This window comes from Cherax quadricarinatus, chromosome 43 (genome assembly GCF_038502225.1).
Source record: "Cherax quadricarinatus isolate ZL_2023a chromosome 43, ASM3850222v1, whole genome shotgun sequence".
Lineage (NCBI taxonomy): Eukaryota > Metazoa > Arthropoda > Malacostraca > Decapoda > Parastacidae > Cherax > Cherax quadricarinatus.
Genome location: NC_091334.1, coordinates 27,918,702 through 27,985,391, shown reverse-complemented (window position 1 = coordinate 27,985,391; position 66,690 = coordinate 27,918,702). Strand labels below are relative to the sequence as shown.

Here is a 66,690-nt window from a genome sequence, read left to right as displayed (position 1 = left end):
AGTGGTGTTAGTAGGAAGGATGGTAGTTGTGGTAGAGGTGTTAGTAGGAAGGGTGGTAGTCGTGGTAGTGGTGTTTGGATGAAGGATGGTAGTCGTGGTAGTGGTGTTTGTATGAAGGATGGTAGTTGTGGTAGAGGTGTTAGTAGGAAGGGTGGTAGTCGTGGTAGTGGTGCTGGTAGAAAGTGTGGTAGTTGTGGTAGAGGTGTTCGTATGAAGGATGGTAGTTGTGGTAGAGGTGTTAGTATGAAGGGTGGTAGTCGTGGTAGTGGTGTTAGTATGAAGGGTGGTAGTGGTGCTGGTAGGAAGGGTGGTAGTTGTGGTAGAGGTGTTTGTAGGAAGGGTAGTAGTTGTGGTAGAGGTGTTTGTAGGAAGGGTAGTAGTTGTGGTAGAGGTGTTAGTAGGAAGGGTGGTAGTCATGGTAGTGGTGCTGGTAGGAAGTGTGGTAATTGTGGTAGAGGCGTTTGTATGAAGGATGGTAGTTGTGGTAGAAGTGTTAGTAGGAAGGGTGGTAGTCGTGGTAGTGGTGCTGATAGGAAGGGTGGTAGTTGTGGTAGAGGTGTTAGTAGGAAGGGTAGTAGTTGTGGTAGAGGTGTTAGTAGGAAGGGTGGTAGTCGTGGTAGTGGTGCTGGTAGGAAGTATGGTAGTTGTGGTAGAGGTGTTAGTAGGAAAGGTAGTAGTTGTGGTAGTGGTATTAGTAGGAAAGCTGGTAGTTGTGGTAGAGGTGTTAGTAGGAAAGGTAGTAGTTGTGGTAGTGGTGTTCGTAGTAAGGGTGGTAGTTGTGGCAAGAGGTAGAAGTAGTAGTGGTGGTAGCGTGACAACCACCACTACCACTACTCAAAGGACCGCATAAAACAAGGTCATGTTAATAGGCCAGACTGGTTGTTCTTACTACCACTACTACCACTACTACCACCACCACTTCCACTACTACCACCACTACTACCACCACCACTACCACTACTACCACTACCACCACTACTACCACCACCACTACCACTACTACCACTACCACCACTACTACCACTACTACCACCACTACTACCACCACCACTTCCACTACTACCACCACTACTACCACTACTAACACTACTACCACTACTACCACTACTACGACCACCACTACCACTACTACCACTACTACCACTACAACTACTACCACCACCACTACCACTACTACCACTACCACCACTACCACTACTACCACTACTACCACCACCACTACCACTACTACCACTACTACCACTACTATCACTACTACCACCACCACTACTACCACCACCACTACCACTACTACCACTACTGCCACCACTACCACTACTAAGACTACTACCGCTACTACCACCACCACTCCCTCTACTACCACTACTGCCACTACTGCCACCACTACCACTACTACCACTACTACCACTACTACCGCTACTACCACCACCACTACCTCTACTACCACTACTGCCACTACTACCACTACTGCCACTACTACCGCTACTACCACCACCACTACCTCTACTACCACTACTGCCACTACTACCACTACCACCATTACTACCGCTACTACCACCACCACTACCTCTACTACCACTACTACTACAACTACCACTACTACCACTACTATCACTACTACCACCACTACTACCACCACCACTACCACTACTACCGCCACCACTATCACTACTACCACTACTACCACTACTACCACCACCACTACCACCACTACCTCTACTACCAATACTACCACTACTACCACTACTACCACTACTACCACCACCACTACCACCACTACCTCTACTACCAATACTACCACTACTACCACTACTACTACCACTACTACCACTACTACCACCACCACTACCACCACCACTACCACCACTAGCTCTACTACCAATGCTACCACTACTACCAGTACTACTACCACTATTACCACTACTACTACCACTACTACCACTACTATCACCACTACTACCAATACTACCACTACTACCAATACTACCACTATCACCACTACTACCAATACTACCACTACTATCACCACTACTACCACTACTACCACCACCACTACCTCTGCTACCAATACTACCACTACTATCACCACTACTAACAATGCTACCTCTATCACCACTACTACCAATACTACCACCATCACCACTACTACCAATAATACCACTATCACCACTACTACCACTACTACCACCACCACTACCTCTGCTACCAATACTACCACTACTATCACCACTACTAACAATGCTACCACTATCACCACTACTACCAATACTACCACTATCACCACTACTACCAATAATACCACTATCACCACTACTACCACTACTACCACCACCACTACCTCTGCTACCAATACTACCACTACTATCACCACTACTAACAATGCTACCACTATCACCACTACTACCAATACCACCAATACTACCACCATCACCACTACTACCAATAATACCACTATCACCAGTACTACCACTACTACCACCACCACTACCTCTGCTACCAATACTACCACTACTATCACCACTACTAACAATGCTACCACTATCACCACTACTACCAATACTACCACTATCACCACTACTACCAATAATACCACTATCACCACTACTACTACCACCCCCACTACCTCTGCTACCAATACTACCACTACTATCACCACTACTAACAATGCTACCACTATCACCATTACTACCAATACCACCAATACTACCACCATCACTATTACCAATAATACCACTATCACCACTACTACCACCACCACTACCTCTGCTACCAATACTACCACTACTATCACCACTACTAACAATGCTACGTCTATCACCACTATTACCAATACTACCAATACTACCACCATCACCACTACTACCAATAATACCACTACTATCACCACTACTACCACTACTACCACCACCACTACCTCTGCTACCAATACTACCACTACTATCACCACTACTAACAATACTACCACTATCACCACTACTACCAATACTACCACTATCACCACTACTACCAATAATACCACTACTATCACCACTACTACCACCACCACTACCTCTGCTACCAATACTACCACTACTATCACCACTACTAACAATGCTACCACTATCACCACTACTACCAATACCACCAATACTACCACCATCACCACTACTACCAATAATACCACTATCACCAGTACTACCACTACTACCACCACCACTACCTCTGCTACCAATACTACCACTACTATCACCACTACTAACAATGCTACCACTATCACCACTACTACCAATACTACCACTATCACCACTACTACCAATAATACCACTATCACCACTACTACTACCACCCCCACTACCTCTGCTACCAATACTACCACTACTATCACCACTACTAACAATGCTACCACTATCACCATTACTACCAATACCACCAATACTACCACCATCACCACTATTACCAATAATACCACTATCACCACTACTACCACCACCACTACCTCTGCTACCAATACTACCACTACTATCACCACTACTAACAATGCTACGTCTATCACCACTATTACCAATACTACCAATACTACCACCATCACCACTACTACCAATAATACCACTACTATCACCACTACTACCACTACTACCACCACCACTACCTCTGCTACCAATACTACCACTACTATCACCACTACTAACAATACTACCACTATCACCACTACTACCAATACTACCACTATCACCACTACTACCAATAATACCACTACTATCACCACTACTACCACCACCACTACCTCTGCTACCAATACTACCACTACTATCACCACTACTAACAATGCTACCACTATCACCACTACTACCAATACCACCAATACTACCACCATCACCACTACTACCAATAATACCACTATCACCACTACTACCTCTGCTACCAATACTACCACTACTATCACCACTACTAACAATGCTACCACTATCACCACTACTACCTCTGCTACCAATACTACCACTACTATCACCACTACTAACAATGCTACCACTATCACCACTACTACCAATACCACCAATACTACCACCATCACCACTACTACCAATAATACCACTATCACCACTACTACCTCTGCTACCAATACTACCACTACTATCACCACTACTAACAATGCTACCACTATCACCACTACTATCAATACTACCACTACTACCACAACTACTACAACTACCACTACTACCACCAGCAGTGACACTACCACTACTATGAGAGCTTTATTATTAGAGCTTTATTATGAGAGCTTTATTATAAGATCTTTACTATTAGAGCTTTATTATTAGAGCTTTATGAGAGCTTTACTATCAGAGCTTTTATTGTGAGAGCTTTACTATTAGAGCTTTACTCTGAGAGCCTTAATATTAGAGCTTTATTGTGAGAGCTTTACTATTAGAACTTTACTGTGAGAGCTTTACTATCAGAGCTTTATTATTAGAGCTTCATTATGAGAGCTTTATTATTAGAGCTTTATTATGAGAGCTTTATTATTAGAGCTTTATTATTAGAGCTTTATTATTAGAGCTTTATTATTAGAGCTTTATTATTAGAGCTTTATTATAAGAACATTACTATTAAAGCTTTATTATGAGAGCTTTACTATTAGAGCTTTATTGTGAGAGCTTTACTATTAGAGGTTTACTGTGAGAGCTTTACTATTAAAGCTTTATTATGAGAGCTTTACTATTAAAGCTTTATGAGAGCTTTAATATTAGATATTTACTGTGAGAGCTTTAATATTAGAGCTTTGCTGTGAGAGCTTTACTATTAGAGCTTTATTGTGAGAGCTTTAATATTAGAGCTTTACTGTGAGAGCTTTACTATGAGTGCTTTACTCTGAGAGCTTTACTATTAGAGCTTTATTGTGAGAGCTTTACTATTAGAACTTTTCTCTGAGAGCTTTACAGGGAGAGCTTTACTGTTAAAGCCTTACTGTGAGAGCTTTACTATCAGAGCTTTGCTGTGAGAGCTTTACTATTAGAGCTTTATTGTTAGAGCTTTACTATCAGAGCTTTGCTGTTAGAGCTTTACTATTAGAGCTTTATTGTGAGAGCTTTACCATTAGAGATTTTCTGTGAGAGCTTTAATATTAAAGCTTTATTGTGAGAGCTTTATTATTAGAGCTTTTCTGTGAGAGCTTTACTGTGAGAGCTTTACTGTTAGAGCTCTACTGTGAGAGCTTTACTATTAGAGCTTTTCTGTGAGAGCTTTACTGTGAGAGCTTTACTGTTAGAGCTTTACTGTGAGAGCTTTACTATTAGAGCTTTACTGTGAGAGCTTTACTATTAGAGCTTTGCTGTGAGAGCTTTACTATTAGAGCTTTTCTGTGAGAGCTCTACTGTTAGAGCTTTACTGTGAGAGCTTTACTTTTAGAGCTTTACTGTGAGAGCTTCACTATTAGAGCTTTTCTGATAGAGCTTTACTATTAGAGCTTTGCTGTGAGAGCTTTACTGTGGAAGCTTTACTATTAGAGCTTTACTGTGAGAGCTTTACTATTAGAGCTTTACTGTGAGAGCTTTACTATTAGAGCTTTACTGTGAGAGCTTTACTATTAGAGCTTTACTGTGAGAGCTTTACTATTAGAGCTTTACTGTGAGAGCTTTACTATTAGAGCTTTACTGTGAAAGCTTTACTATTAGAGCTTTACCGTGAGAGCTTTACTATTAGAGCTTTACTGTGAGAGCTTTACTATTAGAGCTTTACTGTGAGAGCTTTACTATTAGAGCTTTACCTGGAGTTTACCTGGAGAGAGTTACGGGTGTCAACGCCCCCGCGGCCCGGTCTGTGACCAGGCCTCCTGGTGGAACAGAGCCTGATCAACCAGGCTGTTGCTGCTGGCTGCACGCAAACCAACGTACGAGCCACAGCCCGGCTGGTCAGGTACTGACTTTAGGTGCTTGTCCAGTGCCAGCTTGAAGACTGCCAGGGGTCTGTTGGTAATTGTGGAAATTGGTGTCACGCCCCTTGTGCAGATATCCCAGAACTAGCTACAAGCAGTATTAAAACAGAGAAGTGTTTTTGGGTATGCCCAAATGAGGAAAATCTGTGGACTAAAATCACAAGGGTATTAAAAGAGGACAACATCAAAGCTGCTTTCATAGAAAACCTGGAAGCTTTCTACAACAGATGGGAACATAAAAAGTCTGGGCTGAATGGTACTGCCCTTGATACTGGCCATGTAGTCAGAAACTGTAAGGCTGGAGATGAAGTCCTGGTAGTCAGTAAATGTGGGGCTGATAGTGCTGTCCTGGGAGACAGTAATGGTGAAGCTGGATGTGCTGTCCTGGGAGACAGAAATGGTGAAGCTGGAGATACTGTCCTGGGAGACAGTAATGGTGAAGCTGGAGGTGCTGTCCTGGGAGACAGAAATGGTGAAGCTGGAGATACTGTCCTGGGAGACAGTAATGGTGAAGCTGGAGATTTTGTCCAGGTAGTCGGGAATTATACGCAGGAATACATATAAATGACCTCATAGGGGACAGGAGCCATAGTAGGGAAACAAGTGTAGTCAAAGATAAGATAAAACCAATATTGCAAACTAGAAGTACCGCAGGAAATAGCAAACAAGAGGACTCCAATAGCAATAGTGAGGATAAATTACCAAAAACAACTGGTGGGAGCTCCATTGTTGGTGCTAGGGAGGATAGAAGTAAGACAGGGAAACATGCACCAACAGGGAATACAGTCACTAGAAAATGCCATGCCCATATGACAACAGGAAAATGCAAACTCCCTTCCTGTAAGCTTTTTCACCCTGAAATGTGTACCTCTTCAGTACAGGAAAGACTGTGCTATAACTTAAATTGCCAGGCATACCATCTAAAGGGGACAAAAAGATACAAAACATCCAGGCCATGGGAAAACCTGGGTAGCCACAGCCACTCAAGAGGGAGAGGTTTTTTAGTGCCAGGAAGGAAAAAAAACTGGCAGGAAATGGCAGAAATCGTACACCAAATCCAGTCATTCCTGGAGTGGAACCACAGTCGATGGCCTCCACTCCAAACCAACAGATACAGATACTAATGCCGGAAAAAAAATCCCCCCCCCAGTACCAACAATACCACCAGTCCGATAACATTCTTCTTTGCAAATATACAGGGTCTAAACCATACCCCCGGCCGGGATTGAACCCGCGGTCATAGAGTCTCAAAACTCCAGCCCGTCGCGCTAGCCACTAGACCAGCTAGCCACAATAAGATTCATCCAACTAGGTATATTTCTACACCATAGGAAAGTTAGCACAGGCACCTCTGTGACCACAGAGGTGCCTGTGCTAACTTTCCTATGGTGTAGAAATATACCTAGTTGGATGAATCTTATTGTGGCTAGCTGGTCTAGTGGCTAGCGCGACGGGCTGGAGGTTTGAGACTCTATGACCGCGGGTTCAATCCCGGCCGGGGGTATGGTTTATTTGCAATCGTGTCATTACGATTTCTTAAGTCATACAGGGTCTAAAGCCAGCAACAAACAACAAAATACCTTTCATCCGTGGACTGCTTGCAGAGGCAAAGGCAATGTTCGCGGCTTTCACTGAGACCCACATAAAGGATCACTTGGACAATGAAATATGGATCCCAGGTTACAACCTATACAGATGTGACAGAGTGAACAGGCAAAAGGGGGGGGGGGGTTGGCCTGTACATTGCAGAGTCACTTGTTTGCACAGAACTGCTTAATGCCTCAAATGATGTAGTGGAAGTTTTAGCAGTAAAGGTCGAGAACCAAAACCTAGTCATTGTTGTAGTCTACAAGCCTCCGGATGCAACATCCCAGCAATTCCAGGAACAGCTGTTAAAAATTGACCACTGTCTGGAAAATCTTCCAGCTCCTGCACCCAACATCTTGCTCCTGGGGGATTTCAACTTAAGGCACCTAAAATGGAGGAATATAGCAAATAATATTGTTGCAGAAATAACACCAGGAGGCAGCTCTGATGAAAACTCACATTCACACGAGCTTTTAAATCTCTGCACAAAATTCAATTTAAACCAGCAAATAATAGAGCCTACTAGACTGGAGAATACACTAGACCTCATATTCACTAACAATGATGATCTGATAAGAAATGTCACCATATCAAAAACAATATACTCAGATCACAACATAATTGAGGTTCAGACATGTATGCGAGGAGCCCCAGACCCACAAAATGAGACTAGTCACGAGGGAGCATTCACCAAATTCAACTTCAATAACAAAAACATAAAGTGGGACCAAGTAAACCAAGTCCTAACCGATATAAGCTGGGAAGATATACTAAGCAACACAGACCCAAACTTATCCCTAGAACAGATTAACTCGGTGGCACTCGATGTATGCACAAGGCTTATTCCTCTAAGAAAAAGGAGGAGTAGATGTAAAATAGAAAAAGACAGGCGCTCCCTTTACAGGCGACGGAAAAGAATAACAGAGCGGCTAAAAGAGGTCAATATATCTGAAATGCGCAGGGAGACACTTGTCAGAGAAATAGCAAGCATCGAACTTAAGCTAAAAGAATCCTTTAGGAGTCAGGAATCGCGGGAAGAACTAAAAGCTATAAATGAAATCGAAAGAAACCCAAAGTATTTCTTCTCCTATGCCAAATCAAAATCGAGAACAACGCCCAGTATTGGGCCCCTACTTAAACAAGATGGGTCCTACACAGATGACAGCAAGGAAATGAGTGAGCTACTCAAGTCCCAATATGACTCAGTTTTTAGCAAGCCGCTAACCAGACTGAGAGTCGAAGATCAAAATGAATTTTTTATGAGAGAGCCACAAAATTTGATTAACACAAGCCTATCCGATGTTATCCTGACGCCAAATGACTTCGAACAGGCGATAAATGACATGCCCATGCACTCTGCCCCAGGGCCAGACTCATGGAACTCTGTGTTCATCAAGAACTGCAAGAAGCCCCTATCACGAGCCTTTTCCATCCTATGGAGAGGGAGCATGGACACGGGGGTCGTCCCTCAGTTACTAAAAACAACAGACATAGCCCCACTCCACAAAGGGGGCAGTAAAGCAACAGCAAAGAACTACAGACCAATAGCACTAACATTCCATATCATAAAAATCTTTGAAAGGGTCCTAAGAAGCAAGATCACCACCCATCTAGAAACCCATCAGTTACACAACCCAGGGCAACATGGGTTTAGAACAGGTCGCTCCTGTCTGTCTCAACTACTGGATCACTACGACAAGGTCCTAAATGCACTAGAAGACAAAAAGAATGCAGATGTAATATATACAGACTTTGCAAAAGCCTTCGACAAGTGTGACCATGGCGTAATAGCGCACAAAATGCGCGCTAAAGGAATAACAGGAAAAGTCGGTCGATGGATCTATAATTTCCTCACTAACAGAACACAGAGAGTAGTCGTCAACAGAGTAAAGTCCGAGGCAGCTACGGTGAAAAGCTCTGTTCCACAAGGCACAGTACTAGCTCCCATCTTGTTCCTCATCCTCATATCCGACATAGACAAGGATGTCAGCCACAGCACCGTGTCTTCCTTTGCAGATGACACCCGAATCTGCATGACAGTGTATTCCATTGCAGACACTGCTAGGCTCCAGGCGGACATCAACCAAATCTTTCAGTGGGCTGCAGAAAACAATATGAAGTTCAACGATGAGAAATTTCAATTACTCAGATATGGTAAACATGAGGAAATTAAATCTTCATCAGAGTACAAAACAAATTCTGGCCACAAAATAGAGCGAAACACCAACGTCAAAGACCTGGGAGTGATTATGTCGGAGGATCTCACCTTCAAGGACCATAACATTGTATCAATCGCATCTGCTAGAAAAATGACAGGATGGATAATGAGAACCTTCAAAACTAGGGAGGCCAAGCCCATGATGACACTCTTCAGGTCACTTGTTCTATCTAGGCTGAAATATTGCTGCACTCTAACAGCACCTTTCAAGGCAGGTGAAATTGCCGACCTAGAAAATGTACAGAGAACTTTCACGGCGCGCATAACGGAGATAAAACACCTCAATTACTGGGAGCGCTTGAGGTTTCTAAACCTGTATTCCCTGGAACGCAGGAGGGAGAGATACATGATTATATACACCTGGAAAATCCTAGAGGGACTAGTACCGAACTTGCACACGAAAATCACTCAATACGAAAGCAAAAGACTTGGCAGACGATGCACCATCCCCCCAATGAAAAGCAGGGGTGTCACTAGCACGTTAAGAGACCATACAATAAGTGTCAGGGGCCCGAGACTGTTCAACTGCCTCCCAGCACACATAAGGGGGATTACCAACAGACCCCTGGCAGTCTTCAAGCTGGCACTGGACAAGCACCTAAAGTCAGTTCCTGATCAGCCGGGCTGTGGCTCGTACGTTGGTTTGCGTGCAGCCAGCAGCAACAGCCTGGTTGATCAGGCGCTGATCCACCAGGCCTGGTCACAGACCGGGCCGCGGGGGCGTTGACCCCCGAAACTCTCTCCAGGTAAACTCTCCAGGTACTGTGAGAGCTTTATTATGAGACCTTTACTATTAGAGCTTTGCAGTTAGAGCTTTACTATTAAAGCTTTATTAGAGCTTTACTGTGAGCTTTACTATTTGAGCTTTACTGTGAGAGCTTTACTATTAAAGCTTTACTGTGAGAGCTTTCCTGTTAGAGCTTTCCTGTTAGAGCTTTACTGTGAGAGCTTTGCTGTGAGAGCTTTACTGTGAGAGCTTTACTGTGAGAGCATTATAAGATATTTATGAAAGGAAGCTTTATTATGAGACCTAACTTTATTAAGAGAGAGAGACTTTATTAAAAAGCTAGCTTTACCTCACTGAATTAAACATGAATAACCTCCCACAACTGTTTAAACCTACGGGTTTAGCTTCTTGTTGACTCGCCGGTGTTCTCCCGGGCCTCTTCCAGGTGGTGGCCCGGCCTTGACTCCCTTTCTAGGGAGTGGCCCGCCCTTGACTCCCTCTCTAGTGAGTGGCCCGGCCTTGACTCCCTCTCTAGGGAGTGGCTCGGCCTTGACTCCCTCTCTAGGGAGTGGTCCGGCCTTGACTCCCTCTCTAGGGAGTGGCCCGGCCTTCACCCCCTCTCTAGGGAGTGGCCCAGCTTTGACTCCCTCTCTAGGGAGTGGCCCGGCCTTGACTCCCTCTCTAGGGAGTGACCCGGCCTTGACTCCCTCTCTAGGGAGTGGCCCGGCCTTAACTCCCTCTCTAGGGAGTGGCCCGGCCTTGACTCCCTCTCTAGGGAGTGGCCCGGCCTTGACTCCCTCTCTAGGGAGTGGCCCGGCCTTGACTCCCTCTCTAGGGAGTGGCCCGGCCTTGACTCCCTCTCTAGGGAGTGTCTGAGACCCATGGGAGGAGGTACATGTACCTCATCTTTGGGACCAAGTGACCCCAGGCCTAGCCACAAGCTCTGGCTCAGGGACCTACTCTACCCTAGAAGGCCTGGGCATGGTGGGGATGCGGGTTTAGCTATTCTATTCTATTTGATTCGCCGGTATGGTGTCCCGGCCCGGGTCTCTTCCATTTTGGTGACCGGGCATTGGCTCCCCGGGTAGGGAAGTGTCGTTTATCTGTACTTGCACCTGCGTGGTGGGTCTTCAGCAGGAAGGGGGGGGTACCTCACCGGCCCTATGGCCAGATGGCGTACCAAACCTTAGTGTGCATTAACAGTGGCTGGTGTGCAGTGCAATGGAGGCCCAAAGCAGGCCCTCGCAGCAACTTTAGTGGGGGGGGCGGATTATGTGCAATGACTGGAAGTAAGGTTTCAAAGTCCCTGACAGCTAAGTACACAAGATGTGCTGCCTCATCCTCTCGGGCCTGCCCTACTGGGGTCATTGGGAAGTGTCTACGGCGAAGGGGCATCGTAGCTGGGCAGTCTAACAGGTAGTGCACCAAGGGCTTCGGAACCATTTGGTCACAATGGGCACAGAGCTCCTCTTGTGCCCGTTCAACAATCCGCGCAGTGGTGGGATACCCTAAGCGTAGGCGGTGGATATGCACCCTCAGTTCTCTGGACTGTGTCCGAATACTTGGAGGGGGAACCCTGTGGGTCGCCCTGACATACCAACAGAGGCTCCGTGAATCCCCAGGGTCAGGGAACGGGCACCTGGCCGCACCGACAGCCCACAGCGCAATCTGGCTGAGGCTGATGGAGATTGCAGCACGTGGCTGTGCCTCGAGGGTTGCAGTCCTAGCAGCCTCATCTGCAGCATCATTGCCAGGGATACCCACATGGCTCGGGATCCAGTTGATGGTAGCCCTGCGACCCTGGGCCATGAGAGTCTGCAGATCACCCCTGATGGAAGTGATCAAGTGTATGTTGTCCTTTGGCTCCCTGTGCATAAGCGCTTGGATCGCTGCTTTGGAATCAACGTGGATGATGGGGGGATGCTGATGGTCTGCAAGAGCATGCCGCAGAGCTTGTTGGATGGCAAAGAGTTCGGCCTGGAGGATGGTGCAATGGTCTGGGAGGCGCCAACCTGCTGTCAGATTGCTGTGGAACATCCCAGCAGCTGTGCGGCCTGCCACTGGGTCTCTGGAGCCATCAGTGTAATATGGCACACACCCTGGGCCTTCTACACCCACAATGCTAGCCGAGGCAAGGTGGTGCAGAATGTCCCGGGTGCAATGCCTCTTGCTGTCTGGTAGGGTTGTCCAGCGCACCGCACAGTTGGGGGTTTAGCGCTCTCCCACTTAATTAGCATGAAATAATATTTACTAACCCCAAACTTGTCTTCATTTATGTAAATTCTCTGGTAAGTATAAACATTTCTGCATACAAACAATAAATCAAATTTGTTTATGCACAAAATTTTCACAATCTTGTAAATATTTATACAATAATTATACAATCTCAAAAAATTACAAAATAGATTTTGTATAAAGTACATAAATTATGGGTGAACTTGTGTAGATTTTATATATACATTTATATATATATATATATATATATATATATATCTATATATATATATATATATATATATATATATATATATATATATATATACACACACCTCAAGTCATGTGGGTTTGAACACTATCTACTACATTAACATCATTTAACAATCAGCTGATAATTTACCAGATAATATTTTTTTTTAATTTTACAATAGTTTCTCCTGGTCAATTTTCACTCAGTTTAATACATCATAATTTTGGGGAGACTAAATGCAATGTTTTTTCTGTTACTTAAAAATAATAATTCTCATTGTGGCTTACATAAAGAGGTTGGTGTAGTAGATAGACTTGAAACTCCATTTCCTCCCATAGGTGACCCGTAGCTTGATGGTAGCGCACTCAGCTCACACACTCAGGTCCGGAGTTCGAATCCCCGGTACATGTACTTGTAGAAATAAAGATATTATATAATGATGTAGTAGATAGACTTGAAACCCCATTAACCAACCTTAATGACCTGCAGTTAACATTCCTTACCTTACTAACATCTCTTTAAATGCATTCCAAACCTGTTCTAAACGTGTCTTGAACATGTCTTAACCTCTTTTACCTTGGTTGATACATGTAACATGGCACATATACATAGATACATCCAATATGGATCATTATTATAATATTATATATATATATATATATATATATATATATATATATATATATATATATATATATATATATATATATATATATATATATATATATATATATATATATGCAAAAAGTACACACATATAAGGTATGTCAATGAACTTCAGTTTTTAGAAATAAAACTTGAGGCCTTTCAATAACTGAAGGAAATCTTTATCAATTCGTTCCTAGATTGATCGTTCCTCAATTGCGACACTTAGGACATCAATTTCCACTTGTTCCGATGCAGTTATTAACATATAAGCCTCTGAAGACATCGTTCAGAAGGTGAAAGGCCTCGGTATTTCTACTCGCCTGTTTGTGTATACATTGTGTGTTTGTGTATTGTAGGTGACACTTGGCACATTGGTCTCCTTATACGACGACCACTGAGTAACCTTGCAGCTAGTGCTGTTGGCTGTCTTCAGTGTTGAGAGTGGCTAGCAACAACAGCTGTTGCTGCTGGTGTTGCTGCTGATGCAGCAGTCAGTGCCTGCTGGAGGAACTAGCAGGTCGACCACTACAGCAGAAGACAGAGTAGCAGTTACTGGAGGTGCTGGTGTCTGGCAAGTTGACGCCCACCTTCTGTAAACACAGGCACTGAGTTAGCCACTACCAGTACACAACCAGGACCCACGCAGTACGGAACCAGTACAAACCCAGTACACATGTAGTAAAAAACCAGTACATGACCAGTAGAAACTACACAACCAGAACACACACACAGCACAGAACCAGTATACACCCAGTACAGAACCAATTCACACACCGTACGGAACCAGTACATAACCAGTAAATTACCACTACATAACCAGGGAATAACCAGTACACAACAAGATTACACGCAGTACAGAAACATAACACAACCGGTACATAACTAATACATGCTGGGAAGATATTCTAAACAACACGGATCCAAACTCTGTGGCGCTTGAGGTACATTTCTTTAAGATAAAACAAAGATGTAAATCAAAAGAGAGAGAGAGAGAGACGCTCCCTCTACAGGCGAAGGCGAAGAATCACAAACCTGTTCCAAGGAGCCACAGTCTATCTGGAACACGGGAAGAGGCACTGACTGAGGAAATAGAAAATATCAAACTAAAGTTAGAAGAATCATACAAGACCCAAGAAACGAACAGAAATTAAAGCCGTTAATGAAATTGAAAATAAAACAATTCTTTCGTTTTTGTCAATTTTTTGGCAAAAACCTCATCCAATATTGAACCCCTGATGATGATGATAATGATGATGATGATAATGATGATGATAATGATGATAATGGTGATGATAATGGTGATATCTTTACTTCTACAAGTACATGTACAAGGTATACAAGTACATGTACAAGGTATACAAGTACAGGTACAAGGTATACAAGTACAGGTACAAGGTATACAAGTACAAGGTATACAAGTACAGGTACAAGGTATACAAGCACATGTACAAGGTATACAAGTACAGGTACAAGGTATACAAGTACATGAACAAGGTATACAAGTGCATGTACAAGGTATACAAGTACATGTACAAGGTATACAAGTACATGTACAAGGTATACAAGTACATGTACAAGGTATACAAGTACATGTACAAGGTATACAGACCATAGCTGACATCAATAACATACTACTATATAGAAAGTCACTTGTTATGCAGAGCATTTCCCGCAAATTAGGTCAGTTTTGTCCCAGGATGTGACCCACACCAGTCCACTAACACCCAGGATGTGACCCACACCAGTCCACTAACACCCAGGATGCCACCCACACCAGTCTACTATCACCCAGGATGTGACCCACACCAGTCCACTAACACCCAGGATGTGACCCACACCAGTCCACTAACACCCAGGATGCCACCGACACCAGTCCACTAACACCCAGGATGTGACCCACACCAGTCCACTAATACCCAGGATGTGACCCACACAAGTCCACTAACACCCAGGATGCCACCCACACCAGTCCACTAACACCCAGGATGTGACCCACACCAGTCCACTAACACCCAGGATGTGACCCACACCAGTCCACTAACACCCAGGATGTGACCCACACCAGTCCACTAACACCCAGGATGTGACCCACACCAGTCCACTAACACCCAGGATGTGACCCAAACCAGTCCACTAACACCCAGGATGTGACCCACCCCAGTCCACTAACACCCAGGTACCCATTTTACTGATATGTGAACATAGATAACAGGCGTAAAGAAACACGCCCAGTATTTCTACACTCGCTGGGAATCAAACCCAGACACTCGCCGTGCGAGAGTTTTAGCCACCAGGCCACAGAACACCGTTCATCAACAACTGCAAGAAACTCCTTTCACGTGCCTTCAACCTTCTATAACGAGGAAGCATGGACACTGTCATCCCACAGGCACTAAATATAACGGATATAACCCACTCGGTAAAGTTCACAGTTAAGTAATTGCTAAGACTTATCGACCGATTGCACTAATTTCCCACTTGATAAAAATGTCTGAATGGGTTCTAGGAAGCAACTTTATCAAGCACTTGGATAAATAACAATTACAACCCAGGACAACACGGGTTTATAGCAGGTCACTCCTGCCTGTCCCAGCTACTGGACCACTATGACAAGGTCCTGGATGCTCTGGAGGATAAACAAAATACAGATGTAGTTTACACAGACTTTGCGAAAGCTTACGACAAATGTGACCATGGTGTAATAACACACAAAATATGTGATAAAGGAATAACAGGAAAAGTTGGTAGATGGATCTATAATTTCCTAACAAATCGAACACAAAGAGTAGTAGTAAACAGAGTAAAATCAGGGGCAGCAACAATGAGAAGCTGTTCCACAAGGCACAGTACTCGCCCCCATCCTGTTCCTCATCCTCATGTCTGGGATAGACAGAGATGTGAGCCACAGTCACGGTCTTTAAAGGGACCACAGAAAAAAAAATATGATGTTCAGTGAGGACAAATTTCGATTATTCCACTATGGAAAACTCGAGGAAATAAAAACTGCATCGGAGTAAACTAATGTGAAGGACCTGGGAGTGATAATGTCAGAGGATCTCACGTTCAAAGATCACAACAATGTATCTACTACATCTGGTTGGAAAATTATAGGCTGGATAATGAGTGTTGCGAATAAGAAATTTTATAGAAAAGTTCAGAATGTGGCCTGTTACCATTTATTTCTTATGCAACAAGATTTTTGGATCCCAGTTATTTAAAGGTATTTTAGAGTCTAGGGGAAATAATTTCAACTGGGAAACTCCATAGAATAATATTCAAATTTATTAATGTATTTAAATACAATACTTCATCTTCTCTTTGTAGTTAATGTAACTTAATACTTTGTACAATAAATTTACCATATACATTTAGTTCAAAATCATGGAAAGTTACATTAATAAGGAAGTTTAATTATTCTTCCTGTAATTAAGATTTCAATAACATTTACGTCTTTGTCTTAACAAGACTGTAGACTCAAAATACAAAAGGTACAAGATTTAACAAGACCTTTGAATCTGGCCGTAAAGTATCTCTATGGATTACTGAACTGACCAAGAATATAAATATTAAAAGAATCTTTCAGAGTAATGAGGAACAAACTGAGTCAGCTCTAGAGTCCAATTCTCAAAACCATTCAAACTGTACACCGTAAGAGCCAATATATGATCAGTTGTCAGGGCTAGAGCAGGGAGCAGACTGACTACTTGCCAGTCTGTTGATCAGTTGTCAGGGCTAGAGCAGGGAGCAGACTGACTACTTGCCAGTCTGTTGATCAGTTGTCAGGGCTAGAGCTGGGAGCAGACTGACTACTTGCCAGTCTGTTGATCAGTTGTCAGGGCTAGAGCAGGGAGCAGACTGACTACTTGCCAGTCTGTTGATCAGTTGTCAGGGCTAGAGCAGGGAGCAGACTGACTACTTGCCAGTCTGTTGATCAGTTGTCAGGGCTAGAGCTGGGAGCAGACTGACTACTTGCCAGTCTGTTGATCAGTTGTCAGGGCTAGAGCAGGGAGCAGACTGACTACTTGCCAGTCTGTTGATCAGTTGTCAGGGCTAGAGCAGGGAGCAGACTGACTACTTGCCAGTCTGTTGATCAGTTGTCAGGGCTAGAGCAGGGAGCAGACTGACTACTTGCCAGTCTGTTGATCAGTTGTCAGGGCTAGAGCAGGGAGCAGACTGACTACTTGCCAGTCTGTTGATCAGTTGTCAGGGCTAGAGCAGGGAGCAGACTGACTACTTGCCAGTCTGTTGATCAGTTGTCAGGGCTAGAGCAGGGAGCAGACTGACTACTTGCCAGTCTGTTGATCAGTTGTCAGGGCTAGAGCAGGGAGCAGACTGACTACTTGCCAGTCTGTTGATCAGTTGTCAGGGCTAGAGCAGGGAGCAGACTGACTACTTGCCAGTCTGTTGATCAGTTGTCAGGGCTAGAGCAGGGAGCAGACTGACTACTTGCCAGTCTGTTGATCAGTTGTCAGGGCTAGAGCAGGGAGCAGACTGACTACTTGCCAGTCTGTTGATCAGTTGTCAGGGCTAGAGCAGGGAGCAGACTGACTACTTGCCAGTCTGTTGATCAGTTGTCAGGGCTAGAGCAGGGAGCAGACTGACTACTTGCCAGTCTGTTGATCAGTTGTCAGGGCTAGAGCAGGGAGCAGACTGACTACTTGCCAGTCTGTTGATCAGTTGTCAGGGCTAGAGCAGGGAGCAGACTGACTACTTGCCAGTCTGTTGATCAGTTGTCAGGGCTAGAGCAGGGAGCAGACTGACTACTTGCCAGTCTGTTGATCAGTTGTCAGGGCTAGAGCAGGGAGCAGACTGACTACTTGCCAGTCTGTTGATCAGTTGTCAGGGCTAGAGGAGGGAGCAGACTGACTACTTGCCAGTCTGTTGATCAGTTGTCAGGGCTAGAGGAGGGAGCAGACTGACTACTTGCCAGTCTGTTGATCAGTTGTCAGGGCTAGAGCAGGGAGCAGACTGACTACTTGCCAGTCTGTTGATCAGTTGTCAGGGCTAGAGCAGGGAGCAGACTGACTACTTGCCAGTCTGTTGATCAGTTGTCAGGGCTAGAGCAGGGAGCAGACTGACTACTTGCCAGTCTGTTGATCAGTTGTCAGGGCTAGAGCAGGGAGCAGACTGACTACTTGCCAGTCTGTTGATCAGTTGTCAGGGCTAGAGCTGGGAGCAGACTGACTACTTGCCAGTCTGTTGATCAGTTGTCAGGGCTAGAGCTGGGAGCAGACTGACTACTTGCCAGTCTGTTGATCAGTTGTCAGGGCTAGAGCTGGGAGCAGACTGACTACTTGCCAGTCTGTTGATCAGTTGTCAGGGCTAGAGCTGGGAGCAGACTGACTACTTGCCAGTCTGTTGATCAGTTGTCAGGGCTAGAGCTGGGAGCAGACTGACTACTTGCCAGTCTGTTGATCAGTTGTCAGGGCTAGAGCTGGGAGCAGACTGACTACTTGCCAGTCTGTTGATCAGTTGTCAGGGCTAGAGCTGGGAGCAGACTGACTACTTGCCAGTCTGTTGATCAGTTGTCAGGGCTAGAGCAGGGAGCAGACTGACTACTTGCCAGTCTGTTGATCAGTTGTCAGGGCTAGAGCAGGGAGCAGACTGACTACTTGCCAGTCTGTTGATCAGTTGTCAGGGCTAGAGCAGGGAGCAGACTGACTACTTGCCAGTCTGTTGATCAGTTGTCAGGGCTAGAGCAGGGAGCAGACTGACTACTTGCCAGTCTGTTGATCAGTTGTCAGGGCTAGAGCAGGGAGCAGACTGACTACTTGCCAGTCTGTTGATCAGTTGTCAGGGCTAGAGGAGGGAGCAGACTGACTACTTGCCAGTCTGTTGACGCGTCGTCATGTTGGATCACCTGACCCACGTCAGTCAGCCAGACATAAACAATTGAACAATTCACCGGATGGTTCCGAGACTTAAACTCTATATACACAAGAAATCCTACCTAACAATAATAATAAAATAATAGTGATAATAACAACAAAATAGTGATAATAGTGATAATAACGATAATAACGATAATAACGATAATACCATGGTATTTTTCATATATTAACAGATAATAATATAAGGCCGAAAGTCTCTATTTTAGCTATAAACGGGGACTTTCGCGCTATAATATTAAGTGATGAACATATGCTCTTACAATAGTTAAATAACACAGGATGACCAATTTCGAAGATATAACAATGAGAACCTTCAAAACTAAGAAAACCAAACCAATGATGATTCTCTTTAAATCGCTTGTTCTCTCTAGGCTGGAATATTGCTGTACACTAATGTCCACCTTGAAGGCTGGCGACATTACAGACTGTGAACTTCACGGCACTTATAAGTACAATAAAGTACCAGAATTACTAGGAATGGCTGAAGTTCCTTGACCTGTGTTCCTTGGAATGCACCCGAGAAAGATACATCATAATATACACTTGGAAAATCCTAGAGGGATTGTCGTTGGGGTTCGTTGGAGATTAGATGGTTGCAGTTAAACACACTGGTTGGATGGTAACACTATATATTGCAGAGTATAAAGGGGTAGTGGGAGAGAGAGCCCAGCCTTACCTGTGTCTTCTATGGGCCTATGCGACCAAATGAGAAAGATCCCAGGAGGGAAGCGCTCACCCAGCCTCACGTGACGTCACACAAACTAGTCACTGGGCCTAGCAAGGGGTCGTGTATATTAAACATGTGGATGGTACTATGATACACAGATGCCATAACATATACGGGATCAGCAACTATGCTGACAGGATTAGTACCAAACTTACACACGAAAATCACTCCCTGTGAAAGCAAAAGACTTGGCAGACGATGCAACATCCCCCCAATGAAAAGCAGGGGCGCCACTAGCACGATATGAGACAACACAATAAGTGTCAGGGGGCCAAGACTGTTCAATTGCCTCCCAGCATACATAAGGGGGATTATCAATAGTCCCCTGGCTGTCGTACGAATGGTATATAATACCGACAAGATGATTCTTTCAGAATCTCCACGACTATGGTGCTGTTCGCACCTACTCCTAGGTTGAGGGACTGATTACCTCATCTTCTGTACATAGTTCTACTGTCTTCAAGTTATGTCCTGGAATTTGTATTGATAAAGCCACTGGATGGCGAAACGTCTACAATAAAGATACCCAGATGTTGCACATGTGTCTTACTCTCCCCTGGCTGTCGTCAAGACCCCTGGCTGTCTTCAAAACCCCTGGCTGTCGTCAAGACCCCTGGCTGTCTTCAAAACCCCTGGCTGTCTTCAAGACTCCTGGCTGTCTTCAAGAAGGCACTGGTCAAGCACCTAAAGTCAATACCTGACCAGCCAGGCTATGGTTCGTACGTTGGTTTATGTGCGACCAAGAGTAACAGCCTGGTTGATCGGGCCCTGATCCACCACGAGGCCTGGTCCCAGACCGGGCCGCGGGGGCGTTCACCCCCAAAGCCTCTTCCAGGTACACAACTAGTATACAACCAGTACACACCCTGTACAGAACTCGTTCTCATCCTGTACACAACCAGTACACAGCCATTACACATAGAATACCTCTCTCTCTCTCTCTCTCTCTCTCTCTCTCTCTCTCTCTCTCTTCTCTCTCTTTCTCTCTCTCTCTTGTCTCTCTCTCTTCTCTCTCTCTTCTCTCTCTCTCTCTATCTCTCTCTCTCTCTTTCTCTCAAAAATCAATCTTCCATTAAACAATTACCTTCTTCAATCTATATAATAGACCAAGACTTGTTAATTCTGGTAATGGTGTGGTGGTGGTTGTTGTGGCTGTGATGGTGGTGGTGGTGGTTGTGGTGGCTGTGATGGTGGTGGTTGTGGCTGTAATGGTGGTGGTGGTGGTTGTTGTGGCTGTGATGGTGGTGGTTGTGGCTGTAATGGTGGTGGTGGTGGTTGTTGTGGCTGTGATGGTGATGGTGGTTGTGGCTGTGATGGTGATGGTGGTTGTGGCTGTGATGGTGGTGGTGGTGGTTGTGGCTGTGATGGTGGTGGTGGTGGTTATGGCTGTGATGGTGGTGGTTGTGGCTGTGATGGTGGTGGTGGTGGTTGTGGCTGTAATGGTGGTGGTGGTGGTTGTTGTGGCTGTGATGGTGGTGGTTGTGGCTGCAATGGTGATGGTGGTGGTTGTTGTGGCTGTGATGGTGATGGTGGTTGTGGCTGTGATGGTGATGGTGGTTGTGGCTGTGATGGTGGTGGTGGTGGTTGTGGCTGTGATGGTGGTGGTGGTGGTTATGGCTGTGATGGTGGTGGTTGTGGCTGTGATGGTGGTGGTGGTGGTTGTGGCTGTGATGGTGGTGGTGGTTGTGGCTGTGATGGTGGTGGTGGTGGTGGTTGTGGCTGTGATGGTGGTGGTGGTGGTTGTGGCTGTGATGGCGGTGGTGGTGGTGGTTGTGGCTGTGATGGTGATGGTGGTTGTAGCTGTGATGGTGATGGTGGTTGTGGCTGTGATGGTGGTGGTGGTGGTTGTGGCTATGATGGTGGTGGTGGTGGTTGTGGCTGTGATGGTGGTGGTGGTGGTTGTGGCTGTGATGGTGATGGTGGTTGTGGCTGTGATGGTGGTGGTGGTGGTTGTGGCTGTGATGGTGGTGGTGGTGGTTGTGGCTGTGATGGTGGTGGTGGTGGTTGTGGCTGTGATGGTGGTGGTGGTGGTTGTGGCTGTGATGGTGGTGGTGGTGGTGGTTGTGGCTGTGATGGTGGTGGTGGTGGTTGTGGCTGTGATGGTGGTGGTGGTGGTTGTGGCTGTGATGGTGGTGGTGGTGGTTGTGGCTGTGATGGTGGTGGTGGTGGTGGTTGTGGCTGTGATGGTGGTGGTGGTGGTTGTGGCTGTGATGGTGGTGGTGGTGGTTGTGGCTGTGATGGTGGTGGTGGTTGTGGCTGTGATGGTGGTGGTGGTGGTGGTTGTGGCTGTGATGGTGGTGGTTGTGGCTGTGATGGTGGTGGTGGTGGTGGTTGTGGCTGTGATGGTGGTGGTGGTGGTGGTTGTGGCTGTGATGGTGGTGGTGGTGGTTGTGGCTGTGATGGTGGTGGTGGTGGTGGTTGTGGCTGTGATGGTGGTGGTTGTGGCTGTGATGGTGGTGGTGGTGGTGGTGGTGGTGGTGGTGGTGGTTGTGGCTGTGATGGTGGTGGTGGTGGTTGTGGCTGTGATGGTGGTGGTGGTGGTTGTGGCTGTGATGATGGTGGTGGTGGTTGTGGCTGTGATGGTGGTGGTGGTTGTGGCTGTGATGGTGGTGGTGGTGGTTGTGGCTGTGATGGTGGTGGTGGTGGTTGTGGCTGTGATGGTGGTGGTGGTGGTGGTTGTGCCTGTGATGGTGGTGGTGGTGGTGGTTGTGCCTGTGATGGTGGTGGTGGTGGTTGTGGCTGTAATGGTGGTGGTGGTGGTGGTTGTGGCTGTGATGGTTGTGGTGGCTGTGGCTGTGATTGTGGTGGTTGTGGCTGTGATGGTGGTTGTGGTGGTGGTTGTGCCTGTGATGGTGGTGGTGGTGGTTGTGGCTGCGATGGTGGTGGTGGTGGTTGTGGCTGTGATGGTGGTGGTGGTGGTGGTTGTACCTGTGATGGTGGTGGTGGTTGCGGCTGTGATGGTGGTGGTGGTGGTGGTTGTACCTGTGATGGTGGTGGTGGTTGCGGCTGTGATGGTGGTGGTTGTGGTTGTGGCTGTGATGGTGGTGGTCGTTGTAGCTGTGATGGTGGTGGTGGTTGTAGCTGTGATGGTGGTGGTGGTGGTTGTGGTTGTGATGGTGGTGGTGGTGATAGTAATGGTAGTAGTAGTATAATCACAAGTACTACTAATAGTTGTAGTAGTAGTAACAGCAGTAGTAATGACAGTAGTAGTGGCAGTTATACTAGTAGTAACAGCAGTAGTAATGACAGTAGTAGTGGCAGTTATACTAGTAGTAACAGTAGTAGTAGTAATGACAGTAGTAGTAGCAGTTATACTAGTAGTAACAGCAGTAGTAATGACAGTAGTAGTAGCAGTTATACTAGTAGTAACAGTAGTAGTAGTAATGACAGTAGTAGTAGCAGTTATACTAGTAGTAACAGCAGTAGTAATGACAGTAGTAGTAGCAGTTATACTAGTAGTAACAGCAGTAGTAATGACAGTAGTAGTAGCAGTTATACTAGTAGTAACAGCAGTAAAGTAGTACTAGTGGTAACATATAAATATATTTCAGAGACTCAGTGTTGCGATCCAGAGGGGAAATGCCTGCAGCATTCTGGGCAGGCATCCCACCGCCGCGGAACTGGACCAAGTATTCCAGATGTAGTTCTGAGTTGTTGTCTTTGTTGTTCTATTTTTGTCATTGTATTTTGTCTTCAAATAAATATAGGGAGTGGTAGAAGTAGGGAATATTCTAGCAGCTCAGGGGAGAACCTTCAGTTTTCCCTGAAGCAAGTGTGTGTGTACTCACCTATTTGTGGTTGCAGGGGTCGAGTCTTAGCTCCTGGCCCCGCCTCTTCACCGGTTGCTGCTGGGTCCTCTCTCTCCCCGCTCCATGAACTTTATCAAACCTCGTCTTAAAACTATGTATGGTTCCCGCCTCCACTACGTCACTTTCTAGGCTATTCCACGGCCTTACAACTCTATGACTGAAGAAATACTTCCTAATATCTCTTTGACTCATCTGTGTCTTCAACTTCCAATTGTGATCTCTTGTTTGTGTCCCCTCCCTGGAACATCCTGTCTTTGTCCACCTTGTCTATTCTGTGCAGTATTTTATATGTCATTATCATGTCTCCCCTGACCCTCCTGTCCTCCAGTGTCGTCAGGCCGATTTCCCTTAACCTTTCTTTATAGGACATTCCCCTTAGCTCTGGAACTAACCTTGTCGCAAACCTTTGCACTTTCTCTAGTTTCTTGACATGCTTTATCAAATGCGGGTTTCACCCTTCCGTGGAAGATGTGTTCATTTAATATCACATACCATTGTATCAATCGCATCTGCTAGAAAAATGACAGGATGGATAATGAGAACCTTCAAAACTAGGTTGGCCAAGCCCATGTTGACACTCTTCAGGTCACTTGTTCTATCTAGGCTGGAATATTGCTGCACACTAACAGCACTTTTCAAGGCAGGTGAAATTGCCGACCTAGAAAATGTACAGAGAACTTTCACGGCGTGCATAACGGAGATAAAACACCTCAATTATTGGGAGCACTTGAGGTTCCTAAACCTGTATTCCCTGGAACGCAGGAGGGAGAGATACATGATTATATACACCTGGAAAATCCTAGAGGGACTAGTACCGAACTTGCACACGAAAATCACTCACTACGAAAGCAAAAGACTTAGCAGACGATGCACCATCCCCCCAATGAAAAGCAGGGGTGTCACTAGCACGTTAAGAGACCATACAATAAGTGTCAGGGGCCCGAGACTGTTCAACTGCCTCCCAGCATACATAAGGGGGATTACCAACAGACCCCTGGCAGTCTTCAAGCTGGCACTGGACAAGCACCTAAAGTCAGTTCCTGATCAGCCGGGCTGTGGCTCGTACGTTGGTTTGCGTGCAGCCAGCAGCAACAGCCTGGTTGATCAGTCTCTGATCCACCAGGAGGCCTGGTCACAGACCGGGCCGCGGGGGCGTTGACCCCCGAAACTCTCTCCAGGTAAACTCCAGGTATACCTGCAAGTCCCTCCCAAGAAGCTCATTGCTAGTAATCCCTTCCTTAAATCTCGTTAGAGCAACTGCTCAAGAAGAAATTTCTCACCTAGCTGGTAGTAACAAGTTATCACAAGTTATATACACTGATGGATCTAAACAGGAGTCTTCTGGCAGGGCTGCATCTGCTCTTGTTGCCACCTCCCTAGTTAAGAACCATAATAAATTTGTTGAGTTAGGCATAAGAATTAACAACTGGGCGTCTACTGCAAACTGAATTATTTGCAATCCTAATGGCGCTAAAGCTAACCTATGACACTGAGCTTGACTCTATCATCATTACTGATTCTATGTCATCATTGAATGCTCTTGACTCATATAATGACTCCAACAACATGCTCATTGGAGAAGCCAGGTATAGATACTCAAAAATTAGGGACAAAGGAATTAATGTACAATTGCTATGGATCCCATCACACATTGGATTACTCCTTCATGATAAAGTTGATATGTTAGCCAAGAAGAGTACCCAGAAGGAGAATGTAGAATATAACTTTGGTATAACTGTGTCTAGCATTAGCAATAATATTAGGAGAGAAGTAAATAATGAAAATGATTGTTATAGGAATGCAGTTAGAAGTCTGAGTAGATCTATAACCCACTATGATAACATGAACGTAGATAAGTATGTTTATGGAGCAACTTGCAATGTGAACACTGACTGATGTTGTAGTGGCCAGGCTTAGGCTTGGTTACAAGTACTGACTGATGTTGTAGTGGCCAGACTTAGGCTTGGTTACAAGTGCTGACTGATGTTGTAGTGGCCAGGCTTAGGCTTGGTTACAAGTACTGACTGATGTAGTGGCCAGACTTAGGCTTGGTTACAAGTACTGACTGATGTTGTAGTGGCCAGGCTTAGGCTTGGTTACAAGTACTGACTGATGTTGTAGTGGCCAGACTTAGGCTTGGTTACAAGTACTGACTGATGTTGTAGTGGCCAGACTTAGGCTTGGTTACAAGTACTGACTGATGTTGTAGTGGCCAGGCTTAGGCTTGGTTACAAGTACTGACTGATGTTGTAGTGGCCAGACTTAGGCTTGGTTACAAGTACTGACTGATGTTGTAGTGGCCAGGCTTAGGCTTGGTTACAAGTACTTCTGGCAGTTTGGGAGACACACAGACGATGATCAAACTAAATGTAAATTATGTGATCAGGCATATGGTCACTCTCTTGAACACTATGTGCTTAATTGTCCACTTATTGAGGAATACAGAGACAGACAGTATAATAACCTATGTGACATGTCAAGATATCTTATTAATGAAAATAAGATACCAGATATACTAAGCAAATTTCCTAAATTTGCTTGTAACAGATAAGTGAACTATAGATATGTAGATATAAATCCATATGTATTCCTGTTAACCCTTTGGGGCCTAGTTCCTAGGCCTTTTGTGTATCCATATGCTCTTGTGCTACCGTCCACAGGATGGATAAGGGGTGCACAATAAACTAGCCACTTCGGTGGCAAAATCTAAATGTTTATCAAATGCGGGTTTCAAACAGGTGCTGCATACTCCAGTATGGGCCTGACGTACACGGTGTACAGTGTCTTGAACGATTCCTCACTAAGGTATTAGAACGCTGTTCTCAGGTTTGCCAGGCGCCCATATGCTGCAGCAGTTATCTGGTTGATGTGTGCTTCCTGAGACATGCTTGGTGTTATACTCACCCCAAGATCTTTCTCCTTGAGCGAGGTTTGCAGTCTTTGGCCACCTAGCCTATACTCTGTCTGCGGTCTTCTGTGCCCTTCCCCTATCTTCATGACTTTGCATTTGGCGGGATTAAATTCGGGAAGCCAGTTGCTGGACCACATGTCCAGTCTGTCCAGGTCTCTTTGAAGTCCTGCCCGGTCCTCATCTGATTTAATTATCCTCATTAACTTCACATCGTCTGCGAACAGAGACACTTCTGAGTCTAACCCTTCCATACTGTCGTTCACATATACCAAAAATAGCACTGGTCCTAGGACTGGCCCCTGTGGGACCCTGCTCGTCACAGGTGCCCACTGTGATACATCATTACGTACCATGACTCGTTGTTGCCTCCTTGTCAGGTATTCTCTGATCCATTGCAGTGCCCTTCCTGTTATATGTGCCTGATCCTCTAGCTTCTGCACTAATCTCTTGTGAGGACTTGCGTCAAAGGCCTTCTTGCAGTCCAAGAAGATGCAATTAAACCACCTCTCTCTCTCATGTCTTACTTCTGTTACTTTATCATAAAACTCCAGAAGCTTTGTGACACAGGATTTTCCTTCCATGAATCCGTGCTGGCTGGCATTTATACTCTTGTTCCGTTCCAGGTGCTCCACCACCCTCCTGATAATCTTCTCTATAACTTTGCATACTATACACGTCAGTGGCACAGGTCTATAGTTTAGTGCCTCTTTTCAGTCTCCTTTTTTAAAAATGGGAACTACATTTGTCATCTTCCATACCTCAGGTAGTTGCCCAGTTTCCAGGGACGTGTTGAAGATTGTGGTAAGTGGCACACACAGCATATCCGCTCCCTCTCTAAGGACCCATGGGGAGATGTTGTCCAGTCCCATTGCCTTTGAGGTATCGATGTCCCTTAGCAGTTTCTTCACCTCCTCATCAACTGTATGTATGTCGTCCAACACTTGTTGGTATATTCCTTGCTGGTGTCCCCATCTGGTCTGTCCCCCGAGAGGCCTTCCTGTCTCCACTGTAAATACTTCCTTAAATCTCGTGTTGAGCTCCTCACATACCTCTTGATCATTTCTTGTGAGTTCTTCATCTTCTTTCCTCAGCCTTATCACCTGGTCTTTGACTGTCGCCTTCCTCCTAATGTGGCTATACAGCAGTTTCAGGTCAGATTTGACTTTCGATGCTATGTCATTTTCGTACTGTCGCTGGGCCTCCCTCCTTACCTGTGCATACTCGTTTCTGGCTCTTCTACTAATCTCCTTATTTTCCTGTGTCCTTTGCCTCCTGTACCTTTTCCATTCTCTGGTGCACTTAGTTTTTGCCTCCCTACACCTTCGGGTAAACCAAGGACTCGCTTTGGTCTTCCTATTATTTCTGTTTCCCTTGGGAACAAACCTTTCCTCTGCCTCCTTGCACTTTGTTGCTACATATTCCATCATCTCGTTTACTTATTTTCCTACTAGTTCTCTGTCCCATTGAACCTCCTGCAGGTAGTTCCTCATACCTGTGTGTGTGTGTGTACTCACCTAATTGTACTCACATAATTGTGGTTGCAGGGGTCGAGACTCAGCTCCTGACCCCGCCTCTTCACTGATCGCTGCTAGGTCCTCTCCCTCTCTGCTTCCCGAGCTTTGTCATACCTCTTCTTAAAACTATGTATGGTTCCTGCCTCCACTACTTCACTTGCTAGGCTATTCCACTTCCTGACGACCCTATGACTGAAGAAATACTTCCTAACGTCCCTGTGACTCGTCTGAGTCTTCAGCTTCCAATTGTGACCCCTTGTTTCTGTGTCACATCTCTGGAACATCCTATCTCTGTCCACCTTGTCTATTCCCCGCAGTATCTTGTATGTCGTTATCATGTCTCCCCTGACCCTTCTGTCCTCCAGTGTCGTCAGTCCGATTTCCCTCAACCTTTCCTCGTACGACATTCCCCTGAGCTCTGGAACTAATCTTGTTGCAAACCTTTGTGTGTGTGTGTGTGTGTGTATGTGTGTGTGTGTGTGTGTGTACTCACCTATTTGTACTCACCTATTTGTACTCGCCTATTTGTGGTTGCAGGGGTCGATTCATAGCTCCTAGCCCCGCCTCTTTGCTGATTGCGTGTTACCATTTTGTCCTAGGCACATGTCGTGTGTGTGTGTGTGTGTGTGCTCACCTAGTTGTACTCACCTAGTTGAGGTTGCGGGGGTCGAGTCCGAGCTCCTGGCCCCGCCTCTTCACTGATCGCTACTAGGTCACTCTCCCTGAGCCGTGAGCTTTATCATACCTCTGCTTAAAGCTATGTATGGATCCTGCCTCCACTACATCGCTTCCCAAACTATTCCACTTACTGACTACTCTGTGGCTGAAGAAATACTTCCTAACATCCCTGTGATTCATCTGTGTCTTCAACTTCCAACTGTGTCCCCTTGTTACTGTGTCCAATCTCTGGAACATCCTGTCTTTGTCCAACTTGTCAATTCCTCTCAGTATTTTGTATGTAGTTATCATGTCCCCCCTATCTCTCCTGTCCTCCAGTGTCGTCAGGTTGATTTCCCTTAACCTCTCCTCGTAGGACATACCTCTTAGCTCTGGGACTAGTCTTGTTGCAAACCTTTGCACTTTCTCTAGTTTCTTTACGTGCTTGGCTAGGTGTGGGTTCCAAACTGGTGCCGCATACTCCAATATGGGCCTAACGTACACGGTGTACAGGGTCCTGAATGATTCCTTATTAAGATGTCGGAATGCTGTTCTGAGGTTTGCTAGGCGCTCATATGCTGCAGCAGTTATTTGGTTGATGTGCGCTTCAGGAGATGTGCCTGGTGTTATACTCACCCCAAGATCTTTTTCCTTGAGTGAGGTTTGTAGTTTCTGGCCCCCTAGACGGTACTCCATCTGCGGTCTTCTTTGCCCTTCCCCAATCTTCATGACTTTGCACTTGGTGGGATTGAACTCCAGGAGCCAATTGCTGGACCAGGTCTGCAGCCTGTCCAGATCCCTTTGTAGTTCTGCCTGGTCTTCGATCGAATGAATTCTTCTCATCAACTTCACGTCATCTGCAAACAGGGACACCTCAGAGTCTATTCCTTCCGTCATGTCGTTCACAAATACCAGAAACAGCACTGGTCCTAGGACTGACCCCTGTGTGACCCCGCTGGTCACAGGTGCCCACTCTGACACCTCGCCACGTACCATGACTCGCTGCTGTCTTCCTGACAAGTATTCCCTGATCCATTGTAGTGCCTTCCCTGTTATCCCTGCTTGGCCCTCCAGTTTTTGCACCAATCTCTTGTGTGGAACTGTGTCAAACGCCTTCTTGCAGTCCAAGAATATGCAATCCACCCACCCCTCTCTCTCTTGTCTTACTGCTGTCACCATGTCATAGAACTCCAGTAGGTTTGTGACACAGGATTTCCCGTCCCTGAAACCATGTTGGCTGCTGTTGATGAGATCGTTCCTTTCTAGGTGTTCCACCACAATTCTGATAATCTTCTCCATGATTTTGCATACTATACATGTCAGTGACACTGGTCTGTAGTTTAATGCTTCATGTCTGTCTCCTTTTTTAAAGATTGGGACTACATTTGCTGTCTTCCATGCCTCAGGCAATCTCCCTGTTTCGATAGATGTATTGAATATTGTTGTTAGGGATACACATAGCGCCTCTGCTCCCTCTCTCAATACCCATGGGGAGATGTTATCTGGTCCCATTGCCTTTGAGGTATCTAGCTCACTCAGAAGCCTCTTCACTTCTTCCTCGGTTGTGTGCACTGTGTCCAGCACATGGTGGTGTGCCCCACCTCTCCGTCTTTCTGGAGCCCCTTCTGTCTCCTCTGTGAACACTTCTTTGAATCTCTTGTTGAGTTCCTCACATACTTCACGGTCATTTCTTGTCTCTCCTCCTTCCTTCCTTAGCCTGATTACCTGGTCCTTGACTGTTGTTTTCCTCCTGATGTGGCTGTACAACAGTTTCGGGTCAGATTTGGCTTTCGCTGCTATGTCATTTTCATATTGTCTTTGGGCCTCCCTTCTTATCTGTGCATATTCGTTTCTGGCTCTACGACTGCTCTCCTTATTCTCCTGGGTCCTTTGCCTTCTATATTTCTTCCATTCCCTAGCACACTTGGTTTTTGCCTCCCTGCACCTTTGGGTAAACCATGGGCTCATCCTGGCTTTTTCATTATTCCTGTTACCCTTGGGTACAAACCTCTCCTCAGCCTCCTTGCATTTTGTTGCTACATATTCCATCTCATTAACTGGCTTCCCTGCCAGTTCTCTGTCCCACTGAACCCCGTTCAGGAAGTTCCCCGTTCAGGAAGTTCCTCATTCCTGTAGTCCCCTTTCTTGTAGTTTGGCTTCATTCGTCCTGGCCTTCCTGCTTCTCCCTCCACTTGTAGCTCTACTGTGTATTCGAAGCTTAAAACCACATGGTCACTGGCCCCAAGGGGTATTTCATATGTGATGTCCTTGATATCTGCACTACTCAAGGTGAATACTAAGTCCAGCCTTGCTGGTTCATCCTCTCCTCTCTCTCTTGTAGTGTCCCTTACGTGTTGGTACATGAAGTTTTCCAGTACCACCTCCATCATCTTAGCCCTCCATGTATCTTGGCCCTCATGCGGGTCCAAGTTCTCCCAATCGATCTCCTTGTGGTTAAAGTCACCCATGATCAGGAGCTTTGCCCTGCATGCATCAGCTCTTCTGGCCACTCTAGCCAGTGTGTCAACCATCGCTCTATTGCTCTCGTCGTACGTGTGTGTGTGTGTTTACCTGGAGTTTACCTGGAGAGAGTTTCGGGGGTCAACGCCCCCGCGGCCCGGTCTGTGACCAGGCCTCCTGGTGGATCAGCGCCTGATCAACCAGGCTGTTGCTGCTGGCTGCACGCAAACCAACGTACGAGCCACAGCCCGGCTGATCAGGAACTGCCTTTAGGTGCTTGTCCAGTGCCAGCTTGAAGACTGCCAGGGGTCTGTTGGTAATCCCCCTTATGTGTGCTGGGAGGCAGTTGAACAGTCTCGGTCCCCTGACACTTATTGTATGGTCTCTTAACGTGCTAGTGACACCCCTGCTTTTCATTGGGGGGATGGTGCATCGTCTGCCAAGTCTTTTGCTTTCGTAGTGAGTGATTTTCGTGTGCAAGTTCGGTACTAGTCCCTCTAGGATTTTCCAGGTGTATATAATCATGTATCTCTCCCTCCTGCGTTCCAGGGAATACAGGTTTAGAAACCTCAAGCGCTCCCAGTAATTGAGGTGTTTTATCTCCGTTATGCGCGCCGTGAAAGTTCTCTGTACATTTTCTAGGTCGGCAATTTCACCTGCCTTGAAAGGTGCTGTTAGAGTGCAGCAATATTCCAGCCTAGATAGAACAAGTGACCTGAAGAGTGTCATCATGGGCTTGGCCTCCCTAGTTTTGAAGGTTCTCATTATCCATCCTGTCATTTTTCTAGCAGATGCGATTGATACAATGTTATGGTCCTTGAAGGTGAGATCCTCCGACATAATCACTCCCAGGTCTTTGACGTTGGTGTTTCGCTCTATTTTGTGGCCAGAATTTGTTTTGTACTCTGATGAAGATTTAATTTCCTCATGTTTACCATATCTGAGTAATTGAAATTTCTCATCGTTGAACTTCATATTGTTTTCTGCAGCCCACTGAAAGATTTGGTTGATGTCCGCCTGGAGCCTTGCAGTGTCTGCAATGGAAGACACTGTCATGCAGATTCGGGTGTCATCTGCAAAGGAAGACACGGTGCTGTGGCTGACATCCTTGTCTATGTCGGATATGAGGATGAGGAACAAGATGGGAGCTAGTACTGTGCCTTGTGGAACAGAGCTTTTCACCGTAGCTGCCTCGGACTTTACTCTGTTGACGACTACTCTCTGTGTTCTGTTAGTGAGGAAATTATAGATCCATCGACCAACTTTTCCTGTTATTCCTTTAGCGCGCATTTTGTGCGCTATTACGCCATGGTCACACTTGTCGAAGGCTTTTGCAAAGTCTGTATATATTACATCTGCATTCTTTTTGTCTTCTAGTGCATTTAGGACCTTGTCGTAGTGATCCAGTAGTTGAGACAGACAGGAGCGACCTGTTCTAAACCCATGTTGCCCTGGGTTGTGTAACTGATGGGTTTCTAGATGGGTGGTGATCTTGCTTCTTAGGACCCTTTCAAAGATTTTTATGATATGGGATGTTAGTGCTATTGGTCTGTAGTTCTTTGCTGTTGCTTTACTGCCCCCTTTGTGGAGTGGGGCTATGTCTGTTGTTTTTAGTAACTGAGGGACGACCCCCGTGTCCATGCTCCCTCTCCATAGGATGGAAAAGGCTCGTGATAGGGGCTTCTTGCAGTTCTTGATGAACACAGAGTTCCATGAGTCTGGCCCTGGGGCAGAGTGCATGGGCATGTCATTTATCGCCTGTTCGAAGTCATTTGGCGTCAGGATAACATCGGATAGGCTTGTGTTAATCAAATTTTGTGGCTCTCTCATAAAAAATTCATTTTGATCTTCGACTCTCAGTCTGGTTAGCGGCTTGCTAAAAACTGAGTCATATTGGGACTTGAGTAGCTCACTCATTTCCTTGCTGTCATCTGTGTAGGACCCATCTTGTTTAAGTAGGGGCCCAATACTGGACGTTGTTCTCGATTTTGATTTGGCATAGGAGAAGAAATACTTTGGGTTTCTTTCGATTTCATTTATGGCTTTTAGTTCTTCCCGCGATTCCTGACTCCTAAAGGATTCTTTTAGCTTAAGTTCGATGCTTGCTATTTCTCTGACCAGTGTCTCCCTGCGCATTTCTGATATATTGACCTCTTTTAGCCGCTCTGTTATTCTTTTCCGTCGCCTGTAAAGGGAGCGCCTGTCTCTTTCTATTTTACATCTACTCCTCCTTTTTCTTAGAGGAATAAGCCTTGTGCATACATCGAGTGCCACCGAGTTAATCTGTTCTAGGCATAAGTTTGGGTCTGTGTTGCTTAGTATATCTTCCCAGCTTATATCGGTTAGGACTTGGTTTACTTGGTCCCACTTTATGTTTTTGTTATTGAAGTTGAATTTGGTGAATGCTCCCTCGTGACTAGTCTCATTTTGTCGGTCTGAGGCTCCACGCATACATGTCTGAACCTCAATTATGTTGTGATCTGAGTATATTGTTTTTGATATGGTGACATTTCTTATCAGATCATCATTGTTAGTGAAGATGAGGTCTAGTGTATTCTCCAGTCTAGTAGGCTCTATTATTTGCTGGTTTAAATTGAATTTTGTGCAGAGATTTAAAAGCTCGTGTGAGTGTGAGTTTTCATCAGAGCTGCCTCCTGGTGTTATTACTGCAACAATATTATTTGCTATATTCCTCCATTTTAGGTGCCTTAAGTTGAAATCCCCCAGGAGCAAGATGTTGGGTGCAGGAGCTGGAAGATTTTCCAGACAGTGGTCAATTTTTAACAGCTGTTCCTGGAATTGCTGGGATGTTGCATCCGGAGGCTTGTAGACTACCACAATGACTAGGTTTTGGTTCTCGACCTTTACTGCTAAAACTTCCACTACGTCATTTGAGGCATTAAGCAGTTCTGTGCAAACAAGTGACTCTGCAATGTACAGGCCAACCCCCCCCTTTTGCCTGTTCACTCTGTCACATCTGTATAGGTTGTAACCTGGGATCCATATTTCGTTGTCCAAGTGATCCTTTATGTGGGTCTCAGTGAAAGCCGCGAACATTGCCTTTGCCTCTGCAAGCAGTCCACGGATGAAAGGTATTTTGTTGTTTATTGCTGGCTTTAGACCCTGTATATTTGCAAAGAAGAATGTTATCGGACTGGTGGTATTGTTGGTACTGGGGGGGGATTTTTTTTCCGGCATTAGTATCTGTATCTGTTGGTTTGGAGTGGAGGCCATCGACTGTGGTTCCACTCCAGGAATGACTGGATTTGGTGTACGATTTCTGCCATTTCCTGCCAGTTTTTTTTCCTTCCTGGCACTAAAAAACCTCTCCCTCTTGAGTGGCTGTGGCTACCCAGGTTTTCCCATGGCCTGGATGTTTTGTATCTTTTTGTCCCCTTTAGATGGTATGCCTGGCAATTTAAGTTATAGCACAGTCTTTCCTGTACTGAAGAGGTACACATTTCAGGGTGAAAAAGCTTACAGGAAGGGAGTTTGCATTTTCCTGTTGTCATATGGGCATGACATTTTCTAGGGTGGTCATAGTTGCATGTCCCATCTGTTTTTCCAGATTTCCCATGTGTGTGTGTGTGTGTGTTTGTCGTGCCGAATAGGTAAAACTGGTCAATTAGCAAGAACTCATTTAAAATTAAGTCCTTTCTAAAATTTTCTCTTATACGTTTAATATATATTTTTCATTTATGTTAATGTAAAAATTAATAATTTTGTACCGAAAGAACCTTAGAAAACTTACCTGACCTTATTATAACAAGCGCAGTTTAATTTAGCCTAATCCAACTAAATATATTTTAGATAAGTTTACAATAATTTAATAATAAACAAACAATGAAATATATTTTTTTCGTTAGGTTCAGAATGATTTTTTCGAAATTATTGCATACATAAATTTTCGCTTGCCTTATTCGGCAAGAAGAGCATTGCTATTTATGCCACATCACAAGTTTTACCTATTTATCGCGACATACAAGAGCACATCAGTCGTTTCCTACTAAAGTTGGTAACTAGCACCTTGTCTCGTGGCCCTCTGTATTGTGATCAACACATCATCAGGAGCTTATAATGTTATGGAAAATTAAAAATTACCAGGATGAATCTCATTAGATACATACTAGTAAATAGTAACAAAGATAATTATTCTTTATCAAACTTACAGAGACATGTGGGAATTATAGGACACCTAGGTCGCAAAAAATGTCCTCCTTCGAAACCTACTACTGTCATATCCATAAGTCACTCTTGACCTATACTAATTTCAAATGAAATATATATCACCAGGAATTCTGGTAAAACATTAATATAAATATGTGGACTGTATGTTAATTTTAAATGACTACATATATATTGAAGGAAAATTTATCTTAATACCACTCAACAATAAGTCTGGAGATTACGGTGTGTCATACACAAACCCCTGCCTAAATTATGAAGAAAATACTGGCCAGAATTTCAACATAAATAGACATCGACTTAGCTGGGGTCCTTGACTGTCTTGTCCACTCGCCTAATGCTCAAGTTATGCAGGACTGCAAATCCAACAATTTCTGCTCCTATTTGGGAAGTTTCGACCACCAGGCCACCGGTGGCCCGGTGGCCTGGTGGCTAAAGCTCCCGCTTCACACACGGAGGGCCCGGGTTCGATTCCCGGCGGGTGGAAACATTTCGACACGTTTCCTTACGCCTGTTGTCCTGTTCACCTAGCAGCAAATAGGTACCTGGGTGTTAGTCGACTGGTGTGGGTCGCATCCTGGGGGACAAGATTAAGGACCCCAATGGAAGTAAGTTAGACAGTCCTCGATGACGCACTGACTTTCTTGGGTTATCCTGGGTGGCTAACCCTCCGGGGTTAAAAATCCGAACGAAATCTTATCTTATCTTATCTTAATTTAACCTCCAGAGCGACGAAATTTATGCACATTTCACTCGCGTGCTTTCAGCCCAGTCCAAAATGTGGGGAGGAAAACCAGACCTAAGTAACCCTCAATTCAACAGTGTGGAACTACATTTACGACACTCCAATACAGTCATATAGGACTCCTGGAGTTTACCTGGAGTTTACCTGGAGAGAGTTTCGGGGGTCAACGCCCCCGCGGCCCGGTCTGTGACCAGGCCTCCTGGTGGATCAGCGCCTGATCAACCAGGCTGTTGCTGCTGGCTGCACGCAAACCAACGTACGAGCCACAGCCCGGCTGATCAGGAACTGCCTTTAGGTGCTTGTCCAGTGCCAGCTTGAAGACTGCCAGGGGTCTGTTGGTAATCCCCCTTATGTGTGCTGGGAGGCAGTTGAACAGTCTCGGTCCCCTGACACTTATTGTATGGTCTCTTAACGTGCTAGTGACACCCCTGCTTTTCATTGGGGGGATGGTGCATCGTCTGCCAAGTCTTTTGCTTTCGTAGTGAGTGATTTTCGTGTGCAAGTTCGGTACTAGTCCCTCTAGGATTTTCCAGGTGTATATAATCATGTATCTCTCCCTCCTGCGTTCCAGGGAATACAGGTTTAGAAACCTCAAGCGCTCCCAGTAATTGAGGTGTTTTATCTCCGTTATGCGCGCCGTGAAAGTTCTCTGTACATTTTCTAGGTCGGCAATTTCACCTGCCTTGAAAGGTGCTGTTAGAGTGCAGCAATATTCCAGCCTAGATAGAACAAGTGACCTGAAGAGTGTCATCATGGGCTTGGCCTCCCTAGTTTTGAAGGTTCTCATTATCCATCCTGTCATTTTTCTAGCAGATGCGATTGATACAATGTTATGGTCCTTGAAGGTGAGATCCTCCGACATAATCACTCCCAGGTCTTTGACGTTGGTGTTTCGCTCTATTTTGTGGCCAGAATTTGTTTTGTACTCTGATGAAGATTTAATTTCCTCATGTTTACCATATCTGAGTAATTGAAATTTCTCATCGTTGAACTTCATATTGTTTTCTGCAGCCCACTGAAAGATTTGGTTGATGTCCGCCTGGAGCCTTGCAGTGTCTGCAATGGAAGACACTGTCATGCAGATTCGGGTGTCATCTGCAAAGGAAGACACGGTGCTGTGGCTGACATCCTTGTCTATGTCGGATATGAGGATGAGGAACAAGATGGGAGCTAGTACTGTGCCTTGTGGAACAGAGCTTTTCACCGTAGCTGCCTCGGACTTTACTCTGTTGACGACTACTCTCTGTGTTCTGTTAGTGAGGAAATTATAGATCCATCGACCAACTTTTCCTGTTATTCCTTTAGCGCGCATTTTGTGCGCTATTACGCCATGGTCACACTTGTCGAAGGCTTTTGCAAAGTCTGTATATATTACATCTGCATTCTTTTTGTCTTCTAGTGCATTTAGGACCTTGTCGTAGTGATCCAGTAGTTGAGACAGACAGGAGCGACCTGTTCTAAACCCATGTTGCCCTGGGTTGTGTAACTGATGGGTTTCTAGATGGGTGGTGATCTTGCTTCTTAGGACCCTTTCAAAGATTTTTATGATATGGGATGTTAGTGCTATTGGTCTGTAGTTCTTTGCTGTTGCTTTACTGCCCCCTTTGTGGAGTGGGGCTATGTCTGTTGTTTTTAGTAACTGAGGGACGACCCCCGTGTCCATGCTCCCTCTCCATAGGATGGAAAAGGCTCGTGATAGGGGCTTCTTGCAGTTCTTGATGAACACAGAGTTCCATGAGTCTGGCCCTGGGGCAGAGTGCATGGGCATGTCATTTATCGCCTTTTCGAAGTCATTTGGCGTCAGGATAACATCGGATAGGCTTGTGTTAATCAAATTTTGTGGCTCTCTCATAAAAAATTCATTTTGATCTTCGACTCTCAGTCTGGTTAGCGGCTTGCTAAAAACTGAGTCATATTGGGACTTGAGTAGCTCACTCATTTCCTTGCTGTCATCTGTGTAGGACCCATCTTGTTTAAGTAGGGGCCCAATACTGGACGTTGTTCTCGATTTTGATTTGGCATAGGAGAAGAAATACTTTGGGTTTCTTTCGATTTCATTTATGGCTTTTAGTTCTTCCCGCGATTCCTGACTCCTAAAGGATTCTTTTAGCTTAAGTTCGATGCTTGCTATTTCTCTGACCAGTGTCTCCCTGCGCATTTCTGATATATTGACCTCTTTTAGCCGCTCTGTTATTCTTTTCCGTCGCCTGTAAAGGGAGCGCCTGTCTCTTTCTATTTTACATCTACTCCTCCTTTTTCTTAGAGGAATAAGCCTTGTGCATACATCGAGTGCCACCGAGTTAATCTGTTCTAGGCATAAGTTTGGGTCTGTGTTGCTTAGTATATCTTCCCAGCTTATATCGGTTAGGACTTGGTTTACTTGGTCCCACTTTATGTTTTTGTTATTGAAGTTGAATTTGGTGAATGCTCCCTCGTGACTAGTCTCATTTTGTCGGTCTGAGGCTCCACGCATACATGTCTGAACCTCAATTATGTTGTGATCTGAGTATATTGTTTTTGATATGGTGACATTTCTTATCAGATCATCATTGTTAGTGAAGATGAGGTCTAGTGTATTCTCCAGTCTAGTAGGCTCTATTATTTGCTGGTTTAAATTGAATTTTGTGCAGAGATTTAAAAGCTCGTGTGAGTGTGAGTTTTCATCAGAGCTGCCTCCTGGTGTTATTACTGCAACAATATTATTTGCTATATTCCTCCATTTTAGGTGCCTTAAGTTGAAATCCCCCAGGAGCAAGATGTTGGGTGCAGGAGCTGGAAGATTTTCCAGACAGTGGTCAATTTTTAACAGCTGTTCCTGGAATTGCTGGGATGTTGCATCCGGAGGCTTGTAGACTACCACAATGACTAGGTTTTGGTTCTCGACCTTTACTGCTAAAACTTCCACTACGTCATTTGAGGCATTAAGCAGTTCTGTGCAAACAAGTGACTCTGCAATGTACAGGCCAACCCCCCCCTTTTGCCTGTTCACTCTGTCACATCTGTATAGGTTGTAACCTGGGATCCATATTTCGTTGTCCAAGTGATCCTTTATGTGGGTCTCAGTGAAAGCCGCGAACATTGCCTTTGCCTCTGCAAGCAGTCCACGGATGAAAGGTATTTTGTTGTTTATTGCTGGCTTTAGACCCTGTATATTTGCAAAGAAGAATGTTATCGGACTGGTGGTATTGTTGGTACTGGGGGGGGATTTTTTTTCCGGCATTAGTATCTGTATCTGTTGGTTTGGAGTGGAGGCCATCGACTGTGGTTCCACTCCAGGAATGACTGGATTTGGTGTACGATTTCTGCCATTTCCTGCCAGTTTTTTTTCCTTCCTGGCACTAAAAAACCTCTCCCTCTTGAGTGGCTGTGGCTACCCAGGTTTTCCCATGGCCTGGATGTTTTGTATCTTTTTGTCCCCTTTAGATGGTATGCCTGGCAATTTAAGTTATAGCACAGTCTTTCCTGTACTGAAGAGGTACACATTTCAGGGTGAAAAAGCTTACAGGAAGGGAGTTTGCATTTTCCTGTTGTCATATGGGCATGACATTTTCTAGGGTGGTCATAGTTGCATGTCCCATCTGTTTTTCCAGATTTCCCATGCCAGCAGATACCAAGTGCATAGTATGTGCACAGGCTTGGTTTCCGTTTGCCTTGGGTTTCTGTGACTGTATTCCCTGTTGGTGCATGTTTCCCTGTCTTATTCCTATCCTCCTTAGCACCAACAATGGAGCTCCCACCAGTTGTTTTTGGTAATTTATCCTCACTATTGCTATTGGAGTCCTCTTGTTTGCTATTTCCTGCGGTATTTCTGGTTTGCAATATTGGTTTTATCTTATCTTTGACTACACTTGTTTCCCTACTATGGCTCCTGTCCTCTATGAGGTCATTTATATGTATTCCTTCCTGCGTATAATTCCCGACTACCTGGACAAAAACTCCAGCTTCACCATTACTGTCTACCAGGACAGTATCTCCAGCTTCACCATTTCTGTCTCCCAGGACAGCACCTCCAGCTTCACCATTACTGTCTCCCAGGACAGTATCTCCAGCTTCACCATTACTGTCTCCCAGGACAGCACCTCCAGCTTCACCATTACTGTCTCCCAGGACAGCACTATCAGCCCTACATTTACTGACTACCAGGACATCACCTCCAGCCTTACAGTTTGTGACTACATGGCCAGTATCAAGGGCAGTACCATTCAGCCCGGACTTTTTATGTTCCCATCTGTTGTAGAAAGCTTCCAGGTTTTCTATGAAAGCAGCTTTGATGTTATCCTCTTTTAATACCCTTGTGATTTTAGTCCACAGATTTTCCTCATTTGGGCATACCCAAAAACACTTCTCTGTTTTAATACTGCTTGTAGCTAGTTCTGGGATATCTGCACAAGGAGCGTGACACCAATTTCCACAAAAAATGACAATTTATCCATGTGGTAGCCCGTTTGTTTGACTGACCACAGACTACACACAGCTGAAGATTATGTACAGGTGAAGATTATGTACAATGGTCTCAGTCATAAAGAAGTTAAGTTTGAACAATTCAAAACTATTATTATATAATAAGTCTTTATCATATTATTATTGATTCTAAAATATTTCTTTCCAACCAGAAGAAGGAACCATGACTCTGACTTGTGAACAATTTGGACGATTATTGCAAATATCACATTTGACTCCTGAACTGTTTATACTGAATATCGATCTTATTTTAACCTAACATCTAGAGGCTTGCCAGTCTGTCCCATGTAAGATAAATTTCAGCCATTACAGCCAATCCTGGAAATAATGTCAACAAACTGTTGAGGGGAATTTTTGATCAAAACACTTTTAACCATTCCTGAATTCTTAAAAACTAATTGTATGTTGAATATTTTTAGGACATTTAACAGGACAGATAAATTCTTAATGTATGAGAGTACCAGCACAGTCTTAATGTGAGGTGTTATTGTAGGTTCAGTTCTTTGGTAAGTTTTCCTAGATGCCAGTTAGTTTAATGTTTATTATGCACCTCATACCCATCCTGTGGGCGGTAGTCTAAATATTACAGAGTTACATAATGGGTCCAGGCACTGTACCTCAACATTACAGAGGCACATAACGGGTCCAGGAACTGCACCCCAACATTACAGAGGTACATAATGGGTTCAGGGACTGTACCTCAACATTACAAAGGTACATAATGCGTCCAGGGACTGTACCTCAACATTACAGAGGTACATAATGGGTCCAGGGACTGGACCCCAAAGTTTTGATAGCTGAACTAGTTACAAAGATAATAAACTCGAAGCTGCCAACAAAGACATATCTACAAATTTCTTAGGATACAATAGTTTAATATCAATATTAAAGATTGTCCTAATTTCCTCACGGAGAAACTCTGAGCTACACACTGGGTAGGTTCTCAGAAACATGGCGAGAAAGTCGTTCATTTTTGCTCTTGTTACATAGTGAGAGTAGAAGTGGATACACGAACATATTAGTGACCTTCGTATATCCTGTGAACTTAAAGTTTCTATCAACTCGATAGATTAGAATATCTAAGAAAGGAGGTTTGAAGTCCACTTCTTTGTCCACAGTGAATTTAATAGAAGGAACAAGAGTATGAAATCTCGGTAAAATGTGTCCAGATCTATATTATTTGGTCAAAGACACATGATGGAAATCATTAGGACGTGTACTTGTATACCTTGTACATGTACTTGTATACCTTGTACATGTACTTGTATACCTTGTACATGTACTTGTATACCTTGTACATGTACTTGTATACCTTGTACATGTACTTGTATACCTTGTACATGTACTTGTATACCTTGTACATGTACTTGTATACCTTGTACATGTACTTGTATACCTTGTACATGTACTTGTATACCTTGTACATGTACTTGTATACCTTGTACATGTACTTGTATACCTTGTACATGTACTTGTATACCTTGTACATGTACTTGTATACCTTGTACATGTACTTGTATACCTTGTACATGTACTTGTATACCTTGTACATGTACTTGTATACCTTGTACATGTACTTGTATACCTTGTACATGTACTTGTATACCTTGTACATGTACTTGTATACCTTGTACATGTACTTGTATACCTTGTACATGTACTTGTATACCTTGTACATGTACTTGTATACCTTGTACATGTACTTGTATACCTTGTACATGTACTTGTATACCTTGTACATGTACTTGTATACCTTGTACATGTACTTGTAAACCTTGTACATGTACTTGTAAACCTTGTACATGTACTTGTATACCTTGTACATGTACTTGTATACCTTGTACATGTACTTGTATACCTTGTACATGTACTTGTATACCTTGTACATGTACTTGTATACCTTGTACATGTACTTGTATACCTTGTACATGTACTTGTATACCTTGTACATGTACTTGTATACCTTGTACATGTACTTGTATACCTTGTACATGTACTTGTATACCTTGTACATGTACTTGTATACCTTGTACATGTACTTGTAAACCTTGTACATGTACTTGTATACCTTGTACATGTACTTGTATACCTTGTACATGTACTTGTATACCTTGTACATGTACTTGTATACCTTGTACATGTACTTGTATACCTTGTACATGTACTTGTATACCTTGTACATGTACTTGTATACCTTGTACATGTACTTGTATACCTTGTACATGTACTTGTATACCTTGTACATGTACTTGTATACCTTGTACATGTACTTGTAGTAAATCAATATAATTATTATTATTACAGACATCATCCACATATCTGAAGCAGTCAGCATCACAGGCAGGAAATCTTCTTTCAGCAGTTTAGTCTCAAGTAACTCTACATACCTGCTTAATAGATGAGATAATGGATTTCCCATAGCCATTCCCTGCCTTTGAGCGTAGAATTTTCCGTCAAACTCACACAACTTAATCAACTTAATAATGGTATTCTTATTGAACGGCAGAGGATGAACTCAATTCTTCATCCAGCTGGATAACAGGTCTGGAACTGGAACCCGGGTGAACAACGCACAGATATTAAAACTTGCTGCTGGAAAATCATTAGATATGTTCTAATTCTGCAATTTGTCAATGAGGTCAACGTTGATGTTTACGTTGCTTTTGACAAATTGCAAAATTTGAACATGTTCAATGAATATAAACCAGTAAGTGTATTTTGCCTGTATTTTCCCTGTCAACTTTGTTAAGGGTGGGAACCAAGGCAATTGTAGTACCAAGGGAAGGGAACACAACTTTGCAGTACCCACAGTCAGTGGTCAGGCTTCAAACGTGTTTTATTGTACAGTAATAAAGGAGTGGAACAGACAGCCTGTACATGTCAAAGCCAGTGATGGCATGAACCAGTTCAAGAAGACAACCAAGAGATACCTAATGAATGTAGCTACAGAAGGAGAGGAGAATGATACCTAATGAATGTAGCTACAGAAGGAGAGGAGAATGATACCTAATGAATGTAGCTACAGAAGGAGAGGAGAATGATTTCTTGCATATCTAACATACATGTATTGTAATCTGATTCTATCTTTAATCTTAATGTAAATAACTGATTTTACCTTACTCCTAGTGTTATTATAGCTGCTTTTCACATAGTTTAATATGCTTATTATGCAGCCCATACCCATCCTGTGGGCGGTAGTTAAAAGATTACAGAGGTACGTAATGGGTCCAGGGACTGTACCTCAACATTACAGAGGTACATAATGGGTCCAGGGACTGTACCTCAACATTACAGAGGTACATAATGGGTCCAGGGACTGTACCTCAACATTACAGAGGTAAATAATAGGTCCAGGGACTGTACCTCAACATTACAGAGGTACATAATGGGTCCAGGGACTGTACCTCAACATTACAGAGGTACATAATAGGTCCAGGGACTGTACCTCAACATTACAGAGGTACATAATAGGTCCAGGGACTGTACCTCAACATTACAGAGGTGCATAATAGGTCCAGGGACTGTACCTCAACATTACAGAGGTACATAATAGGTCCAGGGACTGTACCTCAACATTACAGAGGTGCATAATAGGTCCAGGGACTGTACCTCAACATTACAGAGGTACATAATAGGTCCAGGGACTGTACCTCAACATTACAGAGGTACATAATAGGTCCAGGGACTGTACCTCAACATTACAGAGGTACATAATGGGTCCAGGGACTGTACCTCAACATTACAGAGGTACATAATAGGTCCAGGGACTGTACCTCAACATTACAGAGGTACATAATAGGTCCAGGGACTGAACAAGGTACAAAGGTAATAAACTCACAAGTTACAAAAGTAATAAATCCTGTAAATTTACTTACTAACGTTTATACATGGTTACAATCATGAATAGTTAAGATACTAACCTGTTTTTTTTTAACTTTTAAATATAAATAATACGATCCTTAAGAGTAGCGCATCCAGCGGAACTGGATGTTGTACTCGCAACCCAAGGACACACGATGGTGTGGATGACTCTAGTGTTGGATGCGCTACTCTTAAAAGGATCGTTTGGTCCAGTGGACTAGAGCGTCATGTGTTACCCCTCGCAATGAGGCAGGCCGAAGTTTACCTCGAGAGAGTTCCGGGGTTCAACGCCCCCGCGGCCCGGTCTGTGACCAGGTCTCATGGTGGATCAGAGACTGATCAACCAGGCTGTTACAGCTGGCTGCACGCAATCCAACGTACGAGCCACAGCCCGGCTGGTCAGGTACTGACTTAAGGTGCTTGTCCAGTGCCAGCTTGAAGACAGTCAGGGGTCTATTGGTGATCCCCCTTATGTATGCTGGAAGGCAGTTGAACAGTCTCGGGCCCCTGACACTTATTGTATGGTCTCTTAACGTACTAGTGACACCCCTGTTTTTCATTGGGGGGATTTTGCATCGTCTGCCAAGTCTTTTGCTTTCGTTGTGAGTGATTTTCGTGTACAAGTTCGGTACTAGTCCCCCTAGGATTTTCCAGGTGTATATAATCATGTATCTCTCCCGCCTGCGTTCCAGGGAATACAGGTTTAGGAACCTCAAGCGCTCCCAGTAATTGAGGTGTTTTATCTCCGTTATGCGCGCCGTGAAGGTTCTCTGTACATTTTCTAGGTCAGCAATTTCACCTGCCTTGAAAGGTGCTGTTAGTGTGCAGCAATATTTCAGCCTAGATAGAACAAGTGACCTGAAGAGTGTCATCATAGGCTTGGCCTCCCTAGTTTTGAAGGTTCTCATTATTCATCCTGTCATATATGAACTGTCTCTACATCCACAGCAGGACTCGAACCTGCTAACTTTGTATGCCTGTTTGCGAATTGTTAAGCATATATATATATATATATATATATATATATATATATATATATATATATATATATATATATATATATATATATATATATATATATATATTATTGTAACCACGAACGAGTGGTATTGATCAGTAACATCACTGAGCTAGCCAAGGGTTCGAATCCCTGGCTAGTGCAGTGTTGTTATTGATCAATACCACTCGTTCGTGGTTACAATAATATATAAATACTGCTCGTGAGGCTAGTACACCAAACAGGGATGAGAATGAAATTAGCTTAGAAGCTCCCACACCTCCGTATGCCCTCGGATGGCGGCCCAACAGCTAGCATTGCTGGCTGCGCCTTTTTTGTAGGATTGGCTGGTCCTGTGGTTTAAAGCGTCATGTAGTTCTCGCTACATGGGTTCGAATCCTTGGCTAGCGCAGTGTTGTTATATATATATATATATATATATATATATATATATATATATATATATATATATATATATATATATATATATATATATATATATATATATATATGCAAAACAACCACTATGAAAAAAATAGCGAAATTCCAAGCACTTTCGTGACTTCTCACATTATCAAGGAACTATAAAACACAAAACATCAAGAAAGCATATAAAGGGGAAAGACTGCGCCTCACAGTCACGTCACCATAACAAAGGCTGCGCCTCACAGTCACGTCACCATAACAAAGGCTGCGCCTCACAGTCACGTCACCATAACAAAGACTGCACCTCACAGTCACGTCACCATAACAAAGGCTGCACCTCACAGTCACGTCACCATAACAAAGACTGCACCTCACAGTCGCGTGACAGCACCCGACTCTGTGAAGCGCACCTGTTACTCCAACAAAGCATTAAGATTTTTTACTTGTTTTATGTATCATTAAATTCCTCCCAAATTTTATTAATTATAAATGAATCCAATTTATATAAACTAAAGGAAATATTCATATTATTGTCAAAACTGTTTTTTATGAAACAAGATTCAATTACATTCCTGTCGACCATGGACTTGCTTGATGCAACTTTCTCAACTTTTTGAAAATCAATTGGATGGTTAAAATCTCTTACATTAATAAATAGAGCATTGGAATCTTGTCCAGTTCTAATGCTATATTTATGTTGTTTTAATTTTCGTTCGAGACGTTTACCAGTTTGACCGTAATAAACTTTATCGCAAATTTTACAAGGAATCTTATAGACACATCCGTCAACATTTTGGGGGGAATTCTTTATTAAATTTTATTTTTACTGTATCAAGATTTTTATACACAACTTTGATATTAAAAGTCTTAGGAAGAGAAGGCATATCAACCAAGTTTTCATGGTAAGGGAGAACCAACATATTTTTAGTTGAATAAGGCTGGTTGTCCCTTTTTGGATTGTAAAAAGTATCTCTAACTATTTTCTTGGATATTTTAGATCATTAGCTATTTCATAAATTTTGGATATGAACTCTTGACTACAAATACGCAAAGTTCTCAAAAACACTGATGAGAAAACCGACAGTTTAACTATCTTGATGTGAAGAATAATAGTGGACATAGGAACAGTTATTTGTAGGTTTTCTGTAAATTTTAAATTTGAAATCATTGTTACCCTTAATAAATAAAATATATAGGAAAGGCAATGAGTTATTTTCTTCGAACTCAACAGTAAAATTTATAGTATGAGCTAAACTATTTATATCCATATAAGCATGTGGGTGAGGTGCTCTTGATTCAATGGACTGAATGTTGCTCTCTATCCTCGAATTAAACCTGATAACCTCTTATTCTCCAGCTGCTGTTTAACTTCCCAATAATAATAATTTAGCTACTGTTTTTGTTGTATTTACCTGAGGAGATTTGGTTGGAGGCAGAGGGCACCGCCCCCAGGGCGTTACTTCCCCCTGGAGGTTACTGGAAAATCTGGATGATGGACGTGGGATGGAGGTCCCCTTGAGGTAACCCTTGGGTTCCTCCCTCTGGAGGGTTCCCAGACCCCCACTGGTCCGAGTGGTCTTACGAAAGGGCAGTACGTTGATGAGGGACCTGGTGGATGAAAGTTCGTGCTTCTTCTGCGTCTTTTTCTGTGTCTGCTTCTGCGTCTTGTGCGTCAGCTTGGAAGTTATGAGGTTGTCTGAGGTCGCAGGGTATAGTGGAGACTTGGCCCTTGAAGCTTCTACAACCGGTCGTGACACTATAACCTCATCGTTGGAGAGACTGGGAGAGGAGTCAGTGTCCCAGGAAGTCTTTGAGGTCCTTCGAAGTCCTGAGGTGCTGAATTCAGGCTGGTTCGTCGTGAGGTCAGTTTTCTTCAGGGCTGGTTGCTGACTAGTCTTTGAAGTCCTCTGATGTCCCAGTGATCCGATCTCCGGTTCGGCCATTGCAAAATCAATGCTGTTCCGGGCTTGTCGCTGGACGGTCTTAGAGGTCCCTCTGAATTCTGGAGATTTGGATTCCTGTTCGTCCATTGCGAAGTCAAAGCTATTCGATGCCTGTCGCCTGACAGTCTTCGAGGTCCCTTGAAGTCCCAGAGACCCAAACTCATCCATTGCAACATCACTTCCTTTCGGGGCCGATTGCAAGACTCTCTTTGAAGTTCTCTGATGCCCGGGAGGCCTGAACTCTTCAGCGGGTCGACGTCTGAACTCCGGAGTGTTGGAGGGAGACATGAAGTCCTCCAGTTCGATGTTTTCAGAGTAAGGATGACGTTTTCTGCGCCCATCGCACCTAGCGGATGAACTGAAGGAAAAGTGGCCAGTGGATTTAGCCATGGGATTGAGGCTGAAGGCAGACCCACGGGATTTGATCGATGGGGATTGATTGCCGATGGATCCGTTACTGGAGGAATTGACCAACGGAGAATGTTCCGTTGACGAAGAACGCCCAACGGCAGAACTACTACCGCAGTTGCTGGACTCAACTGCTGACGGGTTAATGGAAGAATTGTTATGGCTATTCTCACCAGGAGAAGTAACGACACCAGAGTCGTTGCTGACAGACTGTGATGCTGCTGACTTCTCCAAAATGTTGCTGCTGCTGATGTCAGCAGCGGGTTGCACAAGCATTGGGCTGACACCAGCATCCTTCTTGGAGAGTTCGACTGATTGCGCCTCAATGACTTTAACTGGCTGATTTCTGAAGACCTCGAATGACTGGCTCATAGGGACTTCGACTGACGCATTATTGTCCACTTCGACTGACTTGGTCTTAATGACTTCGACTGTCACAATATTGCCCGCTTCGACTGCTAGGCTTCTACGACTGTCGAAGTCCACTCCCGAAGACAGAGTGACTGCAACACAGTCAACCCGAGAGTTACTCAATTGTTCCCTATGGGCGGCGCCTGCGCGGGCAGCTTTCAAATGGGCGTCCCCCACAATATTATGCGTCTCAGTGAAAACCCCTTCAGGAGCCTCCTGAAGGTGGGTGGTAGGTGGGCCGCCACTCAGATCCTGAAGGTACCGACGGTACATGACATCTATCAACCCACCACCAGCACATCAACCCACCACCTCAACCCGCCCGACATAGCTGCCTACTGGCTCATTCTCTAAGCTTTCAGGTTAATAAGCCAACCCAAATAAAAGCCAAAGCGGCTTACATCAGCTATGGTACTTAGGTTCTTCCCTAAGACACCACCCACAACAGTCACCTAACACCCAGGTACCGGCTTACTGTTAGGTGAACAGAGGCAACAGGTGTAAGGTGACTTGACCATACGTCTCACCTCGCCCAGGGATCGAACCTGGGTCCTTTCGCTTGTGAACCGAGCGAGCCACCTTATAACGAAATTGTATTTCCAACATTTTTTCCCCTCTCTCAATTAAACCAATTGTTCGAAAGTGAGTGTAAGTTAGAAATTTGGTATGGCTCTTTCAAACACATCCAGCCTGAGTTAGGTAAGACAGGAAGTCTCTTGCAACGTTCCGAACACTGGTTCTAGACCCAATACACGTCACCGAACACAGGCTTTCGAAGAGTGACAGTAGATAATCAGGTAGACAGTAGCAGTAGACAATTGGCAGACAGTGGCAGTAGATAACTAGTAGACAGAAGAAGTAGGCAACTGATAGACAGTGGCAGTAGATAACTGGTAGACATTGGCGGTAAATAACTAGTAGACAGTGGCAGTAGATAACTGGTAGACATGTGCAGTAGATAACTGGTAGACAGTGGAAGTAGATAAGGTATACAGTGGCAGTAGATTAATAGACAGATGGTGGGATTAGGTGGGCAGGCAGACACTAGCAGTAGGTAGCCACAGATTCAGTAGGTGTCCACAGTTTCAGTAGGTGGCCACAGATTCAGTAGGCGGCCACAATTTTAATAGGTGGCCACAGTTTCAGTAGGTGGCCAGTTTCAATAGGTGACCACAATTCCAGCAGGTGGCCACAGTTTCAGTAGGTGGTAATAGTTTCAGTAAGTGACCACAGTTCCAGCAGGTGGCCACAGTTTCAGTAGGTGGTAATAGTTTCAGTAAGTAACCACAGTTCCAGCAGGTGGCCACAGTTTCAGTAGGTGGCCACAGTTTCAGAAGGTGGCCACAGTTTCAGTAGGTGGCCACAGTTTCAGTAGGTGGTAATATTTTCAGCAGGTGGCCACAGTTTTAGTAGGTCATAGTTTCAGTAGGTGGCCACAGTTTCAGTAGGTGGTAATAGTTTCAGTAGGTGGCCACAGTTTCAGTAGGTGGTAATAGTTTCAGTAGGTGGCCACAGTTTCAGTAGGTGGTAATAGTTTCAGCAGGTGACCAGAGTTTTAGTAGGTGGTCATAGTTTCAGTAGGTGGCCACAGTTTCAGTAGGTGGTAATAGTTTCAGTAGGTGGCCACAGTTTCAGTAGGTGGCCACAGTTTCAGTAGGTGGTAATAGTTTCAGCAGGTGGCCACAGTTTCAGTAGGTGGTCATAGTTTCAGTAGGTGGCCACAGTTTCAGGTGGTAATAGTTCCAGCAGGTGGCCACAGTTTCAGTAGGTGGTCATAGTTTCAGTAGGTGGCCATAGTTTCAGTGGGTGGCCACAGATTCATTAGGTGGCCACAGTTTCAGCAGGTGACCACAGTTTCAGCAGGTGGCCAGAGATTCAGTAGGTGGCCACAGTTTCAGTAGGTGGCCAGTTCCAATAGGTGGCCGCAGTTTCAGTAGGTGGCCACAGTTTCACTATGTGGCCACAGCTTCAGTAGGTGGTAACAGTTTCAGTAGGTGGCCACAGTTTCAGTAGATAGTCGCAGTTTCAGTAGGTGGTAACAGTTTCAGGTGACAGCAGTTTCAGTAGGTGACCACAGTTTCAGTAGATGACCACAGTTTCAGTAGGTGGCCACAGTTTCAGTAGGTGGTCATAGTTTCAGTAGGTGGCCACAGTTTCAGTAGGTGACCGCAGATTAATTAGGTGGCCAGAGATTCAGTAGGTGGCCACAATTTCAGTAGGTGGCCAGTTTCAATAGGTGGCCGCAGTTCCAGTAGGTGGTAACAGTTTCAGTAAGTGGAAACAGTTTCAGGTGGGAACAGTTTCAGTAGGTGGCCACAGTTTCAGTAGATGACCACAGTTTCAGTAGGTGGCCACAGTTTCAGTAGGTGGCCACAGTTTCAGTAGGTGGCCACAGTTTCAGTAGGTGGCCACAGTTTCAGTAGGTGGTAACAGTTTCAGGTGGCAACAGTTTCAGTACATGGCCACAGTTTCAGTAGGTGGTGACAGAGTCAGCAGATGGCCACAGTTTCAGTAGATGGCCACAATTTCAGTAGGTGGCAAGAGTTTCAGTAGATGGTCAAAGTTTCAGTAAGTGACAACAGTTTCAGTAGGTGACCACATTTTCAGTAGGTGGCCATAGTTTCAGTAGGTGGTAAGAGTTTCAGTAAGTGGCGCAAGTTTCAGTAGGTGGCCACAGTTTCAGCAGGTGGCCACAGTTTCAGTAGGTGGCCACAGTTTTAGGAGGTAACAGTTTCGGTAGGTGGCCACAGTTTCAGTAGGTGGCCATAGTTTCAGTAGGTGGTAAGAGTTTCAGTAAGTGGCGCAAGTTTCAGTAGGTGGCCACAGTTTCAGCAGGTGGCCACAGTTTCAGTAGGTGGCCACAGTTTTAGGAGGTAACAGTTTCGGTAGGTGGCCACAGTTTCAGTAGGTGGCCACAATTTCAGTAGGTGGCCACAGTTTCAGTAGGTGGCCACAGTTTCAGTAGGTGGCCACAGTTTCAGTAGGTGGCCACAGTTTCAGTAGGTGGCCACAGTTTCAGTAGGTGGTAACAGTTTCAGTACATGGCCACAGTTTCAGTAGGTGATGACAGAGTCAGCAGATGGCCACAGTTTCAGTAGATGGTTACAGTTTCAGCAGGTGGCCACAGTTTCAGTAGGTGGCCACAGCTTTAGGAGGTAACAGTTTCGGTAGGTGGCCACAGTTTCAGTAGGTGGCCATAGTTTCAGTAGGTGGTAAGAGTTTCAGTAAGTGGCGCAAGTTTCAGTAGGTGGCCACAGTTTCAGCAGGTGGCCACAGTTTCAGTAGGTGGCCACAGTTTTAGGAGGTAACAGTTTCGGTAGGTGGCCACAGTTTCAGTAGGTGGCCACAATTTCAGTAGGTGGCCACAGTTTCAGTAGGTGGCCACAGTTTCAGTAGGTAGCCACAGTTTCAGTAGGTGGTCACAGCCTCAGAAGGCGGCCACAGTGGTAGTAGATGGCCACATTTCAAGTGGCCACAGTGTCAGCAGGTGGCCACAGTTTCAGCAGGTGGCACCAGTGTCAACAGGTGGCCCCAGAGTCAACAGGTGGCCACTTTGTCAGCAGGTGGCCACAGTGTCAGCAGGTGACCACAGTGTCAGCAGGTGGCCACAGTGTCAGGTGGCCATAGTGTCAGCAGGTGGCCACAGTGTCAGTAGGTGGCCACAGTGTCAGTAGGTGGCCACAGTGTCAGTAGGTGGCCACAGTGTCAGCAGGTGGCCACATTGTCAGCAGGTGGCCACAGTGCCAGCAGGTGGCCACAGTGTCAGCGGATGGCCACAGTGTCAGCAGGTGGCCACAGTGTCAGCAGGTGGCCAGTGTCAGTAGGTGGCCACAGTGTCAGTAGGTGGTCACAGTGTCAGCAGGTGGCCACAGTGTCAGCAGGTGGCCACAGTGTCAGCAGGTGGCCACAGTGTCAGTAGGTGCGTGTCACCTGAGTGATGGCTCTTACCTAACTGCTGGAAGCAAGTCGTGTTGCCTGGCACTCCCCCACCCAGGGCCACACCCAGGGTCACCCCCAAGGGCCACACCCAGGGCCACCTACTACCCCACCTATCCACCATTTCACCCACTTACCCAGAATAATTTTCACGAACGTCTCCACCCCTACTACAACTACCACCCCTACTACAACTACCACACCTACCACCCCTACCACCACTACCCCCACTACCACCACAACACCCACCCCTACCTCAACCACAACTACCACCCCTATCACAACTACCCCCACTACCACCACTGCCACCACACCCACCCCTACCACCCCAACCACAACTACCACCCCTGCCACCACTTCCCTCACTACCACCACAACCAACACTACCACCCCTACTACCCCTACCACCCTTACCACCACTACCACCCCTACCACCACCACTACCACCACTAACACCACTACCACCCCTACCACCACCACTACCACCACTACCACCCCTACAACCCCAACCACCCTTACCACCACTACCATCACTACCACAACTACCACCCCACCATCACTACCACAACTACCACCCCCACCATCACTACCTTCACTACCACAACTACCACCCCACCATCACTACCATCTCTCCCACCACTACCACCCCTAGCATCACTACTACAACTACCACTCCTTCCATCATTACCACAAGCACTACTACTACCCCTACCACAATTACCAAAATTACTACAACTACCACCACAAACTACCAAAACTACTCCAACTACCAACACTACCACAAATACTGGTGAACGTTCTGATGTTACTACAGCAGATGTAGTCAGGAGTCAGAAAAAACACATCTGTAGGGAACGCAGCTAAAAAAAAAAATCCTGGCAAACAGAATATTACGTCAATGACCAGAAATGCCTAGCCATGCTAAGCGTTCTAGTGGTACACTCTGTAATCACAATTTTACTACATGTAAACCAAACAATAACCAAATTTCTGTAAACTCAGCATTGTAATCCTTATAGAGAATAAACTTTGAATTGAATTGAATTGAATTGAATGTCTACAGGCGTGTTTTGGCTCCTGTCTGTAACAAGATGTCGAGTCCGAGTCCGCTCTAGTTGTCCTTAGACAAATGTGATTTTAATATGAGAATTATCATTAGGAGACTGATCCGACTAAATAAAAAGTGATCTTTATTACAAAAGAATCCATATAAAACTTAATATATGATACAAAGTTCTGTCTCTCGCGGTGCAATACATAAAGATGAACTTAATAGAGAAAACAGTCGACATTACCAGGAAGTTCTGACATGTACCAAACGAAATTATCACGATAAGAACAGACTTATCAGATACCAGTCGAGACTATGTATATATTAACATTAATCACAACAATCCTTTAAAGCCAAAAGTCTTTCTTAAAGTATAGACAGACCGAAATCTTAGCTAATAACAAGTTATTACTGAGTCAGAGATGACTTTGTCTGGGACTAATATTCTGGAGGAGGAAGTGTATTGAACTCTGAGTGCGTGAATCTGCTCAGGAGAGTGTGTGAAGCTTGTCAGAGTGAGCTCTGTGAACCTACTCTGAGGTAGTGTGTGAACCTACTCTGAGGTAGTGTGTGAAACTACGCTGAGGTAGTGTGTGAACCTACTCTGAGGTAGTGTGTGAAACTACGCTGAGGTAGTGTGTGAACCTACTCTGAGGTAGTGTGTGAACCTACTCTGAGGTAGTGTGTGAACCTACTCTGAGGTAGTGTGTGAACCTACTCTGAGGTAGTGTGTGAACCTACTCTGAGGTAGTGTGTGAACCTACTCTGAGGTAGTGTGTGAACCTACTCTGAGGTAGTGTGTGAACCTACTCTGAGGTAGTGTGTGAACCTACTCTGAGGTAGTGTGTGAACCTACTCTGAGGTAGTGTGTGAACCTACTCTGAGGTAGTGTGTGAACCTACTCTGAGGTAGTGTGTGAACCTACTCTGAGGTAGTGTGTGAAACTACTCTGAGGTAGTGTGTGAAACTACGCTGAGGTAGTGTGTGAACCTACTCTGAGGTAGTGTGTGAACCTACTCTGAGGTAGTGTGTGAAACTACGCTGAGGTAGTGTGTGAAACTACGCTGAGGTAGTGTGTGAACCTACTCTGAGGTAGTGTGTGAACCTACTCTGAGGTAGTGTGTGAACCTACTCTGAGGTAGTGTGTGAACCTACTCTGAGGTAGTGTGTGAACCTACTCTGAGGTAGTGTGTGAACCTACTCTGAGGTAGTGTGTGAACCTACTCTGAGGTAGTGTGTGAACCTACGCTGAGGTAGTGTGTGAACCTACTCTGAGGTAGTGTGTGAACCTACGCTGAGGTAGTGTGTGAACCTACTCTGAGGTAGTGTGTGAACCTACTCTGAGGTAGTGTGTGAACCTACGCTGAGGTAGTGTGTGAACCTACTCTGAGGTAGTGTGTGAACCTACGCTGAGGTAGTGTGTGAACCTACTCTGAGGTAGTGTGTGAACCTACTCTGAGGTAGTGTGTGAACCTACTCTGAGGTAGTGTGTGAACCTACTCTGAGGTAGTGTGTGAACCTACTCTGAGGTAGTGTGTGAACCTACTCTGAGGTAGTGTGTGAACCTACTCTGAGGTAGTGTGTGAACCTACTCTGAGGTAGTGTGTGAACCTACTCTGAGGTAGTGTGTGAACCTACGCTGAGGTAGTGTGTGAACCTACTCTGAGGTAGTGTGTGAACCTACTCTGAGGTAGTGTGTGAACCTACGCTGAGGTAGTGTGTGAACTGAGGTAGTGTGTGAACCTACTCTGAGGTAGTGTGTGAACCTTCTCTGAGGTAGTGTGTGAACCTACTCTGAGGTAGTGTGTGAACCTACTCTGAGGTAGTGTGTGAACCAACTCTGAGGTAGTGTGTGAACCTACTCTGAGGTAGTGTGTGAACCGCTGACTACTGAGGTAGTGTGTGAACCTACTCTGAGGTAGTGTGTGAACCTACTCTGAGGTAGTGTGTGAACCTACGCTGAGGTAGTGTGTGAACCTACGCTGAGGTAGTGTGTGAACCTACGCTGAGGTAGTGTGTGAACCAACGCTGAGGTAGTGTGTGAACCTACTCTGAGGTAGTGTGTGAACCTACTCTGAGGTAGTGTGTGAAACTACGCTGAGGTAGTGTGTGAACCTACTCTGAGGTAGTGTGTGAACCTACTCTGAGGTAGTGTGTGAACCTACTCTGAGGTAGTGTGTGAACCTACGCTGAGGTAGTGTGTGAAACTACGCTGAGGTAGTGTGTGAACCTACTCTGAGGTAGTGTGTGAACCTACTCTGAGGTAGTGTGTGAACCTACTCTGAGGTAGTGTGTGAACCTACTCTGAGGTAGTGTGTGAACCTACTCTGAGGTAGTGTGTGAAACTACGCTGAGGTAGTGTGTGAACCTACTCTGAGGTAGTGTGTGAACCTACGCTGAGGTAGTGTGTGAACCTACTCTGAGGTAGTGTGTGAACCTACTCTGAGGTAGTGTGTGAACCTACGCTGAGGTAGTGTGTGAACCTACGCTGAGGTAGTGTGTGAACCTACGCTGAGGTAGTGTGTGAACCTACGCTGAGGTAGTGTGTGAACCTACTCTGAGGTAGTGTGTGAACCTACTCTGAGGTAGTGTGTGAAGCTACTCTGAGGTAGTGTGTGAACCTACTCTGAGGTAGTGTGTGAACCTACTCTGAGGTAGTGTGTGAACCTACTCTGAGGTAGTGTGTGAACCTACTCTGAGGTAGTGTGTGAACCTACGCTGAGGTAGTGTGTGAAACTACGCTGAGGTAGTGTGTGAACCTACTCTGAGGTAGTGTGTGAACCTACTCTGAGGTAGTGTGTGAACCTACTCTGAGGTAGTGTGTGAACCTACTCTGAGGTAGTGTGTGAACCTACTCTGAGGTGGTTTGTGAACCTACTCTGAGGTAGTGTGTGAACCTACTCTGAGGTAGTGTGTGAACCTACTCTGAGGTAGTGTGTGAACCTACTCTGAGGTAGTGTGTGAACCTACTCTGAGGTAGTGTGTGAACCAACTCTGAGGTAGTGTGTGAACCTACTCTGAGGTAGTGTGTGTACCAACTCTGAGGTAGTGTGTGAACCTACTCTGAGGTAGTGTGTGAACCTACTCTGAGGTAGTGTGTGAACCTACTCTGAGGTAGTGTGTGAAGCTACTCTGAGGTAGTGTGTGAACCTACTCTGAGGTAGTGTGTGAACCTACTCTGAGGTAGTGTGTGAAGCTACTCTGAGGTAGTGTGTGAACCAACTCTGAGGTAGTGTGTGAACCTACTCTGAGGTAGTGTGTGAACCTACTCTGAGGTAGTGTGTGAACCTACTCTGAGGTAGTGTGTGAACCTACTCTGAGCGACTACTGTGAACCTACTGCCCTGAGTGTGGGAACCTACAGAGTGCTGAGAACCTACCGACTATACTACTGCGTGGTAGACTGACGTCAGGTTGGTCAGGCGACTGAGGGAGACGTCAGTACCTGAACTACTAACCCCCACTTAAACTAGTGGTTACCCACTACATAAATCAACACCTAATACTAAAACCTAATAAACAATATAACACAATATTACCATTAACAATATTAGCATTAACACATATATAATATAAAAAATATCGGGCATGGACATACCCGTAACACAGAAATCCAGTCTATGCAAATTCTGTGCCCTGGGTATCTGTAGGCTGGAATATCTGCCCAAACCCTCACAAAAAATGCCGCACCGATATGATCAAAGGAAAATGCAACTCTTCTTGCCAGGTATTTCACCCTCATATGTGTTAATTCTTAAGTACATGACAGATAATGTTGCAACACATGATCTCAGTCACACTGTTGCAAGACAACAAGATATCGATCACGCAGACCTTGGGAAACTAACCGGGGTAGTTACAACCACTCCAGAGACACAGGTAGTTACAACCACTCCAGAGACACAGGTAGTTACAACCACTCCAGAGACACAGGTAGTTACAACCACTCCAGAGACACAGGTAGTTACAACCACTCCAGAGACACAGGTAGTTACAACCACTCCAGAGACACAGGTAGTTACAACCACTCCAGAGACACAGGTAGTTACAACCACTCCAGAGACACAGGTAGTTACAACCACTCCAGAGACACAGGTAGTTACAACCACTCCAGAGACACAAGTAGTTACAACCACTCCAGAGACACAGGTAGTTACAACCACTCCAGAGACACAGGTAGTTACAACCACTCCAGAGACACAGTAGTTACAACCACTCCAGAGACACAGGTAGTTACAACCACTCCAGAGACACAGGTAGTTACAACCACTCCAGAGACACAAGTAGTTACAACCACTCCAGAGACACAGGTAGTTACAACCACTCCAGAGACACAGGTAGTTACAACCACTCCAGAGACACAAGTAGTTACAACCACTCCAGAGACACAGGTAGTTACAACCACTCCAGAGACACAGGTAGTTACAACCACTCCAGAGACACAAGTAGTTACAACCACTCCAGAGACACAGGTAGTTACAACCACTCCAGAGACACAGGTAGTTACAACCACTCCAGAGACACAGGTAGTTACAACCACTCCAGAGACACAGGTAGTTACAACCACTCCAGAGACACAGGTAGTTACAACCACTCCAGAGACACAAGTAGTTACAACCACTCCAGAGACACAGGTAGTTACAACCACTCCAGAGACACAGGTAGTTACAACCACTCCAGAGACACAGGTAGTTACAACCACTCCAGAGACACAAGTAGTTACAACCACTCCAGAGACACAAGTAGTTACAACCACTCCAGAGACACAAGTAGTTACAACCACTCCAGAGACACAAGTAGTTACAACCACTCCAGAGACACAAGTAGTTACAACCACTCCAGAGACACAAGTAGTTACAACCACTCCAGACACACATTTATCTTTGTAAATATAGAGGGTATAATGCCATCAACAAACAACAAAATAACTATCAAGAGAGAATGGTTGGATCTGAGAGGGACGTGACCTCAGTCATTACATTCTTTCTTTTACTACTCTACACTTCTCCTGTCGCTTGTCCTTCACATTCAGACTATGAAACGGTTCTTCTCCAGGCTGAGGGACTGACACCCTCAACACTACATCTTCAAGGGTGATGGACTGATTACATCTTTACATCTCTACTGCTCCTGCCTACTTTCTGTACTCGACTGAAGAAGCTTACTGTGTAGGCGAAACGATTCGAAATAGAGATGCCTAAATGTTGCCTATGTGTCTTACCAAAATATCTTTCTTGGCCGGACTGCGGCTCTCACAGAGACTCATATAAAGGATCACTTTGACAATGAAATATAGAATCTAAGGTATCTGATACGATAGAAAGAGCAGGCAACAAGGGAATGTTGGACTGGATGTCAGAGTCGCTCATTTGCTTGGAATTACTAAACACCACAAATTAGGTAGTTGAAATTTTCGCAGTAAGGATTGAAAACCAAAACTTGGTCATTGTGGTTGTATACAAGACTCCGGATACAACTTCCCTACAATTCCAGGAAAAGCTTTTGAAAACAGACCACTGTCTGGAGAATCTTCCAGCTCCTTCCCCAAACATTTTACTGCTGGGGGATTTCAACTTAAAATACCTAAAATGGAGGAATGTAGAAAATAATGGTTAAGTAGAGATCACCACAGGAGGCAGCAGCAGCTCACAGGAAAATTCACACACATTAAATCTCTGTCACAAATTCACCTTAAATCAGCAAATAGTAGAACCAACAGGACTGGAAAATGCTTTTGACCTCATCTTCACTAACAATGATTATCCAATACGAAATATAACAGTATCAAAGGCATGGTCTTCGATGGTCACTACTGCCTCTCACAACTACTGGACCACTATGACATGGTCTTCGATGGTCACTCCTGCCTCTCACAACTACTGGACCACTATGACATGGTCTTCGATGGTCACTCCTGCCTCTCACAACTACTGGACCACTATGACATGGTCTTCGATGGTCACTACTGCCTCTCACAACTACTGGACCACTATGACATGGTCTTCGATGGTCACTACTGCGACATGGTCTTGGATGGTCACTCCTGCCTCTCACAACTACTGGACCACTATGACATGGTCTTCGATGGTCACTACTGCCTCTCACAACTACTGGACCACTATGACATGGTCTTCGATGGTCACTACTGCCTCTCACAACTACTGGACCACTATGACATGGTCTTGGATGGTCACTCCTGCCTCTCACAACTACTGGACCACTATGACATGGTCTTGGATAGTCACTCCTGCCTCTCACAACTACTGGACCACTATGACATGGTCTTGGATGGTCTCTTCTGCCTCTCACAACTACTGGACCACTATTACATGGTCTGGATGGTCTCTCCTGCCTCTCACAACTACTGGATCATTGTGACATGGTCTTGGATGGTCTCTCCTGCCTCTCACAACTACTGGACCACTGTGACATGGTCTTGGATGGTCTCTCCTGCCTCTCACAACTACTGGACCACTGTGACATGGTCTTGGATGGTCTCTCCTGCCTCTCACAACTACTGGATCATTGTGACATGGTCTTGGATGGTCTCTCCTGCCTCTCACAACTACTGGACCATTGTGACATGGTCTTTGATGGTCTCTCCTGCCTCTCACAACTACTGGACCACTATTACATGGTCTGGATGGTCTCTCCTGCCTCTCACAACTACTGGACCACTGTGACATGGTCTTGGATGGTCTCTCCTGCCTCTCACAACTACTGGACCACTGTGACATGGTCTTCGATGGTCACTCCTGCCTCTCACAACTACTGGACCACTGTGACATGGTCTTGGTCTCTCCTGCCTACAGTGTAAAACTGTTCCATAAAGTACATTACTGGTCACCATCCTTTTCCTCATCATATCTGACATATACACCATAATGCACCTCAGTTACTGAGAATGATTGAAGTCCCTTGACCTGTACTCCTTGGAATGCAGGCGAGAAACATACATCATAATCTGCACCTGGAAAATCCCAAAAGAACTAGTCTCAAATTTGCACATGTAAATCACTCCCTACGAAAGCAAAAGACTTGGCAGGATGCAACATTCCCTCAATGAAAAGCAAGGGCGCCACAAGTACGCTAGCGACGCTGAGAGACAACACAATAAGTGTCAGGGGTCCAAGACTGTTCAACTGCCTCCCAGCATACATCAGGTGGATTACCAATTGACCCCTAAAGTCAGCACCTGACCAGCCGGGCTGTGGTTCGTACGTCGGGTTGCATGCAGCCAACAGTAACAGCCTGGTTGATCAGGCCCTGATCCACCACGAGGCCTGGTCTTAGACCGAGCCGCGGGGGTGTTGACCCCCGAAACCCTCTCCAGGAATACTCCAGATATACCACAACTGTCACCAACACCTCCACCACAACCACTAGTATCACCACTATCACCACCACCACTACCACTATCACCACCACCACCACCACCACTACTATTACCGCAAACACCATCACCAACACACACCACCAACACACACCACCACCACCACCACCACTATCGACCTTCACCAAGGGAGGGGGTGACTGGGAGTGACTGAGGGGTGACCTAGGGGGGACTGTGGGGGGACTGAAGGGAGACTCCACACTGCAATTACTGAAGATTACAACAGTTCCCCAAAGTCCCTTTCCATCCCTCCCCCTAACCCCTTCCCTTCCCTTAACATAAGTGGAATTCATGTCCCCCTACGATCAACTATATATATATATATATATATATATATATATATATATGTGTATATATATATATATATACTATATATACTATATATATAGCTGTGTGTGTGTGTGTGTGTGTGTGTGTGTGTGTGTGTGTGTGTGTGTGTGTGTGTGTGTGTGTGTGTGTGTGTCTACTCACCTAGTTGTGGTTGCAGGGTTCGATTAACAGCTCCTGGCCCCACCTCTTCAACTGGCCGCTACTCAGTCACTCTTGCTGCTCCGTGAGCTTTATCATACCTCTTCTTAAAGCTATGTATGGATCCTGCCTCCACTAAATCACTACCCAGACTATTCCACTTCCTGACTACTCTATGACTGAAGAAATACTTCCTAACATCCCTGTGATTCATCTGTGTCTTCAACTTCCAACTGTGACCCCTTGTTGCTGTGTCCCATCTCTGGAACATTCTGTCTTTGTCCACCTTGCTTATACCTCTCAGTATTTTGTATGTAGTTATCATGTCCCCCCTATCTCTCCTGTCCCCCAGTGTCGTCAGGTTGATTTCCCTTAACCTCTCCTCGTAGGACATACCCCTTAGCTCTGGGACTAGTCTTGTTGCAAACCTTTGCACTTTCTCTAGTTTCTTTACGTGCTTGGCTAGGTGTGGGTTCCAAACTGGTGCCGCATACTCCAATATGGGCCTAACGTACACGGTGTACAGGGTTCTGAACGATTCCTTATTAAGATGTCGGAATGCTGTTCTGAGGTTTGCTAGGCGCCCATATGCTGCAGCAGTTATTTGGTTGATGTGCGCTTCAGGAGATGTGCCTAGTGTTATACTCACCCCAAGATCTTTTTCCTTGAGTGAGGTTTGTAGTCTCTGGCCCCCTAGACTGTACTCCGTCTGCGGTCTTCTTTGCCCTTCCCCAATCTTCATGACTTTGCACTTGGTGGGGTTGAGCTCCAGGAGCCAGTTGCTGGACCAGGTCTGCAGTCTGTCCAGATCCCTCTGTAGTTCTGCCTGGTCCTTGTCCAATTTAATTCTTTTCATCAACTTCACATCATCTGCAAACAGGGACACTTCAGATTCTATTCCTTCCGTCATGTCGTTCACAAATACCAGAAACAGCACCGGTCCTAGGTCTGATCCCTGTGGCACCCCGCTGGATACAGGCGCCCTCTCTGGCACCTCGTCAAGTACCATGACTCGCTGTTGTCTTCCTGACAGGTATTCCCTGATCCATTGTAGTGCTTTCCCTGTTATCCCTGCCTGGTCTTCCAGCTTCCCCACTAATCTCTTGTGTGGCACTGTGTCAAATGCATTCTTACAGTCCAAGAAAATGTAATCTACCCACCCCTCTCTCTCTTGTCTTACAGCCATCACCCTGTCATAGAACTCCAGTAGGTTTGTGACACAGGATTTCCCGTCCCTGACACCGTGCTGGCGTGTTAAGCTCATTCCTTTCTAGATGCTCCACCACTCTTCTCCTGATAATTTTCTCAATGACTTTGCATACTATACACGTCAGTGACACTGGTCTGTAGTTTAATGTGTCGTGTCTGTCTCCTTGTTTAAAAATTGGGACTACATTTGCTGTCTTCCATACTTCCGGTAGTCGTCCTGTTTCGATAGAATTGTTGAAGATTGTTATTAGTGGTACACAAAGCACCTCTGCTCCCTCTCTCAGGACCCATGGAGAGATGTTATCCGGCCTTACCACCTTTGAGATATCTAGCTCACTTAACAGCCACTTCACTTCTTCCTCGGTTGTATGTATTGTGTCTAACACTTGATGGTGTACCCTGCCTCTCTGGAGGCCCTTCTGTCTCCTCTGTGAACACTTCTTTGAATCTTATGTTGAGTTCCTCACATACTTTGCAAAAGTTTTTTTGTGACCTCCCGTCCTTCCTCAGCCAGATTACCTGGTCCAGGACTGTTGTTTTCCTCCTGATGTGGCTATACAACAGCATCGGGTCAGATTTGGCTTTCGATGCTATGTCATTCTTATATTGCTTTTGGGCCTCCCGTCTTACCTGTGCATATTCATTTCTGGATCTATGACTGCTCTCCTTATTCTCCTGGGTCCTTTGTCTTCTATACTTCTTCCATTCCCTAGCACACTTGGTTTTGGCTTCCCTGCACCTTTGGGTGTACCATGGGCTCATTCTTGCTTTTTCATTATTCCTGTTACCCATGGGTACAAACCTCTCCTCAGCTTCCTTGCATATTGTTGTCACATATTCCATCATCTCGTCCACTGGCTTCCCTGTCAGTTCTCTTTCCCACTGAACCCCGTTCAGGAAGTTCTTCATGCTTGCGTAGTCCCCTTGTAGTTTGGCTTCATTCGTCTGGCCCTCCCTGCTTCCCCCTCCACTTGTAACTCTACTGTGTATTTGAAGTTCAAAACCACAACATCACTAGCCCCAAGGGGTCTTTCATATGTCATGTCCTCAATAGCTGCACTACTCAAGGTGAATACTAGGTCCAGTCTCGTTGGTTCATCCTCTCCTCTCTCTCTGGTAGTGTCCCTTACATGTTGGTACACGAGGTTTTCTAGTACCACCTCCATCATCATAGCCCTCCACTTTTCTTGGACCCCATGTGGCTCCAAGTTTTACCAATTGATTTCCTTGTGGTTGAAGTCACCCATGATCAGTAGTTTTGCCCTGCTCGCATGACCCTTTCTGGCCACCTCAGCCAGTGTGTCAACCATCGCTCTATTACTCTCATCATATTCTTGCCTTGGCCTCCTGCTGTTCTGTGGTGGGTTATACATCACTGCAATCACCACCTTGGGACCTCCAGACTGAAGCATTAGTACTATGTAATGTCTTGCTTCTCCGCTATCTCCTCTCTCCAGCTCATCAAAATCCCATCGGTTTTTGACCAGCAGTGTCACTCCTCCACCAACCCTGTTCCCTGTCTTTCCTCAGGATCTGATATCCCATTGGAAAGATGGCATCTGTTATCATCCCTGTAAGCTTGGTTTCTGTGAGAGCTATGATGTCTGGTGATGCGTCTGACTCTATAGTGTCACTCCAACTTATTTGTAATTCCATCAGTGTTGGTGTACCATACCTTCAGTTTCCTCTCCAACACTGTGTCTTGGGGGGTCTGTGAGGGTGGGGGGGGCCTGGCAGTGTACTGCGGGGTTCTACAGCGTGGTGTAGGGTGTGTGTGTGTGTGTGTGTGTGTGTGTGTGTGTGTGTGTACTCACCTAATTGTACTCACCTAATTGTGGTTGCAGGGGTCGAGACTCAGCTCCTGGCCCCGCCTCTTCACTGATCGCTACTGGATCCTCTCTCTCTCTGCTTCCTGAGCTTTGTCATACCTCTTCTTAAAACTATGTATGGTTCCTGCCTCCACTACTTCACTTGCTAGGCTATTCCACTTGCTGACAACTCTATGACTGAAGAAATACTTCCTAACGTCCCTGTGACTCGTCTGAGTCTTCAGCTTCCAGTTGTGACCCCTTGTCCCTGTGTCCCCTCTCTGGAACATCCTATCTCTGTCCACCTTGTCTATTCCCCGCAGTATCTTGTATGTCGTTATCATGTCTCCCCTGACCCTTCTGTCCTCCAGTGTCGTCAGTCCGATTTCCCTTAACCTTTCCTCGTACGACATTCCCTTGAGCTCTGGGACTAGCCTTGTTGCAAACCTTTGTACTTTCTCTAACTTCTTGACGTGCTTGACCAGGTGTGGGTTCCAGACTGGTGCTGCATACTCCAGTATGGGCCTAACATACACAGTGTACAGTGTCTTGAACGATTCCTTATTGAGGTATCGGAACGCTATTCTCAGGTTTGCCAGGCGCCCGTATGCTGCAGCGGTTATTTGGTTGATGTGTGCCTCCGGTGATGTACTCGGTGTTATGGTCACCCCAAGGTCTTTCTCCCTGAGTGAGGTCTGTAGTCTTTGTCCACCTAGCCTATATTCTGTCTGCGGTCTTCTTTGCCCCTCCCCAATCTTCATGACTTTGCATTTGGCTGGATTGAATTCGAGGAGCCAGTTACTGGACCACATGTCCAGCCTCTCCAGGTCTCTTTGCAGTCCTGCCTCATCCTCGTCCGATTTAATTCTTCTCATCAACTTCACGTCATCTGCGAACAGGGACACTTCAGAGTCTATTCCTTCCATCATGTCGTTCACATATATCAAAAATAGCACTGGTCCTAGAACTGACCCCTGTGGGACCCCGCTCGTAACAGGCGCCCACTGTGATACCTCTTCACGTACCATGACTCGTTGCTGCCTCCCTGTCAGGTATTCCCTTATCCATTGCAGTGCCCTTCCTTTTATGTGTGCCTGATCCTCCAGCTTCTGCACTAATCTCTTGTGGGGAACTGTGTCAAAGGCCTTCCTGCAGTCTAGGAAAACGCAATCTACCCAACCCTCTCTCTCGTGTCTTACTTCTGTTACCTTGTCATAAAACTCCAGGAGGTTTGTGATACAAGATTTGCCTTCCATGAACCCATGCTGGTTTTCATTTATAATCTTGTTCCTTTCCAGGTGTTCGACCACTCTCCTCCTGATAATCTTCTCCATGACTTTGCACACAATACATGTCAGAGACACAGGTCTGTAGTTTAGTGCCTCGTTTCTGTTTCCTTTCTTAAATATGGGGACTACATTAGCTGTCTTCCATTTCTCAGGTAGTTGCCCAGTTTCAAGGGATGTGTTGAAGATTGTGGTTAGAGGTACACACAGCATCTCTGCTCCTTCTCTAAGGACCCATGGGGAGATGTTGTCCGGTCCCATCGCCTTTGAGGTGTCAAGGTCACTTAAGAGCTTCTTCACCTCCTCCTCAGTTGTTCGTATGTCATCCAACACTTGTTGGTATATTCCCTCTTGATGTTCCCTTCTGTGCTGTCTTCCCACAGCCCTTCCTGTCTCTACTGTAAAAACTTCCTTAAATCTCCTGTTCAGCTCCTCACATACCTCCTGATCATTTCTTGTGAGTTCTCCACCTTCTGTCCTTAATCTGATCACCTGGTCTTTGACTGTTGTCTTCCTCCTGATGTGGCTATACAACAGTTTCGGGTCAGTCTTGATTCTCGATGCTATGTCATTTTC

At 45.2% G+C, this 66,690-nt stretch overlaps 1 protein-coding gene across 1 annotated transcript; it reads right to left on the bottom strand.

The window, feature by feature from the left end:
• Nucleotides 1-13,680: 13,680 nt before the first annotated feature.
• Nucleotides 13,681-51,861, bottom strand: LOC128694081 (uncharacterized). The gene is made up of 2 exons (XM_070093491.1): nt 47,615-51,861; nt 13,681-14,148 (listed from the first exon to the last, which is right to left on the bottom strand). The coding sequence occupies exons 1-2, from the start codon at nt 49,235-49,237 to the stop codon at nt 14,050-14,052; spliced, it is 1,722 nt and encodes a 573-aa protein (XP_069949592.1). The 5' UTR covers nt 49,238-51,861; the 3' UTR covers nt 13,681-14,049.
• Between the last annotated feature and the right edge of the window lie 14,829 nt (nt 51,862-66,690).

Bases quoted from the DNA above. Each gene is read 5' to 3' on its own strand.
- LOC128694081 (XM_070093491.1), bottom strand. From the start codon at position 49,237: ATGTACCGTCGGTACCTTCAGGATCTGAGTGGCGGCCCACCTACCACC. The intron at 14,149-47,614 runs GTAAATACAACA...CTGTGTTTACAG, and splicing joins CTCCAACCAAATCTCCTCAG to AAGGTGGGCGTCAACTTGCC.